This window comes from Apodemus sylvaticus, chromosome 13, assembly GCF_947179515.1.
Source record: "Apodemus sylvaticus chromosome 13, mApoSyl1.1, whole genome shotgun sequence".
NCBI classification, from domain to species: Eukaryota; Metazoa; Chordata; class Mammalia; order Rodentia; family Muridae; genus Apodemus; species Apodemus sylvaticus.
In genome coordinates this window covers 52,491,568-52,563,656 of record NC_067484.1, presented here as the reverse complement: position 1 = coordinate 52,563,656, position 72,089 = coordinate 52,491,568, and the positions used below count along the sequence as shown (strand labels likewise).

The 72,089-nt window shown below is 39.9% G+C and overlaps 1 protein-coding gene across 1 annotated transcript; it reads left to right on the top strand.

Annotated features, from left to right (window-relative positions):
• The first annotated feature begins 22,750 nt into the window (after positions 1–22,750).
• Kcnn2 (potassium calcium-activated channel subfamily N member 2) lies at positions 22,751–54,747 on the top strand. Its single transcript, XM_052155456.1, has 5 exons — positions 22,751–22,876; positions 39,528–39,638; positions 46,129–46,256; positions 52,126–52,195; positions 54,322–54,747. Exons 1-5 carry the CDS (start codon positions 22,778–22,780, stop codon positions 54,607–54,609), a joined length of 696 nt encoding a protein of 231 aa, XP_052011416.1. The 5' UTR covers positions 22,751–22,777; the 3' UTR covers positions 54,610–54,747.
• The last annotated feature ends 17,342 nt before the right edge of the window (positions 54,748–72,089 follow it).

Genomic DNA, 72,089 nt, shown 5'->3' with positions numbered 1-72,089 from the left:
ATATGTGCAAAACCCATCAAATTGGGCACATAAAGAGTCTCTAAGAATTATCAAGCAAGCACTGAAAATGTAGTGAATTAGGCTCAGAGACTTAAGTGGATTTCCTTCCTGAAATAGTAGAATGATAATATAGGAATTGAAAAATGGTCTTAGTTGGAAGAAAAGAAGAGAAAAGAGAAAGAAAACTAGAGGCAAGAGATAGAAGCTAAAGCTAGGCATTTGAAGAATCAGCCTTTCTATATCATCTTTGGTGTAAGGACTTTTGTGGTTCTGAGAAGGGGAACAGGCCATGAGTCTGAGGGAGGGAGGGGACACCAAAGGGCAGATGAGTATTTGTGTGGCTAATGCTAGAGTACTTAGACTTTCTGTATGGTCAGTGAAACTACAGGTCTCCTAGGTTTATTTCTGTCTTGGATATTTTTCCTTTTTTGTAGTTATGCTTCTTCTATATTTTACCAATTCTGAAGGACTAGAAGCAAAATAAGATATTTAAGTATTTTGACCAGTCATAGCAAGAAAAAGCTCTGAGCCTGTTCCTTCAGCCAATCTGTTCATGTATTTCCTCTCACCTTTATCTCCTTAGTCTTACTGAAGCAACTGTGTAGCTGTTTATTTCCTTGGAGAGAGAAAACAGACTGGCAGAGTTCTGCCAGCTTTTGAGTGCTGGGGTCTGGGTGTGATGTAACGATTCTAGTAGAATGTATAAGCTGCATCTGCAGCCCACAATGTAGGAGAGCCGCAGTTGGAACACCAAGGCAGAACAGGAGCGTGCATGAGCTGGCCGGGAGCGTGCATGAGCTGGCTAGTGTCAGCCTGGTTGGAAGGACTGCTGCGTGGCTCGCTACCTGTCATTCCACATATCTGGATGGGAATTTGGCTCAGTCTGGTGGTATTAAGACGGACTGACATAGGAGAAAGTGTAAAATTACAGGGACAAGACATGGCAGGAATAGAAAAACATATTTTGGCTACATCTTTTGATGTGTTGGGGACAGAACATAGAAAGGGCTTAACAGTTACAACCCCTAATCTAATCCTGCTCCCCACTTAAAACTATTTATTTAGAACTTTGGGAAGGTGCCCAGTGTTCCTACAGATTAGTTGAGCCTTACAATTACAGCAACTACTACAAACATTTTTTTTTGTTTTTTAACGATGCCTTCTTTTGTCCTTGTTTATTGAAAGGACTGGCAATGACACCATGGGTCAGGAGTGTCCCTAACACACTGACACTATATTTATTAGCCATCTTACCTTAGCACTTCGTTAAAAAGAACACCTTAGTTCCTCGTCTTTCTTTTTTTTTTCTTTTAAAGACTTATTTATTTATTATATGTAGCTACACTGTAGCTGTCTTCAGACACACCAGAAGAGGGCATCAGATCTCTTTACGGATGGTTGTGAACCACCAGGTGGTTGCTGGGATTTGAACTCAGGACTTCTGGAAGAGCAGTTAGTGCTCTTAACTGCTGAACCATCTTTTAGCCCAGTTTCTTGTCTTTCATTTTGTCTGATTCTCTCATTTCTCTATCCAGAAATGGGAAGCCCAAAGTGCAGAACTCTGGTCCCCTTTCTGAAGAAGCATCACTGCAGCTTAGATGCTGCAGTGAGTTTATTGACAGGGACATATGTTATAAGTTCCTTGATGCCATTCTAGAACATGTTAATGTCAACAGGATAATTCCCACACATTGTAAAGATAAAAGTAACTTAGACATTATAGGGCATGTTATAATAATATTCAGAGAAGACAGAAGTATATTAAACCTGGGATTGGATATTCAGAGATATAATAGACTTGATATCCTAATGGCCTCTTACAAAGTACCTTAAACAAAAAAAGGCATGCTTCTAGGACAGCAGGAGTGCTGCCATTGGTTCCCAAGCTTCCACTGATCTGAAAGCCAGAAGCTTTATACTTCCTTGCCCCCCCCCCCAACCCCTGCCAGGAAATAACATAAGGAATGTGGTCTATATTGGAACATGACATATAGTCACACAGACCTGAAGAACAGATTTTGTAGCAGCATGCATGGCTCCCACTACAGATGCATGCTGGCCTGCTCTGCATCCTGTTGTGTTGTGATGCATTTTGTTGCAGATGCTGTTTAAGATGATGGTTCTCAGTCACTCCATTTATCAGTCCACCGGCAGATTATAAAAAAAAATACTCGCCCGAGTCCTATTCCGGTGAGTCTGACTTTAATAGGCTTGGAGTTGTAGCCCTGCAATCAGGATTTTACAAGTTTCCCAACTGGGTATGGTGCATTGTGCTAGCACTTGCATGGCTAAGGCAAGAGAACCTTCTTGCGTTTCAGCTAGCCTGAGCTACATAGTGAGTGCCAGTCTATCTTGAGCTCCAGAGGAAAACTCTGTTTCTGAAAAAGAAAGAATGAAGAGTTGAAGGAAAGAAGAGTGAGCAGAAGAAGGGAGGAAGGAAGACAGAAGAAAAATAAAAATGAGAGAAAATAAGTCAACCACATCACCATTCCCTAGATGAGCCTCATACATGGCCAAGATACTAAAGTAACTTCAGTATGGACAAGGGAAGCACAGATAGGGTATATCTCCAACACTTCAATAAGAGAACAGGCCAAAGGTTAAACCTACTACCACAAAAGGGAACCAAACAAAAACATACTCCCTCCCAGTCACAGTAGGGCAGTACTTTGTAGGGCTGGAGGAATAGAGGGCTTTCTACCTTGGAAAATATGTAACTGAAGGTTGACTCCAGTATGCTTTTGAATTTACCCCACCTCACATGGAGAAATCAACATTTAAATGGTTTGGCAGAAACAAACGGATCCCTCTGGAAGGATACTTTGATAGAGGTCTAGTGGAGACACTTTCTTCACATAAGCCTCTCTTCCCCTCCTACAGCCTAAAACCCCAAAGTACATGAACATTCAAGTCTCTGTTTAAAACAGTAGGAAAAGCAACTAAAGAATTTCAGTACCAGCCTTGATACTTCACACATATAAATGAGGCGGTGGCGGCGGTCTGTGTTCAGTGATTGGTAAAAAATCAGATAAGAAGCATAAAGCCGATTTCTGCTAAGGGGGGGAGGGTAGTATGAAAGGAACCTACAGAGCACCTCAGTGGATCAGCTCAGACACGGATGCTTTGCAGATCAGTAAAATGAAAGGTGGAGCTAAAAAGTTATTTGCTGGGTTGCATATTTTCCTCTGAATATACCAAAATGAAAACACACACACACACTGGGTTAACTTCCAGAAGGGAAAATAATAAGATGGCACATGACTTAGAGATTTCTACTTTTAATTTTAATATTTTTATTAGAAGAGAATTATGTCATTTCCCCTACCCCTTTCCTTCCTCTAATCCCTCAGGGAGGGGTCCACACATTTGGTTGATATTTCTTTTAAAATTAATGACCTGTCAATCTAATTCTGCAAGTCCAGCAAATACCAAGCAGGGTTTTTTTTTTTTTATTTAAAAAAAAAAAAAAGTTTCCATTGGACTGAAGTCAGGGACCCCTGTGGTTGAATTAGGGAAAGACTAGAAGAAGCTTAAGAGAAGGGTGACCCCATAGAAAGACCAAAGACCAACAGTGTCAACTAACGTGGACCCCTGAGATCTCTCAGACACTGAGCCACCAACCAGGCAGCACACAGGAGCTGGTTGAGGCCCCTGAGACATACGCAGCAGAGGACCGCCTGGTCTGGCGTCAGTGGGAGATGGTGTGCCTAACCCTCAAGAGACTAGAGGCCCCAGGGAGTGGGGAGGTCTCGCGGGGGTGGGGGGACATTCCCTTGGAAACGGGGGAGAAGGAATGGGATGAGGAACTGTGGGTGGGGAAGGGGCAGGAGGAAGCAACAGCTGGATGGTAAAAAAATAAGCATAAAAAACATAAAGCAAAGGAACATTATCTATACATTTATCAAATCCAATAACCAGCAGTTATGGAATGCAGCTTCCTTTTTATCATGCACAGACTTTCAAAGAGCCTGACCATGTGAGATCCCACAGAACATGTCATACAACTAGTGTCAGTGTGTGTTACATGTTCTGAGATAGGAGACAGAAGAGATAGAAGTGAGAAAAACACCAAGCTCCAAAAGCAGTTAAACTTAACAAAAAAATACCCTCATCCTGTTACCTTCCCTCACTCCCTGGAAATAAACATCATTTTTCTGTGCAATCCCTGTGTCGACCTGAAGCTCACATCATTCCAAACTGTGTATTGATATAGAAAAAGGTGGAATTATTCTGCAGTGATATCATTGTGTTTTCATTGTTTTGTTTTGTTGTTAGACTCCGCAGGCAGTCACAGATCTCTTGCCCCAGAGAACACACAGGTGTCTCCCCGTAACAGGTTACCACTGTAACAACAGATCTACCAGAGTGTCATAAAAGCGGCAGCTGGCCCTGTGTCACCTCAGTTCACACTCAGTCATCTTTTATCCAATAGCTCGTTCATCCAGAATTCAACTGAGCAAGAATCAAGACAGTGAATGAATAGCCAGAAATACCAGTTTTTAAAGCTGATCTGCCTTATTCATAGAAAAAAAAATAATTGGCGGTCTCGGTGAGTGCCTTCTGCCTTTCATTAGACTCTATTGTCACTCGGTTCAGAGGCCCATTTCTCAAATAGCTGCAAATTAAACGGGGAAGGAAGCTGCTGGCGTGAGGGCAGCAGCAGTTAGTGACAACCTGCCTGCAGAATAAACAAAACAGCCAGGGAGTGACTTCATAGAAAATAGACTGGAGGTACTCAGGGAGGTGCACGTACGCCCCTAGTGTATAGTGCATCACGGCTGCTGCAGGAGTGTGTGGACAGCGGGCTGGGTGGGGGGAGACGGGGAAGAGTATATTTGAGAATATTTGGGTCTGTCTCTGCTTCTCCCTGTATGTCTCTCTGTCTCTCTCCATGTGGATATGTGGGTATGGGTGTCTGTCTGTCTGTCTGACTATGTATCTGTTTCTTTATGTACCGCCCCCCCATAGCTCTCTCTCTTGTCTAGCTATGTATGTATCTCTGTCTCTCTTTGTGTGTTTATCTTTGTCTCTCTATCTCAATTCATGTCTGTCTATATGTATCTCTGTCTACCTCTCTGACTCTCTGTAGGCGTGTGTAGATAATGTCAGCAGGGAAACAAAAAAGAAAGACTAGCTTCTGTGATAAACATACAAGTTAAGACAGGGTACATTTACATATTAAATATGTAATATTATATATATGCATATATATATGTATATATATATATATAAACATAATATATATATGTTGTTTGGAACAGATGGTTACTGGATATTTCAGACTGAACTATCCTGAGTTTACCTGTCAGCGGAACAGTAGCAAATTCATTCACCAGGTGGGGGACTCTGTTTCCTATGCTTCTGAGCTCAGATTGTCTCCTTTCTGTCCTCTAGTCCTTCTCCATGAGATTCTGGCCTCTGCTATATGCCTGACACATGCTCCTAAGACTTATGAATGGCAAAGTTTGGGAGCTCCACACTTTGGGCCTGCCTTTGAGATTTTGAGTCTACAGGGAAACATGAGAGTTATGTACCAGTAAAGAGAGTAAGGATAGGAAAGACATGTCAAGAGGGGAGCCAGCTATGACAATATGACATGTTTTATCCAAGCAGGACACCAGAATAAGAGATGGGCAAGGCTGACAGGGATGCCCAGCCAGACACTCTGTGCAGGTGCATAGCAGTGAGGACGAGGCAATGGGAAGAGCCCAACTCTTCCTTAGAGTCCAGATGCCAGGGATTGGGAGGAGGTGTTTTGGGTAAGGGAGTGACTGGTTATCTAAATGCCTGAGAATATGGGGATCTTTAACACAGCACTAACAGCTGATTTAAAATTTTTTTCTGCTTCAGTGGAAGTCTTATAGGTTATTTTCGGCATCTGGCCACATAATGTTCATTGTTCTCATGAAGAAAGAACTTCAGAATCATCAGGAGCTGTTTCTTGGAGGGTTACGTAAGAAATATCTTGCTTCCTGAGTCTAAATCAGATGGAAGAGTTAAAAAAGAAAAAGAACACAAGGATCTCAAATTATCCATTGCATGAAATATTTAATTTTCTATGAATAAATGGATTTTACTAAAATTATTTTTCTGCCCTTAAGGGCTCTCAGGAAAGTAGTTTAATGAAGGGCACTGATTTTAGAAGCTTTAAAATTTTTATAGTAGAAATAATCTGTGAAGGCACGTGAAACAGATACACTAGTGGCCAGGACTGAGTCCTGGATGCCAGTCTGTGAGCCTCAGGATTACTAAGAGGGCAAAGAAAGCCTCAGCTTGTTTGTCTGAATCGAGAAGAGGCCAGAGTGCAAGCTCTCACCCACTGATAACAAGCTCCACGTTTTGTGAGAATCAGTTCTCATGTCGAAGTCTCAGATTCGCAGCTATTAAATAGAACTGAACTAGAGGCTTCTGAGATCTACTTACAAGTCCTAATTATAAGGAAATGGGCAGTGAATATTCAGAAAGGAAAAACCTTCTAAGAGGAAAAAAAATCTGAGATTTCTTCACTAATATATTCTAATTTCCTACCTGTCCCTAAACTGAAAATGATAAAATACTATTAAGTTTGGTGTGTGTGTATGTGTGTGTGTGTGTGTGTGTGTGTTTAGTTGTGTAAGATTTTGTTTGTTCTGTTTTATCATCTCTTTGAGTTATGACATCATTTTATGGATAATTCTGCTTTTGTTTAAAATTAGCTGTTAATTAATCACCATTAAAATCAGGTAAATATGTTATTAACAGTTTCTTCACTTTCTGAATGGCCCTAAGGACCCTTCAGTATTACAGACACTAATGACTAGAACCTTTAGATTTTAAGCATGTCTCTTCTATTTACAACTAGAAGGGCCACAAGTACAGTTCTGTTCCAGTGTAGAATTCTGATAGACTGTCACTAGCATTTGTCACATGACTTCCTTTGTCACCTGCGTCAATATCTTTAGAGTCACAAAATGTTACTATAATGGCATTATACAAAGAAAATTTTCCTCTGCTGTCAAAATCCAATTTAGGACTCTAAAAACAAGACGTACAAGGACCACAAGTTAAATGCTTAAAGCATTTTATCACAGTTGAGGAGCATGTTCTTTTATATAGAGGAAGAGCATTAATAATACTTTCAAACTAAAGTTTCCACCAAGTTAGAATTGCTGTACTGAAATTAATATAAAAAAAAGATGTTTCCTTCAAACCTGTTAATTCCTCCTTGCTGTGACTCAAATAAACAATCAGCAAATGACAGAATGATAACAGAAACCAGAGCTACTGATGAGCGTGCTGGCATGAATGACCTAAGTTATAAAGCTCTCTCTAGTTGACTACATAACAGAAATGCAGCTCTGTTGTTACATCTGATTGATGCTGCATCTTTGTTCCTATTTAAAGCAGTTAATTTCCAAATTGAGACCTCTTTACTTACTAACCTTCTGGGATTTTGACTTTTCCTAACTCAACGGATGCAAACATTATTAGGCTCCTACTGAGAACCAAGTGCTTGAGGCCATCAGCAGGGTTGAAGAGACATTCCCCTCTGGATGCTCAGTGGCTAGTGGAAGAGACAGGTTGCCTAATAACAAGTAAGATTCTAATTGAGCGCCAGTACTATAAGGTACATCTGGACTCCTGCCTATGGGAATAGGGAACACTGCTCAGACGGCTAGAGTGTTGAAGATGGAGATGTCACCTAAGGACAGTTAGACACAAAGGAACAAAAGTGACAGACTCGGGCATGTGTCTGATGACTGGGGAGACAGTGAGAAAGATGAGTTTGAACCAAATTGTTAGTGGTCTTAGATGCTATTTAATGAAAGTAACTTTTCTTTCTAGGCATATTGGCATGCCCAAGGTTACTAGACAAAGGAATATTATTAAACCTATGATTTAGAAAGGCTGTTCTAGCCACTGGAAAGAGGACAGTATAAAGAGACAGGAAGACAGGGAGACTGGTAGACTGACTGCTAAGTTGTCTGCATTGTGCCTCTGCCTTGGTCATCTCATCTCTAGAACAGAGGATGGGAATGGGGACAGTCTGTGTTAATCCTGTCTTGTTGGTAAGCATCCATCCTCTCTAGCAGAGGTCAATAGCTTTGAACAAGACACACCGACAATCCCTTAAATGACTGATGGTGTCTGAGCTTAGTGATGGATTCTGTGCACCATGTGACCCTGAGAGCAGAGGGTCCACAGATCCTCCTCAGAAGGAAGGGGGCTGACAGTGCTGAGAAGTGACTGTGGAGGCAGAGTATGAAGAAAAAGAAGCTGAGCCATGAATGGGTTGAGGGTTAAGAGAGAGGGACATCTTGTGTGAGTTCTGGGAATCCCAGTCATGGGAAGTCCTTTAGCTGGAGCCCAGGATGCAAAGAGTTAAACCAGAAGAGGCAAGCAGAAGTCATGCTAAGGACAGTGGCTCAGTTTCAGAGCATTTGAAGGTGTGTGTGTCAGGACATATGGCTCCTTGATTTCAAGGTTGAGGCACAGGTAAAAAGAACTTAGTATTTGGATACACAAGCTGAACAGATGGGAAGATATGAAGAGAAGCCAGGTGAGCTCTGGGTCGGGATATTTAGGGGAGAAAGAGCATCTACAAACATCTGGCTACTCTGCTGACCTGGAGTCTCAGCACAGCCCAGGGTGTACCTGATAGATACAGCACTTCATGTCTCATCACATGAGTCAGGAAAGCAGAAAGCACGCACTTAAGAGAGTCCACTTCTCTTTTGAGCCATCCTCAAGGGCTTCCTGAGCTAATCGTTCTGTTTCTGTCACATGTTACACTGAGCCCAGGGACTGAGACAGCATGGGGCTTCATCCCGTGCATTGGATTCTGCTCAAAGCCAGATGTCAAGACCACCTCCTCCTTTATGCCCAGAAAGCTAAGTTCACATTCTTAGTGAGTTATATATGAAGGGAATTATAATTCTGCATTCTACACATTTGTATGTAAACAATAAACTCTGTATGTATACAAAACACACATGGAGCAATGAAGAAAAACTATGTAAGATGTGTCCTGAACACTATATTAAAAGATACTTATCTAATAATTACGTATACTTATACATTAATTACATATACATTAATCATGTATATGTAATCACTGGGAACCAAGCAGATATTCAATATGCTAAAAGCAAACACTCCTTACACTGTACTTAATTTCCATTTATGAAAAAGCATGGCAGTTGCTGCTAACATCTTTCTTTCAACATTTGAAGTCAACACCTTTATGAAGTCTTCAGCTGCCTTTACCTTAGCAAGAGGATTTATGGGAATGTTATTTACAGATAAACTATATAACAGAAGTGCAAACATATTTGTTAAATCAAACACAGGAGAAGGAGATGGGTGCATCGTGCTTCATTGCTTTAAATCTTGAGAGTTACACCATGGAAACACAAATTTTAAAATAATTTTGACATACATGAAAAATGGTAAAGAGATCACCTCCATGCTTGCTCTATGACTTTTGTATAGTTTGGTCACGGTACAGTTGAACAATATTTAAAATTATAAATACACAAGTTTAGATTCTGCTTTTTTTCTTCCCCGGTAAAATGCCAGATGGGCAGAGTTGTGAGTACCTGACAATGGAAAGACTCTAGTATTTAAGATGATCTGGGAAGTGTTTAATCAATGGGGACCCATCCCACAGTCCTTCTCTTGTGGACCCAACCTTGCACACTAGTTGTATTTCAAAGGATGGAAGCAACAGGAAAGATGGGAACTGAGGATTAGTGCCCATCCTGTGGAGCTTCAGACAATCCCTCACTGTGGCCATCTGAACTGTTGGGTAAGAACAGGGTCCTTGGCCTTCTCTTCAGGCCCCAGCACTGGGTATAGGCAAGTAAAATACTAGGGAAGTCAGCATATCTGTAAAAATTAATATGCAAAACTGAATCAAAATCCATTAAGCCTTTCAACTTGACTTCCTTTCTTTACCCAAGAAACATACTCACAAAATAAGCAACCAAATGAGAGGGAAGCATTGAGTATTGTGTTGAATGCACCTGCAGTTTATGTGTCTGAGAATCTGGGTTATGTCAGGGTGATTGTGTCATATTCCTTTCTCCTGTATCACTTCAGGAGAGATGTTCAGGGACTCTCGGGGATGGACAGTTGTTACTGCATTGTCCAGTGCCTCTCCTGCCTTGACTTCGATTTTTCCCCTCCTCTTCCTCCAACAGTGAGAAATGTATAGCTGTTTGAATTATTGTAAGTCCATCAAAATGGAGTGAAAAAACTCCCGTCAGCCAGCTCTACACCAGCATGGAACTTTTTCATTAACTTTGTGCAAACTCCTTTTGAGTAGCTATGATGCAGTTCTTACTTAGTCTAGTTTTTTGTGTTTCTAGGTCAGGTATTTTCTATGAGCTGCCTGGAGAACATTTATGTAGAACACACACGGATACTCATTCTGAGACCGTCACTTATCCCTATGGTTACCAAGCTATGCACATAGTGACTCCTAGCCTGGTTTGGTGGAATGTTGGTCTTGATCCTTTTGATTTTTTTTTTTAAACCTAGACCTTCACCGTTACCACAGTGAGCACACTGTTAGATCCAGCTGCTGAATTTGACCAAGGAGCTATCATTACCCTGAGCTCTTCATTTTAATAGGAAACATCTCTGATTTAGCAGTTTTGCTTGTGTATGAAGTAGTTTAATGGGCGCAAAACCATCAGTAAATGCTTATATTGAAGGATCCAGCAAGCATCATACAACTGAGGACCAACCAGCACACCAGTTCCTTTTCTTCATTTTTGGAATACTGGTTCTTGTATGCCCTCTCTCACCTGCAAATCTTAGGTTGGAAGCCTCCTTTGCAGTATTGCTTGGCATTGCTGAATTTCCTGTGTCTGAAGGTTAATCTCACCATGTGACAAGTCACATTCCTGGCTCTCTATTCAAAGCTCTATTTCATTTCATTCTGGTAAAGTTAAAATTTAAATATCCTTGTGGGATTACTGGCTGCTGTAATAGGAAATAACCTTGCCAGTGACCTTGGTGAGATGGGTGTGTGGCTCACTCGCCAGGTATACACTTTGTCCCCCTTGTTTCTGCAGCTGAGAACCTTCAGGAAGCATTTTCTGATAACCATTTCAAATTCCTAAAGCTGTTCAAAGCTCTGTTTTAAGTGCTCAAGTCTAGTAGGTACTCTGAAATTAATTCTTAAAGTTGAAATGGGAAAAATGTAACGGATAAACCTTGAAAATGACCGAAGAAAATCTATGATCCTTTTCACCAGCCGTGTTGGAGTCACCTTCAGCTTCAAGTCCTGGGAACTTGTTCCGCTCTGGGTTTGATGGCTCCTGTTCTTGCCTCTGCTCTTTATCTGTCTCCAAAGAATAAAGCTGTGTTGATCTGGAATGTTCAGCTTTCCCCCAGAGCACAGCCTGGGACCATGCAGGGCTAGAGGCTGGAGCAACTTATCATCATGTGCTCCACATTGCATTTTTTAAATTTGTGGTTGTAGTTTGAAAATTAAAAAAAAAATGGTAGCATTTCATGGTGACTGCCTCCCATAGCTGTGGCCCAGGAGGGGACCTCCTAGATTTGGATTAGCAGGGAACATTTGCCATTGACTGACAGCCCTGGACAGCGCCATCAAATTTTTCTCAAGGATTCACAGTCCCTACAGATACAGTAAGGGAGCCCCTGTGCTCTGCTGATGTGAGGATAGAAATGTAGCACTAGCAAAGGAGGCATCTGGGAGGGAGGAGAGGGGAGTGACACAGAAAACTGTTTTTTTTTTTGTTGTTGTTTTTTATTTTTATCCAGATTTTTAACTGTCGGTCTTTCTTCCTTTCTTCCTGTTCTCATTTTGTGGCTGATGGACCCTCCATGTCTACAGCTTTCCGGCCATATAGTCTTCTTCTCTTATCCTTCTTCCTCTAACCCTCCTCCCCTTCCATGGGTCACTGGTTCTAGTCATGGTGGTCACAAGCATCTAGTAAGTGTAGAAGAAACCAAAGCACAAGGCTACTCATGCTCAGAAGAGCTCTCAGGCACATCACCTGACCCAGAGGGAACCAAAAGGTAAACTCCAGGAAAGAGTACCTTATCTTCATGTCTACGTTCACAGATGCCCCACTATAGACCACAACATCCATGTAGACTTGATTGCTTTCTCTCGATGCTCATGGATATTTGAGGCAAAAGGTCAGTTTCTTGCATCTCGGAGGAAAGAGGGACTCGGAGATCAAGACTCATTTGCCCTGGGTCCTATAGTCCTAAGAGGTAGGCAGCCTTTGGATTCCTTTGTGTCATCTCAGGTGCCTTTTCTATCTTCAAGTGCTGATTCACATCCAACATGCTCTAGTCTGAAACCTCCAATGTGACTGTTATCTTTTTGTACATGGGCTATTAGGGTCTGCCCTTTGATTTGGAGGATCCTTGCCTGGTGAGATGGGGAGCAATGGTATAATGGTGTAACTTCATCTACTTTAGATGAGGTCTAGAATGGATCAGCATGCAGACAGAAAAATCCCATCCTATGCACCCTCCACACCCCCCCCACACACACACACATCCCAACCATCATAACACACACTACACACTCAAAGGCTTCTAGGATTCTGGAGAGCTCCAGGGCTGCTCGGTATAGGAATGGAGCAACCAGGTCAGCTTGTCCCAGCCCTACTTCTGATGATGGAATGCCACTTGCATTTAGAATATCCAGAAGAGGAACTTTCACTTGCAGAGCTTTTCTATGCATCACTTCCACCAGCTAGGCAAACTCCCCAGCATAGGTGACAATAAGCTGATGTGGTACTGCCACCTAGTGACTGCCCTTGGCCTCTGAGAAGAACAGCAAATTGCCAGCTTGCTGTCACCTATTAGTGGAAAATTCAGGTGGGAGTTCCCAAAATTAGGACCCACCCTGACTAATACAGACCCACCTTCTCTACCAGCCTTCGAACCTGCCACGTGGCAGATATGGAGTATGCCCATGGCAAGTGTGGACTATGCTATTTGTTTTAATAAACTTGACTTTAGGCAAGGAGATTCTTCAGCTTGGCAGAGCATTACCATCTCTCTAGAAGAGTTCATTTCCACGGGAGGACCTCACAACACACATACTCATATAGACGGAGGCTGCACAAGAAAGTCAAACCAAATACAGTTAGGAAGTAAGGGAAGAAACAGGAACGGAGAGAACCTTAGATGAGAAATGCCCATTGGCTGTTGTTAAAATGTCCTTCTGGAATTTGCTATTCCCATAAGTGCTGAGAATGCATTTCCCCACAGGCTTTTATGCCAGATTCCAGCCTATCCAGTTTCACTGATTTGCAGGTATATTTTTGTTATGTATTGTTTCTTGAGATCTTACTATAGATTCCCTACTGGCCTTTAAGTGGCCCCTCGGCCTCTACCTCCTCTGGGAACACAGGCTGTGCTACCTTGCTTGGCTTTCCAGATCTACTGGTAGGAAGTTTGATATAAATGTTTCTGATCCCCTTACTAGAGGACCAGCTAGTGTCTCGATATACCTTATGAAATGTTTTCTTTGGTTTGTTCGGTCAGTTGGTTGCTTGCTTGGTTGATTGGATGATTTGAGGCCAGGTTGAAGTCAGGAATATTCTCTATTCATGGGCCATAACTGCCCGCTTGACCTTGGAATGACCTATTGAGTATTTGCATGTAATTGTTTTCTTTTGTGTTATTTTGCTTTTTTTTTGCTTAGAAATAAATCCATTTTAAATATGAACATAAAATATTTTGATTTGATTGAGATAGGCATTCAATTTTTAAATAATTTCCCTCGAATATCAACGGGTGAATGTCAGGATTTGTTTTATTTAAAGTTAGGCCAGAAAAATTTCCAAAGACACCAGCTTTCATAGCAATCCTTGTGGCATATGAATTGCTAAAACAATTCATTTTATAGAATGACCTGCAATCAGATGTTTGTGCATGTGGATTTATGAAAAAAAAAAAAACTCTCTTCTAGCTTCTTTTGAGCCAGTCCTATCTAGCTATTGTAACATATAATTTATAAGCGACTTCTATTTACTTTAGTACAATTAGGAAATTATGCTGATTTATTTTTATTTCATAAACCATGTATGTACATTGTACTGAATTTCCTTTCAAAATCAAAAAGAGGGCATTAGTTGTGCTATGTCTGAGATCTATTACTTAAATGGTCTTTTCAGCCCAGAAAAAAAATTTCAAGATGAAAATACAGACATCAAGGTCTTTCATCTTCACTTTTAGGAAACAGACTCATTCCCATGACCTGAGAAGTAAAGTTCTTTCCAAGAGCTGTGCAAATTTCCCAGCCACATTAGTCAAATAGAATCTGAAGGATAAAGTGTTGTTTCTCTCTTCTAATAGGATGTTAATGTGTTCCCATGCGTGTGCATGAAGTTTAACATAGTCAAATAACTGTAATTGTATGTGGATCTGTATGTGTGTGTTTGTTTGTGTGTCTGTGTGTGTTTCTCTGTGTGTGTGTCTGTGTGTAGTTCTCTGTGGTGTGTGTGTGTGTGTGTGTGTGTGTGTGTGTGTGTGTCTTGAGATCTAAGGCTGTTAAGTTACTGACAGAGGAAACATTGCTGATGTCACTTCTACCATAAATGAATACTAGAATCATGAAACATACTTGTCATCTATTCATAGGAACATAAGGGGACTTATTCAGTCGTGAAAACCCGTGCATGCTCTGTCATCCTCCTCTTTTCCCTCGGGAACGTCGAGCTTTATTTTAAGCTCAGCTCAGCTTATTCGCTCGGAACATATCCGCTGATGGCATCTACCCAAAGCAAATCTTCTATCTCCTAACTATGAACGACACTCTTGTAGACCAAGGTTGAAAGAAATCATAAATGAGAGAGATGGAAAGAGAGGAGGAAAGAGGGAGACAAAAAGACAGACAGACAGACAGACAGACAGACACACACACACACACACACACACACGGAGGGGGGGAAGAGAGGCAGAGAAAGACAGACAGACAGACAGACAGAGATCCCTAAATCAAGACATAAACATTTTCCAAATGTATAAAATCAAAGGATCAAAATAAAATTAAGGTACTACAAATTCACTTAGAATCAATAAAGATTTACATAATTTAGGAATCTTGTACTGGTCGAGTCCTAAAGTTATGTTGGGTTTTAGAAGTAGCCTTATGCTGTCTCTTTCTGCCACTTTTGTTGCCATTGGTCTCTGGGATCCTCAGGGTCCTAAAGCCTTATGCTTCAGACTCAGTGATGCTCAGAAGGAAGGAATGAAAGGCAGGTCTCTAGAGAGTCATGGTTAGAGCCTCTGGTCAGTCTCAGCCCAGAAATAACTTCCTGAGAACTGTTTCCAAGGGTGTTTCCTGTTACCTATCACTAGAGCATTTATACTTCAGAGCACCCTCAGGCTTTAGTAAACATTTTTGCATTGGCTAGATTTTAAGTTTTAACTTGGATGTAAACTGATTGCAGGCATTTGGCACAGTGTCACACATCCCTGCTGTTACCTTCCATGATGTGTATATTTTTTCCTCAGTATATCTTTACAGTAGGTGCTCACATTTATTAGAGCACATTTCCTATTCTCTTATTACTCAAACTCATGTTTGCGAACACGGATTGTGATTCATCTACGCATTCTCAGTGCCTCTAAAGGTGCCTTTATACACAGAGGTATTCAATATCTGATTGCATAGGGCTAGCTAAATAATACCTAAAATACCTAAAATTTCCTGGAAGTCAACAAGAAAATCTATCCATAGCCCCATCTCTGGAGAGTTAGACTTAATTAGTTGAGGGGTAATGGACAGTGGTTCATTAATGGTTCCAAGGTCATTCTAAGTACTAGTGAACATCCCTGACAGAGCAATAGAAAGTAAATGTTTTGTCTCCCTCTTCTGTCTGAACCATTGGCACAGATAGCCACCTTTCTTTGACTGTTTTGCATTCTTAAATGTCTGGATTAGTTGAGTCACATATTTGATATAATTTTCTTGTAAAGAGAAACTAACTATGCACACAGCCACAGTTTGGAAGCATTTGCGTATATTCATCTCATATCTCTGAATTTGCACCTGGAAGCACGCACTGTCAGATTTGCTGCTGACAGTCAGGGTTGCCAGTACTTGACGGAGTGAGAGGTCCGTCTGATAGTCTCGCGGCTCACTCTGACATCTGACAGACTCATAGACATGCCTTACCTCCTAAGGGAGTCACCACACAGAGAACCATTCACAGCTTCTGTGGCTGGTCAGCATGCAAGCCAAGCGGAGTGAACCTGAACTCCAACGGTGGTTCCCCTCCTTGTCCTCCTAGATGCTGCCTTCCTGTGCCCTTCAGCACCAGAAGACAGAGATTTCTCTCTCCAACACATGTCTACTTGTTAAGCAATGTTAGAAACAATAATTTTTTAGGGTTTGGTGTGGGGTCCTGTTTCTTTCCTTTTTTGATTTGTAAATTCTCTTTGCCTGGTATTTACATTCTGCAGTGATGTCCTTTGGCTTGGTTGCTTTATCATTGTTGTCATTATTAGGTTTAAATTTTTCCTTAAAATGTCTTCTTCAGAAAAAAAATGCCTTCTGGAGAATTAACAGGGCATTTCTAGCTCATCCCTTCCAGTCTCTTTTCTTAAGAAAAGGCCATTGCTGAGTTCTAAATCTCCACTCCTGAAAATGTGTGTGTGTGTGTGTGTGTGTGTGTGTGTGTGTGTGTGTTTCTCTTTAACTTTGTGTTCTACATTCTAGGAGCTTTGTATCAGTTTGCACTGGAACTATGCTATGGCTGTGACTATATTCTACTTTAACTGGTATCCCCCACCCCCCACTATATCACTGCCATGCTCCCTTAGGCCAGTCCATGATGTGGCTTGGAAGCTAAGACTATCTGTGTTTGTCTATGTTGTTCCTACTCTTCTCACCCTCTTCCATTCACATTTACCTACTCTATTTTGCCTGTACTTTTTCTTCAGAAAACAACGTATGTACCAGCTATTATTCATTTATATTTGAGAGGGGGGCGGTTGGAGGCCAGCTGGAAGCTCTGTTTAGAAGAAAAGGGTATTTATCTAGCAAGACTTGAGAAAGGGTGTTTTATTAGGGAGTCCCTCAATATCTTAGTATTAATTTATTATCTTTCCTTTGAGGCTGTCCCATTTTTTTTTCAATTAAAAAAATTCTCTATTATCAACTTCTCATATTAGCTAGGGTCAGGGATAGGGAATGAAGGAAAATGGGAATAGATGCTAACAATTCGTTTAAAAACCTGAGGCCCTGCTCCTTACCAGCCCTAGACATTTCTTCTGCCCTCCTCTAGACCCCGAATCTCTGATTCTCCAGTCTGTCATGAAGGAATGCACTTTCCTGTTCCTGCTAGTTCGCTCTGGGAGAGCCAAGGAGAACAGGCCCCTGCGGCTCCATCCATCAGTCCTTATCAGTCCTTCGGTTATCAGCTTTGTACCTTACCCATGCACTGTGTACTTGGTATCTGTGTAACTGAAGATACCTGGGCCCTTTATATTTAATGTGATTGAAGATATATTGGGTAACTGTGCTTTCGAGCTCTGCGCACTCGATTTATCTCATCTGTTCTTTATCCCCCACCCTCCTTTGTATCTTCCTTGAAATCCATGTTTTATTTCTTCTCATGTTTTTTGTTGAGCCATCAGTTTCTCTTTGGCTTGTCACTGCAATGCTTCTTTTGGAGAATATACCAGGTCCATAAACTGAAGTGTGTCATGTCTCAATTAGCACTCCATGTTCTTACATGTCCTACGTCTGTCTTCGATTGGTGGCTCTGTATCAATGTCCATAGAGGGCTCCCGTTTCTTGAGCTTCGGGTAGTTTTGCATGAAGGTATCGTACTTCTTGCTGGGAGAATCAAGGGGACTCTCTACAGAGCTCGTACTTGTCTTCTACAGATCTCCCTCTTTTGGTTTTTAGCCCTGTAAAACCTTAGCCTCCTTTCCATGCTATTCAACTCAGAGAGGCCTCTGAGGTCTCTGCCTGTTCTTCTTCCTGAGCTACAGTCTATAGACTATCTGTGGGCTATCTGTGGGCATTAAAGTGTGAGCTGTGTGTGCTTTATTTTGGTTTCTCAACATTTCTCCAGAATCTTTCTGTTCTTGATGGATGGCCAATACGTTGTTATGCATTATTTCAAATTTTATCAGATGTGTAAGTATTTGTCTCATAATAAAGTTTAAATATAATATCCTGTTGCTCCATTGTGGCACATGAAAACAGGACACGTTTTCATTCATTTAGAAGTTTCTTCCTCCTTCTGGTGCCTCCTTTACTTCCTTCTGGTTGCTCAAAGTTTATATCTTTTGATTGGGTTGCCATAATTACAATTTTATTTCAAGAAAGAAATGGTTTTAGAAGAAAAATTTATTTATCACATGAATTTAGTCTCTGTCATATTTTTCATGATGTAACCAAGTCTGAATTTTGAGGGCAGAACTGACATTTGGAACACTTTGGTCATTAATAATATTAATAAAATGCTTAATAGGGAAACATTCATGGAAATAGTTTGTCAGCTCTTAGCATTCATGATGGATTAATTAATTAATTGATTAATTTTGCTATTGTAAAGATAAGTTGTGCATAAGCCTTGGGATATAACATTACAAATACAATGTTGACTAGTAAGCAAGAACCATTTCTCTCTGCTTGTTGATTTGGATGTGCCTATGAGAACCTACGGCATGGCCCAGGGAAGCATAGACAAATTTATGTTGCCATACTAGCCAATGAGCACCAACCTCCCTCTAAAATTTTCCCAGAACTAGGAAACAGTGCAATCAAATAAGACCCAGTATTAGTCTTCAAATTCTTTATTATTTTGATTCTAAAGATAGTGTTGATGAGCACTGTATGTATAACATGTCTTATAACCCATATGCACATTTATTAAAAGCTGTTAGAGGTATTGACCGGATCCTGGGAGAAACAGTACAAGCCTGGAGTACCATACTGACTGGTGCATGGTGTGGAGAAGGAGAACTATGAAAAGATAGCATAAATGCTAGCCTTTGCCATGCAGTGCTAAGGGCCAGCGGGAGTGCTGGGCTGGGCCAGCCTACCCCTTAGTGAAGGTAACCCCGGGTGAACTTGAACAAATGCTGAGTTTAACATCAAGCAGTCATGTCTGTTAAGCAGTGCTAGACACAGTCAGTGGTGAATGAAGAGATGAATACGGCATAGAAACTAAAAAGAGGAAGCTCTTTTCAGACCTGAAAGCTATTTAAGTCTACAAAGCTCAAGGTGCCAGCCGTGCAGAACGAGGTGCAAATGTCTTTTGCTGGAACTCTGGATGTCCTCATCTTAAAAGCTTGACTATTATTTAGTGTGTCTTTTATTAAATTAGCACCCCTGCTGGACAGAGACTGCCTCTACCACATAAGTGATTTCTTCATGCCTTTCTCAGACAGTTTTTCTTGTGACCACCGTGTGCATATACCCAAAAGATTCTCCAACATAGAACAAGGACACATGCTACACTGTGTTCATAGCAGCCTTATTTATAATAGCCAGAAGCTGGAAAGAACCCAGATGTCTATCAACAGAGGAATGGATACAGAAAATGTGGTTCATTTACATAATGAAGTCCTATACCGCTATTAAAAACACTGAATTCACGAAATTCTTAGGCAAATGGATGGAACTAGAAAATATCATCCTGAGTGAGGTAACCCAGTCACAAAAGAACACACAGGGTATGTACTCACTGATAAGTAGATATTAGCCCAAAAGCTCAGAATACCCAAGATGCAATTCACAGACCACATGAAGCTCAAGAAGAAGAAAAAACAAAGTGTGGATGCTTCAGTCCTTCTTAGAAAGGGGAACAAAATACTCATGGAAGCAAATATGGAGACAAAGTGTGGGGCAGAGTCTGAAGGAAAGGCCATGCAGAGACTGCTCCACCTGGGGATCTGTCCCATATACAGTAACCAAACCCAAGACACTATTGTGGATGCCCACAAGAGCTTGCTGACAGGAGCCTGATATAGCTGTCTCCTGAGAGGCTCTGCTAAAGCCTGACAACGGTAGATGCTTACAGCCAACCATTGGACTGAGCATGGGGTCCCCAATGGATGAATTAGAAAAGGGACTGAAGGAGCTGAAGGGGTTTGCAGTGCCATAGAAAGAACAATAATATGACCCAACCAGACCCCCAGATCCCCCAAGGACTAAACCACCAACCAAGGAGTACACATGGAGGGACCCATGGCTCCAGCTGCATATGTAGCAGAGGATGGCCTTGTGGGACATCAGTGTGAGGAGAGGCCCTTGGTCCTGTGAAGGCTCAATACCCCAGTGTAGGGGAATTCAAGGGTGGGGAGGTGGGGGGAGGTGGGGAATACCCTCATAGAAGCAGGGGGAGGGATATAGGATAGGGGGTTTTGGGGGTTATAACCAGGAAAGGGGACAACATTTGAAATGTAAATAAAGAAAATATCCAATAAAAAAGAGTAGAGTTCTCTGACTAGTCTGTGAAGTGATTCAATATAAGAAAGATTTGCATATCTCTTTAGTCTTAAATCATATGCATTAATCATTGATGGTGCTATGACTCTGGCATTGACCCAAAAGCTACGGATGGTCTAAGTGATAGTGTCACCATGTTGATGATTCTAATATAATATTTGGGTTTGAGTTGCTAGGAAAGAAATCAGGTGATTGTTCTAATAGTGTCTAATTTGGTCCTTAATTACCTCACTTTGACTATTCACAACTGAGCCTGTCTAAATATAACATAAACACTAGTATGAGAGGGTTTTCCCCCCTCTGAGCTGTTTTCAGAGTTTTTAACTCATAAGCAAAAAAAAAAAAAAAAAAAAAAAAAAAAAAAAAAAAAAAAGGTAATTTATGGAATCCCAAGTATAAAATCTCAACTTCTAAAAACATACGTGTTTCCAATTAGACCTTCCACTATGGGTTTATGGCCTCTGGCACAGCATAAGTCGCACACCATTTTATAAGCATCCACTAACGTTGCAGTGGGGTGCAGTGAGCGTCTAACACAGGGACGAAGGAGGAGACTAGTTGTGCATTTAAGATATTTTATATTTTGTAGTCAAGCGTGAATATACTGAAGAAGAGCAGGCTGGACGTTTCCAGTGAGTGCTTCAGGTTCCCATGGGAGGTTGTGCACCACACCACATCTTGAAAACCAAATATAAAGTGCTAAAAAGAAAAGTGAATGTCTATATCCACATCAAGGCTGAAGTTTGCTTATAGGCAGTAGGGAGACAGGTGTTCTGAGGGACCCCAAGTTGTAGTAGCAAATCTAGAACTTCTTTGCAGTTAATTGTTCTGCCAAAGGTAAAACCACATGCCTCAAAGATAAGTCTTCTGGTTTGCAGTGGTGGGGTAGAAGCCATTCAAAGTGAAGATTCACTTGGTGTGTTGCTAAGACTAGAAGGTGAAACTGTCTAGGACACAACTGTAGATACAAGGAGAGTTAGGAGAACAGTAATTTCTGCCACTGATGGTCTAGGTTATAAAATATTACATGCTTAACAGGGACATGGCTGAGACCCTACTGAGAGCAAAATTAGCATAATGTACTTTATGTGGTTTGTGAGAGATTAGAGGTATGAACTCTTGACAAAGTAAATCATGCTTTGCCAAAAAGTTTTCATTTCACAAATAAAAATTGAAGAAAAAAATGAGAAAATTTGCCCCCTTATCTGTCCTGTGCAGCCCACAGCACAGGTAGGGAAACATATTCCCCAAACAAGTGTGGCAGGGAGTACTCACTAATGCACCTTGATACCATGAATGGGGTATAAGCCAAAGCTGACTTATGTATGTTTTGAAGCACAGGTCCCTTATGTGGAAATTGGACACATTTTGCTCATTATGTTACCATCATAATTGGTGGAAATGTACCCATCGGTCTCCATGGCATGCTAGAAATGCCTCCTGGACTCTAATAAGGGTAGCCTTCTGGGACATCCTGTAAAGGAACATCTACATGGCACAGTCAATGTTTCTACCCCATCCTATTCACAGCATAATATAGTAGTTGTCCTCATTGTTCCTGATGCTGGGTTCTGATCACACCAACCTGTCACTTCTTTTTTTAATACAGGTAACAGGAAACAGGGCCTTAACTTCTCTGTATTTAGAAGGCACAGCAAGAAATGAGGCCAGTGAAGGACTCTCAGCTAGTGTCCTTAGTGGGAAGTGCGTCAAAAGCAAAGAACTCTGTTGGTGACCACAGGTCAAGTTTAAATGTAGAGACTGAAGAGGGCCACTTGGCCCTGGAATGTTCCAAAGATGAATCACAGAAGACTCTTCCAGGGCTGATAATCAGCATGGCCTGATTATTATATCTCTGTGTGTCAGACAGCATGTACATGTCAACCTAAATGTATTGAGAAGGGCGACAAGTATGACAAGGTAGTAAACATAGTCCCAGGAGAGGACACAGCATGACTCTTCTTACTACACATGCACCATGAGATTGGGACAGGACACATTGTCACAAATGTTGGGCACATAAGCACATGGAAGGCTAAGACTCAGTCTACAGAGGAACATGTGTGCATGTATGGACCTTACAGCAGTGAGGATTGATTTTCATCCTGTAAATGATTCATTCTGGTTATTTTTTTTTTAAGTAGACTTTATATTTGTAATCCCTCAGTACATCTAAAGAGAAGAGTTTATAAATGGTATAGTGAAGTCATCAAATCAATGAAATTGTTGTTTGCTGCTGTACTGGAGGGCAGTTATAAACCCTGGCTCTACTTGCTGTTTTTCAGGTACCATGATCAACAGGATGTCACTAGCAACTTCCTTGGAGCAATGTGGTTAATATCAATAACTTTTCTCTCCATTGGTTATGGTGACATGGTACCTAACACATACTGTGGGAAAGGAGTCTGCTTGCTTACTGGAATCATGGTGAGTGCCTTTCCCCTTCCACCTATCTTATTTATGTTTAAGAAGAGGCCAGAAGCACTCCATATGTATAAATGATTGTCCCTTACTGATTTGCTCATAAGAACAAGTTTGGAAATATGCTGAAGGCTTAAAGACCTATTCTACATTATATAGTGTTACGTTTTTTTGTTAATGAATATTGGTTGGATGAAAGGCAGGGGTCTTAGAGCTACTGGGAAAATGCATCAAAACAAAACACAAGCTGTCCCCATCCTGCCTCCATGGAGCCTCCAGCACAAACTCGTGTTTTGAAAATAACTGACAAATGATTGTTAATTACACCTGGAGTACTTACAGAAAGAAGTAAATCTCAAATTGTTTAGGAAACTAAGAAATAAGAATGGACCTCATCAGATGAATTACCTATAGGGTACCGAGACCTCTGGTTCAGGAATTGGAAACATTCTGTCTGAAAGTTACAAGATGTAAGAGTGCAGTGCATTTGACTAAAGTGCATGGGCCCGAGTGATGGGTAACATGCACGGTTGGGAACAGGGATTGCAGGACACTGGGGGAAGGTTTGCTGTAGTGGTGAGTGATGCTGGGTCTTTTCCCAGGAAGCCTAGCAAACTTGGGCATAGTATGTACCCCTCTTCCACTATCCTGTACCCTGAACTGCACACACGCCATTCATTTTGTTATATATAAACTGGGAAAGCATTATGTCCTTGAGAAAGAGAAATAAGGTGGCCACACCTCTCTAGCCAAAGTACTGGTGTAGACCAGAGGAAATGTAAAGTTAACTTTAAATGAAATGAAAATCTTCCTCATAGGGGCAGGAAAGGTAGGCAGATCATGAGAACTGAACTACCCCAGGCTTGAGTTCCTTGAAGACCGATTGGAGATTAAGGCAAAGTAAGAGTGACCAAGTACCTTTGAACTTGGTCACTGGTATTTGAGCCTACTGAGAATATATTGTGGCAGGAAAAGCACTATTGACCAAGACCTCAAGTCAGAAAGCTACAGTCAAATGACACTTTGCTCTTCGCAGTGGAGAATTCCTCAGGGCAGATTGTGTTGGTGGCCATTTGACCCAGTAAGGTAGCAGAGAGGTCATGGGCACAGAAACTCAGGTGTGTACACTAAAGGGTCACATTAAGATGTCAGCTCAACATTATAATGTCCACACACAGGAGAGAATACCAGTTGGCCTTTTTAGGTCCACCCAGAATGGAGTCCCTTGCAACATCTGCTGAGGAAGATGGTGCTAAAGATTTTAGTTACCTAAAAGGACTGAGAGCCTTAGCATCAGGAAAATGGGGACATGCTTCTGCCCTGGATAGACCTGACCAAAGATAAGAAAAGTAGCCATACCAATTTTAAAGACTACTATCAGGATGATCATCCAGCCCAAATTATAAGAATTTGGAGCCATAATTTAACATTATTTCCTTGTAAAATAAAAACACATTTTTGTAAACTTAGTGAACTTAACATTTTTTTCATCATACCTGGTATAGCTCATTAAATGTTGGATATTTTAAAATATCTCCCATTTCCCCTCAAATAATAGCATTTTATTGTATAGCATAAAACTTTGGAAAATAAAATATATAGAAGTGTATTTTTGGAAGGTCCTATAACAAGCCCACAAGGGACATTATCAATGCTATTTATAAACACAGAAATGATAACTACAGTCTTACCTCAGTGCTTCTCAAGATCAACTTGCTAGGTGTTGGAAAGAGATACCCATTTTATTATTAACTGAGGGGTGACTGAGAGGCTCATATACCTTTGTTGCAGACACAAATTTGACTTTAACCTTTCCTAGGCACAGGCACCTTGGGATACATCTGTCTTCTCTTAATATTGCTTTGGGTCTAATGTCTCCAGAACTGCCTCTTCAAAGTCTTGTCTGGCTGCACAGAATCTCTGGTTTGCCTCCTTTAACTGCTTCTGTGATTAGGTTTTACTACTGATCTTTGTTTTGGAAAAGATGTTCTAAGCATCCTTTTATCTATACAGACAAAAACAGTTCTTTGTAATGAAATGTACATGACTTCATTCTTGCTCTGCAAGCTCACAGTGTAACAATAGTCCATTCTGAAACTCGGGGGCTCTATTCTCTCTCCCATATAAGAGCAGATTGTTTAACTGATGTGATTAAAGACTGTTTTCTTGTAACCATAGAAAAATCCACAAATCCTTGAGTAGCCTTTGTTGAAGTGTTTTGGAACCGTGCAGTGGCCCTCCCTTGAGAACAATAATGTCAGGCTACTGGGCAGTCTTCAGGGTACATGTCTAAGAAGTAGATTATAGCCTCTGTAAATTCCTTAGAGAGTTAGAGCAATGCATGGAGGCAAAGTAAATATACTGTGGGGAATGTCAGAGTGAGATTTGTAAAAGAAGATAACATTAGACAAGGCTAGTTTCTTGAAGATGAAGTACGTATGACAAATTTTGTTTGTCTTTGCTTTCTTTTCATTAGAGGGAGTATGATAATTCTTAAGCACTTAGCCAGAGATTACTTATTTCGGTATTTACTTGCCTATTCTTTTAGATCTTTATAGCATATATTATGTAAACTGTGTATTGACAGATTCCCTCAGCTCTAGTCTTTTAATAAACTGTGAATAAAAATATACAATTTACAGTCCTCCTAAGACAGCCCAGGGTCACTCTGCGTCACTGAATGTTACTTCCAGAACTCTCGGCCTTCTCTTCTTACTTGCTCAGCTTTGTAACCCTCGTGTCTGTAACATTTTTATAGAATTTAAACCTTCATGTGGTTGGTTTTTGTTTTGAAGGAGAGTTGGTCTACATGCTAACACCTACAAAGACTCCTTGGAGCCCAGCTTGTTTTCTTCCTAAAGCTAATTGACACTGATGAATTATAGCTTGCCATGGTCCTTGCTGCTTACATTAGTCAAAACTCAAAATTAGGGTATAATTTAGAAGTTTTTGAAAAGCTGAATTTGTGTCATGGGTCATATATTTTTAGAGACAAGGACATTAGACTAAGTTTATTTCTGCACTACTCTGGGCAGAAATATATCATGAAGCCAGGAGGAGAGATTGTTTTCTGTAACATTTCTAACAGAAATCCAAGGAACATTATAAAAATTGGACCTGTCCAGGCATAGAGGGAGGAATTTGGGGAGGGGATCTGGGAGGGGGGCCATTGATAGAGATATAATAAACTTTGGCCCTGGGCTGTAGAGATGGTTCATCAGTAAAGACTGCTGGCTGATCTTCAGGAGGTCAATTCTCAGCAACCACATGGTGGCTGTCAGCCATCTATAAAGTGATCTGATGACTCCTTCTGTCTAATGCCCTCTTCTGTCATACATACATGCATATAGAGTACTCATCTACATTAAATAAATAAATAAATAAATAAATAAATCTTAAAACTTTTAGCCTATCCTTACCTGAATTGCTTATTGGGAATTGAAAGCACAAAGCCTTTCTTGTAATATCTAGCTTTGTTTACAGTATTAGAAATAGGTGCTTATGGAATTCCTAAAATAGGGAGAGATTTAGATACTGATGGATTTCAGGAAGAAATTAAAGATTGGAATTGGAGATCTACCTCAGCCGTAAGTACTTGCTTGGTATGCTGAAGGTCCTAGTTTGATTCCCATTCTCTCTCTCTCTCTCTCTCTCTCTCTCTCTCTCTCTCTCTCTCTCTCTCTCTCTCTCTCTCTCTCCCCTTCCTGTCCCTCTCCCTCTCTTTTTCTCTTATACATGATAAGAAACATAAAATAGAAATCTGCTTTATGCCAAGATTTATCTATAAATAAGATCTCTCTCTTCCTCTCTTTTGCATGTTTTTCGTTCATGTTTACATGTCTGGAAGGGTCAGAGGTCAAAATCATTTATCTTCCTAAATAAGTCTCCACCTTATTTTTTGAAACAGAGTCTCTCCTTATGCTTCAGCCCACTGATTTGTGTAGACTGGTTGGCCAACAGACCCCACATGCCACCGTCTGCAGGAATGCTGGACCCAAAGTCGCTCCTGTTAGTTACTTGTCAGGCACTTCACCACTGAGTCATCTTAATCCTCGTCTCAGCCCCTGCCCCTAAACCATGGAAGAGCTTAACAGAAATCACACTACCTTTCTTTTAGTACAAAAGCATTAAGGTTATAGAAGTATAATTCCTCGACTCTCCCTCCGTTTGAGGAAACACTGAGGACCCGAAGATGTCCTGTTTGGGATGTTCTATTAAACAATGAACTGAATTCTAACTCATTTCCTTCTCTTTTTGAAGGCAAATGGATGGTCAAGTTTCAAGTTCAAGTTTTTTTTCAGTACCAACTAGTTTCTACTGTCTCCAATTTTACAATAGGAATCATCATTTTACCTAGCACTATCCTTTCTCCCATTTTCTGTCTATACATATGTATGTAGCACATCCAGCAAGCTATGCATTTTCCCATATTCCTTAATCTATGATTGTTTCAAAAGGAACCATGTTGATAAGGGTGCCTTTCTACTTTTATTAGAAAGATCACACAAAGCTTTGGCTTTCCTACTTCTATAATGTGATGGTAACTCTTGGCCATTTGGCCCTTCAGACTACGGATAAATGAATTCTGAGGCAGAATTGACTTTAAATATAGAGCAATAGCCATCCATTCAAAGGTGTGAGTGTAAGTGGTTCTTAATAAGTATACTAGACTTGATAAAACAAAGTGGGATCTCCGGGTTAGTCAGGTTTCTTCTATCTCACTAATAATTCTGTATAAAGATTTCCCAGTACATAGCAGTTTGAAAAGACCACACTAATTAATACTTTTTAAACTTATTCAGGAAGCAAAGACAATGTCAGTCCAGGGTAAAGCCTCTATACCACTCTAGAACACTGGATACCAATTCCATGAGCGGCAAGGTTGTAGGATATTTTGGTGTGAGTTGAGGGGTTACCCTCTGAACTCAGTTCAAAGGCGTCCTGGACTAGAGCAATGAATTAGCTCAAGTCACATTGAATCCCATCACATAAGGTCCATCAACAGGAGTAGATGTTTAACTTCATGCAGAAGTGTAGTACATTCAGAAAGGAAAGGAGAATTCTGGACTTTGTCAGTCAGAAAAAAACTAAGTTCCTGATCAACTGCCTAACCAGAACTTTAGTCCTTTCCTGGATTAACTCAGATCAATCTCAGGGCAATTTTATAAGGAACATGACAGCTGCTTTTCCCCAGTGACCGGCAAGTGTAGCTAGGCGCTCTTATGACCTGCTAGGACATAGCACCATCTAAATTGTCTAACCATGTAGCACTTTAGCTTTCAGAACTGCCCTTCACTCTCTAAGTTCATGAACTCACACTGGCACCCTTTCCAATAAAAAACGTTAAATGCAGAGCGACTCAGGGATGATGACCAGTTTTATGCAATACTTCCCTGTTTCCTGCCCAAGAGTACAAGAATGAGCTGACCTAGCAAATCCTAGAAATGGGTTTCCTGGTCCCGCGGGCTTCATCCTGGTACTAAAACAGCCCTGAGCACACCCTTCCTTGGGTTGAGGGCATTTAAAATGAACACTTGACTTCCAGCAGTAATGCCAGCTTCATTTAAAGACAATCAGAGGAAGGACATTTTTGATAAAGGGAAATAATTTTCATGACCTGAGGAAATGTTGTAATACTCTCATGGGTTGTAATATTAACTTGAATGATTTAGAGTGTTTTATTTGCCAAAATTGATGTTTTACCTAGTTATTATGAAAGCATAATTATTTGTGTGTCAGGCAAGGGCACTAAAATATATTTTTGCTTCTTAGCTATTGAATCAGTCAGCCTCAGAAATACAAAAGTAGGTGATATTGTCAAATATTTGCTTGCCTTTGTCTTGAAGAACAAGTTGATAGATATATTAAAATGAAAGTTAAGGACTAAAAAGATGCTGCTGTGTTATTGCACGAGGAGCCGGATTAAATTCCAAGTCCCTGTATGGTGGCTTAAAACCATCCATAACTCCAGTTCTAGGGGATCTGATGCCCTCTTCTGACCTCTGCACGCACCAGGAGTACACAGGGTACACCAACATACATACAGACAAAGCATTCATATACATAAAATAAAGGCTAACCTTTAAGTGGCTAAATTTAATTCTAAAATGAAGAGTTCATTTTAGATTAAAAGATGGACATTTAAGAATTATATTTTTGGTAAATCTTGATTATCATTGAATACTCTAAATTGGCTATTAAAATGCTGTTTGCACTCTAATAAACTATTATACAAACCACACAAGAATAACTTAAAACTGAAATACTATGACCCTTAGTGGTTTTAACAGGCCATTAACCATAGTGTTCGGGATTCTGGGATTAAAATGAAAATCATGAATTCCATTATTAAGTTAGATCTTCAGAAGGTGTCTTTTTATAAGCAGTAATTGAAATGGTCCTGCAGTGCTCTATCAAAGCAGCTTCCTTTTTTATGCCTGTGTCTTTAAGTTAACTTCATCCCAAAGTAGTATTTCAAGATGGTTCTTGGAAGCACTTAAAGGATTCACCGTCACTAGGTGACCGGACATGAAAACGCCATGCTGTCGAATTTCTTGAGCACCAATCAAGGAGCAGTTCAGGGAGGTAGATATCTTCAGCTTCTCTTGCATCCTGGATGTGAGAATAGCTGCCACTTCTGTGGTCTAGTGGGAGACGGAGAGGGGAAGCCGGCACTTTTATCTGTCACCAGTGACTACTCTGCACGTGTTGGGAATGGGTTAAAACTTTGGCCAGCTCCCATTTGAGTTTGACCTGCTCAGGCTCCAGAGCACTCATAGTGCTTCTCATGACTTGCTTTTTCTGACACAAGCTGGCTCCACCCCTCTTCCTTTTTCCAACTTTCTTTCCTATTTATCATTTACTTTAGTAGATGAAAAGATGATAAACTACACATAGATGCAAAACTTAACACTCTTATTTTTAATACATGAGGTCACAACCACCCTGTCCTTGAATTAGCTTTTGGTGACCAGAAGGCAGGTTAATGATTTGCTTTGGATTCTCATTAAAAACAGAAATTAAAATGGGTGACAAGAAGCCAGGATTTATTTCCTAACTTTGGTGAAAGGACCATGACTCATCGTATTAAAGGCATACAGGGATCTTAATTCCAGAGAGGAACATATGTTAGTCCCAACTGTTTTTACATGAGCTGTGGTGGTTGTGTACTGGAGAAAGTATAAAACCACACTTGCATTCTTACATTATGAAACAGAATGGCCCTGAAGTAGACACTGAATAGATAGGAGCAATGACTCAGTTACTACAGACACTTGCCTGTGGCCAGGAATTCTCCTCGAACTCTGAAACTGTTCTGAGACCAACAGTTCTGGTTTGCACAACTGTAAAAAATTAAACAACCAGAGTTATTTTTGAAACATAATTCTGCACACATATACATATTTAAAGAACTCAGATAGGTCTGAACTTAAGGTTTCCCTAATTACACTGAAGGACACTGAAACATATGGAAAAGATGTCTTTGTATTTAAGTTAAGGCTTTGTGTTTAAAAGGTTTAATGATTTTCCCTCTTAGGATGGTTTGTATATGCTTGGCTCAAGGAGTGGCACTATAGGTATGGCCTTGTTAAAGTAGGTGGTGTCTCTGCGGGCTTGGGATTTAAGACTCTTGTCCTAGCTGCCTTTGGAATAAGAAGTGGAACTCTCAGCTCCTCCAGACCCATATCTGCCTGGAAGCTGCTCCCATCTTGATGATAGTGGACTGAACCTCTGAACCTGTAAGCCAGTACCAATTAAATGTTTTCCTCATAAGAATTGCCTTGGTCATGGTGTCTATTCACAGCAGTAAAATCTTAACTTAGACACCTCCTTCATTTCTGTTTTTTTTTTTATTTTTATGTAATTTGTTGGCTTTCTAAGACTGTCTCTCTTATACACCCATGTCAACCTCCAACTCTTGATGTAGCTGAGGATGACCTTGAACTCCTGTTCTTCCTGCCTCAACTTCCCAAGTGCTGGGATTACTGGCGTAGGCATCATACTTGACATCAACAACAGGGTTTCTAAATGCCTGACTGGGTACAGCTTACAGGCAGACAGGATAAGGGGGTGAAAAGTATAGGTAACAGTTGAGAAATTACTAAATCGTTGGATCCGCTTGCTTCTCTGCTCTGCTCCCAAGGTGCTCGTTTGAAAGCACAAGTCATTTGGTGAGTTAGAGAGCACTCATCAAGAAACGGGCCAGCAATAGGAAAGAGGAGGGCCCAGAATAAATGCAAGAAAAAACTGCTTCCCAAGGCTCTGGATGCCAGTGATTTTCCACTCCTATTAGGATTTTGATTTCTTTCCAGAAGGATCTCAGCAGTGGCCACCTGCCCAGGGAGAGAAATATTCATTGTCTTGTGCCAACTGCCCTGTCACGGCTGTCTGTAGCAGTTTGGAGCCCCTTGGTTTTCACATTCTCTGCCTATTGGAGGAGCCCAGCTGCCCCCACTAAGAAGCAAGAGTGATCAAATAAGCAACAGGTGTCCCTGTGGGTCCATCGAGTGTTAGCCTGGGCAGAGGAAGGTGCAGGTGGCTAGTGATTAATCAGCCGTTCACTGTCAGGCAGAGTTATTTAGATTTTGTAACCAAAAGCCAACTGCATAGGTACAGATGTTTCTTCCTAAAATCTGCTCTTCCTTCATCAAGATCTAGCAATAAAACCACTTTGTCTTCAGGGAGCACAGATTATCATGGTACCCGTCACCCCTCACACCTGCATCTTCTACCATCTTCACCAGTAACTTAAAAAGCTATCACTCTTTTTAAGGTTAAGTTCAGCTTGCTATATTCTGTTCACATCCTCCTTTGTCTACAGGACAGACTGCCAGCGAATCAATCACTGCAGGATTGAATAGGTTACAGATACCGGTTCTCAACAGTGGAGCTCTTGTGAGTCTAGTTCATGATCAAAGCTGTGAACTATTGATTTGAAAGTTGCAGCAGTTACAGGGTTGGAGTAAAGACTCGGAGGCTGGGTGACTGCTCTTGCCAGACCCATGTGCAGTCCAACCAAACACATGGCATACACACATTAAACAAACAAACAAACAAACATTAAAAAGGAATAGTGGTGACTTATTTGATATTTAACAATATTGCTCAATAGTTAAGCCTTTGTACTTGAAGAGTTCACCAGATAAAATTAGGTAAACTGACATTTGTTTTGATATATAATGTATCATGGATATGGAAATGATCATACATATGGAAAATATGTGATACTAAATATAGATATCAATATCATAGTGCGGGACTAAGGGCGGGAAATGAAATCAATGTTAATCCAGGTCAACAACTGAATCCTAGCTTAATTTAGCTTTCAGTGGATCTAAAAGCCAAGGATTAACTAGACAGTGTCTCGGATTATAGTCTTTTCCTTTCTGGTGATAACTTACTTCACAGAACTAGGTAAAAGAAGATCGTCAAACACTGTAAATTTATGTAAAATGCATCTGCTCATTGGGGCCTTATCTATGTGATTATAATTATCAGGCTATAGCAGGGTAAACAAATATATTTACATTATCATTTTTCCTCTTCTTTTTCTTACCATTCTACGCTAATGGCAGTAGCTCATTCTTGGGGATTCCCACCCCAATTCCTATTCACTCTTTGGGCTTATAACTCAGTACTAAGTCATGTTTATTAATTCAAATAGAAATGGAAAAATTCTATAAACTTATAACAAAGTATCTGTAAATTGAATTTACTAATGCTTATAGGAATGTATCCAACAGTAAGATTAGATATTTTCTTCTTTTTTTAAAGATGCTTTTTTTTCATTTATTTTATTTATATAAGTACATTATAGCTGTCTTCAAACATACCAGAAGAGAGCATTGGATCCAATTACAGATGGTTGTGAGCCAATATGTAGTTGCTGGGAATTGAACTCAGGACTGCTCAGGAAGAGCAGTCAGTGCTCTGAACCGGTGAGCCATGTTTCCAGCCAATAATTTCTTAAAAGACAATTTATTTTACTTTTTAAATGTTTGATCATTTACACAGAGTATGTACTGTTTATAAAAGCTGCCATTTTCTTTTTCCTTCTTTTTTTTAGATTATAATATATACTTTCCTGTTTTCATTTCCTCCCTCCAAACACTCCCCTCTATTCTCTATTAAATTCATAGCCTTTTTTCATTAATTGTTGTTACAAGCATCTATACATATACATGAATAATCCCAAATATAATCTGCATAGTCTGTAAAATGTTACTTTTTATAAGTGTTTTCGGGGCTGACCATTTGGTGTTGGATAACAAATTGGCATACGCTTCTCTGGGGACGCTGGTTTCTCCCACTCTCAGCATTCCTTGGTTGACTGTAATTATTTGGTCTGTAAGGTTGAGGTCTTATGGCCTGTTCCCTGTCCACACTGTTGTCCTCATTCAGCTCAAATTTAGACAGTTGTATGAGCGAGACTTTATGGATGTAGCTTCTGCATTACTAGGAGACAGTCTCACACCAAACTCCCTGATCCTGTGTGTCTTACAGTCTTTCTGCTCTCCTCTTCTGTAATGTTCCCTGGGCCTTAGGCACAGGAGTTATTTTGTGGATATATTGATTAAGGCTGAACTACACAACTCTGCATTTTGATTGGTTGTGGTTTTTGTAGCACTCTCTATCTGTTGCAAAAAGAGTTGCGGTGGTGGCGCACGCCTTTAATCCCAGCACTTAGGAGGCAGAGGCAGGCGGATTTCTGAGTTTGAGGCCAGCCTGGTCTACAGAGTGAGTTCCAGGACAGCCAGGGCTTTACAGAGAAACCCTGTCTTGAAAATAAATAAATAAATAACCAAATATGCTTGTTTAGTTAAAAGAGAACCTATAACTACCATTTAAGATCTAGTTCTGTGTAGTTGATTAGGTTTCTAGTTCCATGCATGGTTTTAGTTTCATTAGAGAGTTGTAGTTACTGTTAAGGCATGTGTGCCACTACTGAACTCTTAAGGTTATTGCTCCATGCCAGTTGATTGTTTTAGTTCATATGTGTCATAGCTGAGTAGGCCTGCTGATTGCTTCCCTCCTTTGGAAGCTTGCATGGTACCTTTGGATTCCATGAAAACTGGTTCTTGAGACAGTCAGTTCCAGCTCAGGGGCTTCTGATGTCTTCAGCAACAGGGACTTAACTTGTACCCCTGGGTCCTAACCAAAGGCAATAGTAATAGTCTGTAATGTTTTGGGAGTCTCTTTGACATGCCTGACCAACAACTCAAAGAAAAGAGGACTTCTCATTTATGGTGCTGTGGTTTTTAACAAATGATCTTTGGCTCTTGTAGGGATCATTATCAGCCCAGATGGGAAATTTCCATTTTACTTATATGTGTGTGTGTGTTATAAGTTGCTGTTGTTGTTGTTGTTGGGTAGTTGATAGTGTGCTCCATCTTGACTTTTCTTACTGTTGTTTTGCCCTCCTTCTGTATTTATCCTTTTTCTCCTCCCTAATTAGAGCCCTCTTTTAGAGTCTCCTGTTGTTTCCTGGTTTCCCAAGCAAATCATTTATACACTGCTTATTCCTCTTTCTGTTGATCTCCCTTTCACCTATCAGAGCAATAGTCCCTGTCTTAGTTAACATATATATTGCTATTATGAAACACCATGACCAAAACAATTTGGGGAAAAATGGGTTTTTTTTGGTTTACACTTATATATCACTGAAGGAAGTTGGGACAGGAACTCAAACAGAGCAAGAACATAGAGGCAGGAGCTGATGCAGAGGCCATGCTGGAGTGCTGCTTACTGGCTTGCTGCTTACTGGCTTGCTGCTTACTGGCTTGCTGCTTACTGGCTTGCTGCTTACTGGCTTGCTGCTTACTGGCTTGCTGCCCATGCCTTGCTTATCCTGCTTTGTTATACATCCCAGGATGACATCACCCACAATAGGCTGGGCCCTCCACCCTCCCTCTCTTGTCAATCACTAATTAAGAAAATACCCTACAGGGTTGCCTCTCCCTACAGTGAGAATGAGAGTCAGCTTTCTACATACTCTCTACAGTTTCTACGGCTTGATCTCATGGAGACTTTTTCTTGAGGTTACATCCTTTCAAATAACTTTAGCTTGTGTCAAGTTGACATAAAACTATTCAGCAGATTGTCATTTTACCTTCCTGTTTCTACTGTTACTCCAGGATAGGTACTCATACCTGAAGGTTAAATGGGAGTTTCTAACAATAGAAAACATGTGATGTCTTTCTTTCATGAGTTACCTCATGCACTATGTCCTTTCTAGTTCTATCCATACACCTACAATGTTCATAACTTAACTTTTCTTTACAACAGAATAGTATTCCATACTGTGTGCGTACCGTATTTTCACTACCCATTTATTGCTTGAGGACCTCTAGGCTGTTTCCATTCCTTAGCTATGGTGCATAGAGCAGCAGTGAGCATGGCTGGCTATGTTTCTGTGAAATAGGATGTTGAGTCCTTTGGGCATATGCCAAAGAGTGGTATACCGGTCTTATGGTAGATTCTTCTTTTTTAGCCTTTTGAGAATTCCACACAAACCTCAAGAATGAATGGCTAGACGAGATTGCAATCCCACCAACAGTGCAAAGGAGAGTTTCCTTTCCCCACACTCCCTACAGTGAGGATGGAGTCCTCTTTCCTCACCTACCCCACAATTCATTCTCTCTTGTTTGTTGATCTTTGCCATTATGACTTCAGCAAGATGAAATCTCCAAGTTGTTTGGATTTTCATTTTCCTAATTGCCATGGAGATTTTAATTTTTTTTAATTATTTTTAGCCATTTTTTTCATTTCAGAAGAATCTCAATGTTCAGATCTCAAGACCGTTTTTGAATGACTATCATCATCTTGGGTTTTTTTTTTAAAGTTCTTTATATATTCTGGATGTTAATCCTCTGTCACATGTATAGCTAGCAAAGATTGTTTTACAGTATATGGACTTCCTTTTCACCTGGTGGATTGTTAAGTCCAGTTGATATCTGCTGTTAATTAGTTCTGATATTTCCCTGTTAATTTTATTTTTTTGTCTAAAAGACCTGTCTATTGGACAAAGTAGGTATTGAAAGAAACTACTGTTGATAGGTTGGTGTTAATCTGTATAATTAAATCCAGGGATACATTTTTTTTAATGAAATTAGGTACAATAGAATTTGGTGCATCTATGGTTAGGATAATGATATGTTCATCTTTACTATCCCCTTGATTAGTATGAAGTGCCTCTCTATATCTCTTTGCTTAGTTTTTGTTTGAAGTTTGTTTTGTCAGATATTAGGATAGGTGCCTGCTTCCTGGTCCCATTTGATTTGTTATCCATTTGAAAGGATAGAGTACTGTTGTTCTTTCCTTTTACTATAAGGGAATACCTCTCTTTAAACCAAGACGTGTTTCTTGTAGATAAAAGATGTAGATGAATTTTGTTTCATCCAGTCTACTTGTATATTTTGATTAGAAATTTGAGGCCATTGATATTAAAAATTATTATTGAAATATGTGTTAGTTTTGGTCATTGTGTTGTAGGTTTTTTAGTATTCTTGTTTATATTATTAGTGATGCTTTGGGTTTCATAGTCATGACATCAAATTTATTATCACAGTATCTCTATTATAATCATTTCTCTCTTCAGCCCAAAATACTGCTTCTTATATTTTTTTCCTCTTTCAGTGATGGTAGATAATTTTGCTGGGTACATTAGTCTAGGGTGGCTGTCATAGTCTTCTAGTATTTTTGGACTTATAATGAATTACCTCAGCATCTTGATTATCAGTTGAGAAATCAGCTGTTTTTCTAATGGGTCTTCCTTTATGCGACTTATATATTTGTTGACTCTTGCAGCTATCAACAGTCTTTGTGCGTTATGCTTAGTATTTTAACTGTGTAATGACATGGGATGATCTTTTCTGGTGTTGTCTACTTGGTGGTCTGTGTGCTTCTTCTATCTTAGTTTGGGGAAGATCTTGTGGTTGATCTGGTCTATGTTATTTACTTGGGGTTCTTCTTTCTCATCTATGCCTGCAATTGTTAATTTTTTTCATGGTATTTCACATATTCTGGATGTTTCTTTCATGTGTTTTATTAAGATTTTTGTATCCCTTGCTTCTTTGGTCTAGATCATCCTCTACTTTCTCTTCAAGTCCTGATAGTCTTGAAGATATCTTCTGCTGTGTTCAATCTGCTTGTAAGACTTTCCTTTGAGTTTCCTAGTTGAATTATTGGGTTTTCAATTCTATGTTTATTGAATGTTGAGTCCTCTTCAATGTTTCTATCTCCTTATTGAATTCTTATTGAATTCCGGATTGTTATTGTCATTTCCATGTTCCTTATGTTTTCGTTTTGTTTTGTTTTTTGTTATCACCCAGGCATTTAGTGTATTCTCCTTAATTTTACAGATTTGTTTCTTTGTGTCCTCATTTTAAACTTTTTAGATTTTTTAATGAAGTTTCTGCTTTTTTTTCTAAAAAATTCTGTGTCCTGTGGTTTATCTAGGCAATTCTCATAGCAAATACCAGGACTGGTAGATTTGGAAGAAAAGAGACTTGGTTGATATTTCATATTGTTTGTATTCTTGCAAAGAGATCTGGGCATGTGGAGTTATTTTTAAGTTTTAGGGCTAATATGGATATGTTGTTGGGTTAGAAGAGAGTATGTGTGGATGGGTTGGGCATAGAGGTTGGAAACGGCTTGCATTGAATCAGGTTGGGTAGGCAGAAGGGATGTGTATCCCATCCAAGCCTAGAGTATGGGTATAGAGATGGATCTGGATCTGGCTGGGTGGAAAGGTTGGATGTGTGGCATGGAAATGTCCTAGGGGTTGGGGTATAGGTAGAGTCCTGGTAGAAGTTTAGAGAATACTGTGGATAAGGCAGGGGTAACCAGATTAGCACTGGATGTAGGACCATGGTTTGGGGGTAAAGACATGGATAGGTAGGGTCAGGAAGACTTACAGGGCAAGACCCTGGAAAACCATGTGGGAGATGTAGAGAGTTTGGATACTGCATAGATGGAGCCTGTGTATGGCAAATATGGCATTACAGGCTAGACCCTGGAAAAGAAGCTGGAGAGTCTGGCTGTGTAGAGAGGTTGGACTAGCACCAACCATTAATTTGAAACAACCCAGAACAAAACAAATCATTAAAACTCAAAGTACTCTGGATAACACTTCTCACAAATGGACTTGATTGTAGGTTTTTTTTTTTTTCATTTTTCTTTCCCAATATGGTCCATTTAAAAATAAAACTGAAATCATTATTGCCTATTAAATATTGTGTTGTATCTTCAAATGATTTTCAAATGAATTTGAACCAACCTGTGGCCCACATGCTCCCCATGACCAATGACAGCTGTGAGTGTATCTGTGAATGACATGACAAAGCTGAAAGCTTTCTTAAAACTTTAGTGGTGTGTGTTTGTGTGTGTGTGTGTGTGTGTGTGTGTGTTAATTAGATCAGTACCTTTAAAGACTGGGCAATGTAGGAGACAGATAGGAGGGCAATAAGTCACATATTCCATTATTCCCCAGTATTACTTACTTAAGATGATGACTAGTACACTTTGAAGACACCAACTTGCCATTTTTAATATGAGATTTTTTTAGACCTGTTGGCAATCAGGAAGAGCATATTACCTTGTGGAAATTTGAGACTTGATTCAGCAAGGTGCACTCTTCCTTTTGGTGACATCAAAAGATTGATACTAGAAACTGGTTGAGAGTCAAGTGAATGGAAAGATCCACCAGTATTATATCATCCTCCTGTGTATGAAACTCCTACATGGATGCTTTAGTGTGCTCATCCCTTTTCTCCTCTGTTGCCTCATAAGACTAAAATTCTGTCAGGATTTATGGTCTTCCTTCATAGCCACTGCCATGCCTCCTTCCCTACCAGTAGGTTTGCTGTGCCTCAGGCCAGTGAAGTGGCTGTGGCATGTAACATTGCATGTGGTCCTGATCTGTTTCCACAAAGATGGCACCTCCACTCTTCACAACTCAGGTTGAGTGAACCTTAGCCATAGAACGAGAGGCCTAAAACCCTTAGGGTACCCCACAGTGTCTCTCATACTCCTTTGTCTAAGATTAGCTAGATGAACTATGGTTTGAAAGGTAACGTCATTGCTTCCCAAATGAAGGCATCTCCTGGCTTTCTGCACACCATGCTTTGTTGGGTCCAGGTTCACAGCCCTACGTTCTTCCATGACAGTCTACCGCTCTCCTTCCTGTTGTACCTCCACCTACTTGCCTGAAAGCCTGCTGGTCTCATCCCAAGAGAAGATTTTGAAATGCTAGGTTTTTTTTTAAAAATCTTCATTTCTAGTCCATGTACTTATGTTAATTTGTTTAATATGCTTATATAATTATAGGTGTATAACAGATTTCCTGTTTTTAAAGAAAATTTATGTTTGAAAATTCAGGAAGTTGGTTTTCAGCTATTTATTCCTTGTGATGAAATCGTGTTTTATTCATTATTTTGCTTTAGTTTTAAAAATAGGTAAACTAGGATTTTATACCTTAAAGGAACATTGCTTACAATTGTTAACCACATAATTTTCTGTGGTGCTTATGGAAGGCATTGAAAGGTATCATTTTTGTTTTGCTTGAGAAAATTAATGTTTGATACAAAACAACCTGTAAGGTAGCTGGGATCAAAAGTATTAATTAATTCTTGGGGGTTTCCTCTTTCTTTGCTTTTAGGGTGCAGGTTGCACAGCCCTGGTGGTAGCCGTAGTGGCAAGAAAGCTAGAACTTACCAAAGCAGAAAAACATGTGCACAATTTCATGATGGATACTCAGCTGACCAAAAGAGTAAGTAGATATGTCACCGTACACTGTGCTGTTCCCACATTGGGAAATACAGTTTTTCATTAAGACATATAAAGCAGAGATGCCACAGGTTGAGGACAGACATTCGTGGAATTGGCTCCATCTCTTGTATTTTACAAATGGACTACCTAACATCAGGTCAATTAGGAATAATTGCATAATCTTGGTATTTACATAAAAGTAGATCCCATAAATCAAGATAATAGGCATACTCAACTTTTCAGCACAGTAATCAATGTTAGGTTGTGTAGAAAAGAACACACTATCAGTTGAAAATGGGAATTTTATGGTAAAATAAGTCAACAAATTTGTGCTGAGCTTCCGTGAGCATCCCTGTGTTCGAAACACTGGTGGTAGAAGTATAAAATCTTCTTTCTGTGACTTAAAGGTCTTAAAGTTCACCCTCCAATTATTAGAAGTAAGCATAGCAATAAACAGTATTGACAGAGTACGCATTTTGGCCACATCCAGGCTTGACCTGAGTGAGAACTTGCTTCACCCCCAGGAAGACTGTGAGGGAAGCCTTGTTTTGGCTGTTCCATACAGTTTGGACCGGAACACACAGAGCTTAAGACAGTTTGCTCATAGCCCTGACACCAAGCAGGAAAGAATAGAAATGTTTTTGTTAGGCTATACCTTTAGCTTTTTGGATAGTCACTTGAGACATCAAAATGCCAAAGTCAAAAATACCTCAAAATTATCTTGTAACATCTCGTAGCAGTCCCTGCTTCCCAAAGTAGAATTCTATCAGGCTGTCATTGAGATAATTAAATGCATTGTCACTTGGTAACTCCACCCACAAAAGAATCAATAGAGTCTTCAGATAAAGTTCCAACTTTCAGTAGTTTCCTTCTGAGTACAAAAATGATCTTTTTAGCTAAGCCTGCTTGCAGTCTCATATTGTACCAAAGGGAAAAGATGATCAGCTAGAGCCAGCATAGTAGGACCCTGTTTCAAAACACAAATAACAGGCAACCATGAAAAGTATTTCCAATACAGAAGTTATTTTATTGCAAATTCGGATTTACACAGATTGATTTACTTATGAAAGGGTTCCACAGATTGATTTACTTATGAACATGAATTTCAGTAGCCTTACTCAATACTTCAGACCCTACAGCTAACTGTACTTCAAGAATCTAGTAGAAGAGCCAACCCCCACCCCACCCAACTGCATGTTATTTTTAGCATGATTTTGCCACTTCCAAATATCTTTTTAATTACAAATTTTATGTATTATTATGAAGGTGACTACTTGTGATATGGTGTGTATGTGGAGGTCAGAGAACAACACTGTGGAGTCCTCTTCTTTCACCTTTATTTAGACTACTGAGTTGGAACTCAGTTTGCAAGGCTTGCAGAACCTTTATCCCCTACACCATTCCTCCCCCCTCCCCCCTTTATTTCTCCCCAGTATCCCCCTAGTCTTTTCAACTCCTATTGTCTATCCTCAAAACTCCGGACCATTTCTAAAGTGATGACGGGGGAAAGATAGAAGAGAAGGGCTAGATGGAAGTATCTTTTCAGAGATCTAGAAGTGATCTCTGTGGATTGGTGTTAGTACGTATGCAACCCAGGAATCATTGTATTCTGCCCTGTGCATCCCATAGGGTTGGCCAATAAGGTTCTCTCTCGGCAGAGCTGGTGTCAGGAGTCACAAGTGTTACTGTATCAAAGGGGAATTTCTATAAAGTCTTTCATAACTCATGCTATTTTATCATGACTATCATACTTTTCTCAGGAATTAAATCAGCACTACAGAGTGTTTGAAGTTGTGGCAGAAGTCACAGGGCTTGCCAGGTGCTTCTGTACTAAAAGGCTGTTTAAATTTCAAAACTTACATTCAACCAGATACCCATTGGCTTTAAAAATATTATCTTCCTACTCCTTTAGAGTGAAACTGCTTTGCAATATTTTTTGCGAGTTTCTAAGCCAACCAGCTTGCTGACCAATTAAATTTTCATAGGCAGGATGTCATTAGGTAAAAGTATACATGTTAAGATGGTAGTAGAATGAAACATAAATTTATAGTTTATGATACTCACCTCATTCTGGTACTTGGCACAGTATGTGACTAGAACCCTCTAATATTCATCCTCTCAAGATTTTATGCAAGGTCATCAACTTAATGACTGTCATTTACTTGGAACATACTTCAGTTGGTTGTTTATGGAATTTCTAAGTGGAATCCATATAAAATTTTAATATGTTTAAGTAATAATTCCAAAATCTTCAATGATTTCTGAAAGAAACTAAAAGTAAGGATATATATGTATATGTCCTTTTATATTATATATTATATAGTAATATATATATATACATATATATTACTAAGATGAGACACTAAAGTACAAACTCAAGAGCACTACATATTGTTGAAATACAAGTGTTCTTTCACACACTCCATAGGAGAGAACTTTTACCCCAATGGTTAGCAGGGGATCAGGTCATAAATATTCTGAAATCTGAAGATGATGCTAAAGAAAAAGCAATTTGAGTATTGGAAGAATATTAATCCAGGAATATATGCAGATTTTTCAAGCTTTCCAATAGGTGTCTGATTGAGGCAAACAATAGTATTTAAAAATTATTCACCATAGACAAAATTTTTAAAGGAATGATTTTATACAAAAGTCATTGCTCTGTATAACATTAGTCAAAGGAAACACACTATTCATTGTGTACCAGTATTGACAGAGTTAATTCTCTGAAAATGTATATGACCCTTTAGAATTAAAAATTAGACTAGAGGTACAAGTACCAGATTAAAAATGTTGCCAAGCTTAGAAAGATAGGAGCAGAGACTAGGCTGATGACTCAGTGGCTAAGAACCTTTGCTGTGAAGACAGGTTAGGATCCCCTGTGACAAAATAAAAGGCTAATTTTGTCTATGAGTGCCTGAATGCTTGAAGACCTAGGTTTGGTTCACCAGGACCTTTGTAAAACTCTGAGCAGGCATTGTGCACTCTAATTCCAGAGCTGAGGAGGCGGAGGATCAGGGGAGCTTGAGGATTTGTCACCCCAGTCTAGCCAAAGTCATGAGGTCCAGGTTCAGTGAGATACCCACCAAAACACAAGATGGAAAATGGTTTGCAGAGGACACCTAAGGATGACATGTGTCTTCCACAGTCCCATGCATGTGCATACATACAAAGGCCTCTAGGGAGAGAAGAAATATAAAACCAAAGTTGAAAATGAGCATGCAAAGTTGTTAAAAATCAAAGAAAAAAAAACAATGATAGATTGTTAGTAATGACTGGCTGTTAAAAAAAACAAAATAAAGCTTGCTTATATCATATAGGTTTATACAAAGTTTCATTTGACAACTCATCGTCTCTAAGTGTTTTGCTGATTCTCAAAGCACTGTCATAAGCTGTTTTTCATGTCCAGTATGGCAGACAATTTGAGGCAATGCCATACTTAGCATCATATTGTTTATAGTTTATTTGGTAGTTATCTATGAAGCAGCAATGTAGTACTGTGCAGCCTTTACACACTGAAGAGTCATACGAAAGTATCAGCCAGTTCCTATGACCACTGCCTCCATTTCTCCTACAGCTTTTGCTTGTGCACATCAAATACCTGTTCATTAGAGGTATTTTTTTTTTTCCAATGAAGGATTTCAATTCATCATGGACACTAGGAAAACAGAAAAAGCATTTCTACTTTCCTTTAGTTCTCCATGTGTTGGGATGAGATATGGGGCAGTCCTCCTGGAGATCTTTCTCCTCACTCTCCTTAATGTACTATTTTCTACTTTTTTGGTCCTGGGGATCTAACATAAAGCCTGCTATATTCTAGGCAAACAGACATTGACCAAACTATGTCCCCAGACCTCATAATTGACTCTAGAACTATAGGATTTCCTCTTGGGAAACATAGTGCTTGGTAAAAACCATTGGCAGATGTCCTCTGTGATAGTTGAATCATCAGAATATTCACAGGTTAGAGTTGTTCTGTAGATCTCAATACTTGCTTAAATCACAAGGATCCTTTGCGGGTGAGGTGATAATGTTTATATATAACTATGTATCCAATGACACCCACTTAACACCACAGACACATACAACACCAGCAACAAACTAGAAAGGGGCAGTGATTAGTGACATGACCTTTGACGTGTGCTCTTAAGGCTTTGTAAAAAACTCAGGGAGGAGGGCAGGGATCCAGAGGCTATATAATTAGACAGTAGAACCCAGATCTGCCCTGGGCAAGAGGTCCCTCCAAGTCAGCTTCCTGCTTCCCTAGATGATAGGGATACTGGGTGTGACAGGGATACTTGCTGTGTTCCAGGTCCTTGGAAATTTCAGCATCAATTTTGTCCAGTTCCCCCGGGGTGCTTTCAAAGTAGTCTGCCCGTTGTCCCATTTCTGTCAGCCCTAACAAGGACAAAAAGACCCATGATGGAGAAATCTCAGTTACAGACAGAATTTGGATTTTGGTTTTGTTGTGTGATTCTGGCACGTATTGTTTTTGTAGCTTTCACATTGAAAGGTAACAGTTAAAGCAGTAATGGGTTTCAAAGACTTCATTAGGGAATAAGAGAATGTATTTTAAAAATCATTTCACATGCTTGAAGGTTTTTTTTTTTTTAAAGGAAATGTCTGGGTTTCATTTCATTTAAGCCCGTCAGCTATGACTGCTTAGGGAACGCAGATCCTGAGCATAAGGCTTCCAGGGCATCACCCACCCACTCTGCCCTGAACTGAGACTCCCCGCCCCCTTACCATCTCAACAGGAAATAATCATTTAAAATGCATCCAAGAAACAGGAAGCCACCCTTTTCAAAAGTCTGTAGAATTTTAAAGTAATTCAGAGTTTTCACTTTGGGGATGGGAATCTGTACTAGATCAGTTGCTATGTTTAATGCCGGGGTCATGACCCAGCATTGAACCTTCATACCCCGTTTAGACATCAGCCCCTCCACTGTCAGGTACGGGTAAACCCGGTGAGGACATAGACCAGGAATGATCCTCAACTGTCCAGGTTGCCACAGCCATTATTGAGTTGGGAGCTCCTAGACTCACGGAAACCATCCCCAGAAGACAGTGCTGGCCAGTCTCTTCCCACACAGTGCTCTGTGCTCAAACCCCTGCCTCTCAGATGGCACCAATTTCTCTACCAAGCTTTGGCTTCTTTCTAGTCCTAACTTCCCTGGAGAGAGGTGGGGGGGGTGCTGCTTTGACTCACTGCCCTATCCTACACCTCTTCCTGCTGTTTTCTTATTAGTTTGAGGAAACACCCTATATAAGTGTGATAGCTATTCAGAGAACGTGCACACTTTCAGGAAGAAACCAGAATCCATTTTCTTAACATGGATTTGGGTAGTACAGTTTCGCTCAAGGAAAAGGGGGCTACGTAGCATTAATCCTGAAATGTGACATTTCCATGCAAAAGTAGAAAGCTATACTTGCTAACGTAGCACCGTAGTTATGCCGTTCAATGACAGCTTCTTATGGTAAACATAAGGACTAACAGGGCTTTAGTAATCGCCAGCTCTCACACTCTCATGTTGGAGAAAAGTCAATTCCAACAAGCTCACCAGGCATTGGAGTTGACTGGGCTATTGCTGCCTCGAGGACTCGAGGCTCATTGTTCAACTTTAGCCTGCTCTTCCCTCTAGCCCTGCCTCTCCTGAGTCATCCTCCTCCACTCCTCACCCCACCAGCCTGGAGCTTTCCTCACTCAAGGGCATGAAAAAGGGAAAACTTCTTAGGATAAATAGCTAGCCAATCAGCTGGAGAAGCTCTACCATTCCAAGTCCTGTGATGGAGGCAAACCAAGGAGCCCTACCCTGCCAAGGCTGGGCCTTTAGAGATTTCAATCAAGAGAGCAAGAGATTAGATAAGATGCCCAGCCTTCATGGGGTGCAGCTAATGCATCTTTTTCACCTGTTTGAAATGTAATCTGTTTAATTTTCTCATGAAATCCTGATGCCATCCCTATAAACAAAAGTGTGCTAACAAGCAAATAAACCACTGCTTCTCTGGGAGCTAACGTATGAACTCACACATTCAGCCATGAATCCATGCCTTGGCTGTGCTGTCGAGCAGGCCAGAGAGACCGAGGGAGCTTGCAAAAGACAAACGTAACATGGGCAATTGGCATTATGCCTTTGTCTGGAGAGACAGAGACTATGGAGAAGAAGACTGAGCATCTAAGAGTTCGCTTTATACAAAGTGTTGAATAAAAACAGTTTCTTGTTCAACCAGGTAGAGTATGTAGCACAGAAAAAGATCAGTAATATTTCCCTAATATTTTACTCAAATGTTCCCAGATAGACATAAAATCCTTGCATGAATGCAGCTAAGCCGGGGGCTGGGGCTGGAGTGGGGGAGGGAATAGTCTTTTGAGTAGCAGTTTCCAAACCTCCAGTTCACTGCGATTCTCAGGATGAAAACAGAGCCTTGAGCCAGTACCTGGAACCTGCTGGAGGATGCAGCAACTGCTTTTCTCGTGTCTTTCTAAACAGGTGAAAAACGCAGCCGCCAATGTACTCAGGGAAACGTGGTTAATCTACAAAAACACAAAGCTAGTGAAAAAGATCGACCACGCAAAAGTAAGAAAGCATCAACGGAAATTCTTGCAAGCTATTCATCAGTAAGTACTTGGTTTTCATTTCCATCTTGTTTTTATCTCCTTAGCCTTGACTTTTGAGTCTTGTGCTTACGGGTTCTTCCTTTGTGGGAAGAAAAGGAAAAAACATTGTCATGTTTGCTTCCAGGAGAAATCTAAGAATCTAATGCTGGACTCTTGACAAAAGTTTAGTTCCCTTTATGACTGAAAATCGTCTGTGTTAATCGAAGTATCTTTCTTTTTGAAGGCCTTAATTTCTGTTATAATTGTATTTAATTAGTGTATTTATTTATATAATTTGCCCAGAAATGTTCAGCTTGTATCTACTGACTAATCTTGGGAGGAAAATGATATCATATCATCCATCTGGATTTTTGAATGCCAGCAAACATCTTTATATGACATAGTATATTGAGTTGTCATTTCTCCAATATTCAGTGACTTCTTAATTAGAAATTTGAAGTTAGCTACATATTGTATGTTCACCATAAAGCTGAGATTGTATTGTTCTGTATTCCATGATTAAGTTACTTTTATTCAAGAACTTATTAAGTTACTTTCATGCATGTCTATGTTATATAATTACTAGTCTTTTAAGATAACAGTTTGTACCTCATAAGATTCAGTGATTTCTGAGAAACAGACTTTTCTCTCCAGGCTGACGTCATCTGCACTGTAAGTGTTACTCATGTGGGTATCGACTGTGACACCAGACAGACTTACTTTTAATGTCCTTTCTCCGTGGCCACATTTGTGGCTCAGACAAGTAGCTTTCCTTGTGAAACATACCAGGGAATTGATGGGAAGAAAGCTGGGAGTCTAGCTTTTATTTTTATTTTATACATTTAGTTAATTCATAGGCAACATGAAACCACTGACCTTCTGGAAGGAGTACATAGACTTTTATCTTCTAACCTTTCAGTGATCTAGCCTCTGCCCTGCTTAATTAGGATATTAAGGTACCCTGGTAAGTTTATAGTGCACCTTAAGTGGTATTTATGTGCATATTTCTGTGGGAATTGAAACCCCCGTTAGCCAAAATAAAACCCAAGGAATTCTGGGATTAAAATAGAGGAGGTCTTGCACAGATAGTAGAATATCTTATCCTCACTACTCGCGGGCACTCGTGCTCCTCAATTTCCACAGCACACTCTGCTAAGAAGGGGATGGTATTTCTCTTCTAACTCTGTGATGTCACTAGGCACACAGCTGTTTTTCTCCCCGCTTTGTAAGGAAAGGCCAAGACTAGAATTTTAAAAATTATTCTTTGTAAAGTCAGTGGGAAATACCGAGAGGAAATTATATTAGAGCTGCCTCACCCAGCAGGAACTTGCTCCTAGGAGCTCAGTTGCTTTCCTGACCCAGGGCCAACCCAGGAGCTCCACCAGACAGTTGTACTTCTTTCATTCCCTGTACAAGAGAGGAGCCCCAAGAGAGACTCATATTCCTCCTCTGTGTTCCCAAGGCCCATCTAGATAGCCACTTTCCCAGAGGACTCAGTTGGAAAGAAAGTGTGCTCACTAAAGCAGCAACAACCTTAGTAAAGCAGACACAGTAAATCACGGTAGTCTGTGTTGCTTGAGTATGATAGACAACTTCCCTTTCTGGGTATGAGAAGAGACAGCCAAAGATAAAGAACTGAAGATGAAAGAGCAGTGAGTATACTCATGTGTTCTGACCATGCTTATTTACTCCAGGATTCCGCGTGCCTGTCAGTTAAAACACCTGAAGTACAGCTGCATTTGATTTGCCTTTTTGATTAATTTTCCAACTTAAAAAAATTCCAAAGCATATGCCCATGGAGTTAGTAATGCAATCCTAGAACTATGTGGATATGGTGGTTATTATTTATTTGATCATGTGCTTTGAGTTATATAAGTACATCCACGCTAATGTGGGATAATATGTGGGTATTTATTCCCTGCAAAATCTTTTAACTTTGCTCTAAGTTTCTTTTTTCAACAAAATATTATGAAAAAATTATCTCTAGGGAAGCAAGATGCTTTTATGAAGTGTTCCCAAAACAAGTGGCATGTCTGTCTGAAGGGACATGTCAACATGATAAGTGGGAGGAGCTTATGCGAGTTCTTCAGCTGGCTACTCTGGACACTGTGACAGAGCCACCCCTTGTTTCCTCTTCTGCTTCCATCAGACATTTCCCATTCTCATCCTTTCCTTGCCTTTTAAAAATATGCATTGTGTACATCCAAAGCAGACGAGTTTGATGCAACCCAACTACATTCATAAATGTTTTATAAGAGTTTGGGCGTGGCTGGGTTTCCTTTGCTGTGGGGGATGAGGCTTATGAGCAGAGTAAGTTCATTTAGTAGGGCTGGGTTTGGCTAGATGATTCTAATGGTACATAATCGCTTGTCATGTTAACTTCATTTTGGAAGATGTCGACTATGGTTATGAAAGACAGCACACAGGGCTCGATTCCTCAGGGCCAGGTCTTCCCTGCCCACTGTTTAGATTCAAGGGTATCTTAGCATCATCTGCCAGCACTGCCTGAAGCAGGATTTCCTAGCAGGACAAAAATGCGCAAGTCATTTGCTAAAGCTTGTCTGGCTTTTGTTCCTCTCCAGTTCTCCCTGAGAGCAATTTTCTCTGCTCTCCCCTCTTTTGCCAGCTAGCTCTAGCTCAACTCTTTCTCTTTTCCATATTTTATGGCCTCTTTCCCTACAAGTGACCTCTCTAGCCTCTGATGATGCTAAACCCTCTAGGCCAGTGCCCTCTTTTCAGTAATGTGTTTGCCTTTTTGAATCATCACTGGATGTCATGAAGTGTTTCTCTCTCTAACTCTCGACCCTTTTCTGATAGCAGCTTTAACTCTCTCATTCTTCTGTCTCAACCATGGATCCATCAATCAACATGAATTTGTCTAGAGCCAAAAGAACTAATGTGCATAATTTATATTAGAGGGCATTCTGAATAGCCCCGGTATGGAAAAGATTTGGTCACCATCAAAGGATTCCTTATATCTATATCACTCTAAGCCTTTATTTCCTATTATTCCCTTGAATATCAAGTGTGAAGAGGCCAACGTGACTTTACGCACGTTCTTCCTTCTGAACTCTGGTTTAAGAGGAAGCCAAGGGCTTTCAGGTAGGCAGAGTCTGGTGGCCACAAAGGATGGTGACGAATTGACTAGTGCCAATCAATGTCAAGATCCCACAGGGTCTCCCGGCTGACGAATCGAGCCCCCAGTGCACAACTGAACACCGCCTTATGTTATCTTGTGCTCCGGAATACTTTACAGTTTCTTTTCTTTTGTTTTGTCTTTTTAATTTCAACAAAATGAAAATAGAGCTCGGAAGTAAGTTGTTGTGTGAGCTGTTCCTTTCAACATTTGCAGAATTTTCTACTGGCTGCATGCACCCAGCAGATCCTTTATTTGTGAATTTTGGTAGTCTGATTGCTGCTATGGAAATGTGATCCAAAATCATGATATTTTCCTGTGATAAGTGAAGTTCACAAGGAAGAAATCAACATCTGTTTCTTAATCTTTTTGTGGGGAAAAAAAACTGTACTGTACATGTGCATGTTACCTTTTATTCTGGCAGCTGCAGCTTGAGCAGGGTTTCTCTGTCTGCCCTTCTGTACCCCAGATAGTCTAGGAAGACAGTCCGTATAACAGGCAAACCACAGGACAAGTCCCGAGAGCTACTGGAGTTCCAATCAGGGTTACTATGTCAGCTGTCTAGATTGGTAATAAATACCACGGGCAAAATTCTACTGTCAGACAGAGCTTGGAAACCCAGCAGAAGGACACTGGGCTGCATGGCTTTTGAAAAAGTTCTCACTTTCACCTAACCAACCACCACTTTCCACCTCCTCCTGTTTTACAAGTTCAAGACTCTTTACTCCATAGATGGCTGGAGGTATCTGGTCCAGAGCTCTGAACTCTAGCCTTTATTAAATATGAAAAGAAAACTTGGTGTAAGTCCCTGTCATAAAAGGTAGCATGTATAGTAATAAGTAAAATGACATCAACTGGCATTTTTAAAGCGTATATTGAATTCTAGTCATAGGCTAGAAAGCTCTGAGCCGAGACCTTCCCCGTGCCCTATGAAAAACATTTTAAGCAGGTGTCAGGAGCTAAAGACTTGGTAGGATCTGCCTGACAACTTTTCTTACAATAATCCATGATAGTTAAAACTATGGAAAATAGTCTTTCCATATGTCCTAGCCATAAGGTCTCATTTGAGTATCACTTAAAGTCCCTTATGACACCTCCAGCATCAACAATGGCGGTAGACTAACCCTCCATGCACACTTGAAGAAACAAGTCAAACTGGGGTCTGTGAGAGTAGAGGTCCCGTTGGCATGGCAGTGCTCCTACTATGCTGCTTGCTGACCAACAGAAAGTCAGGAAATTTTTGCTCGTTTATAAAAGACAGAATTCAACATTTCTTGGTGCTTAGAGAAAACTCCATCAACAATATATTGAACTTAAATGTGTGTTTGTAGATTTCTTTCAGACTACAACTTGCTCTATCTCTATGATAACACACAAAGGAGTCAGTTAACTTGGTTCCAAGTTTCAAATGAAGAAGCGCCAATGAATAGATAAATCTGAACCATTTTATATTGCTTAAGACTATATTATAGGTGGTCAGCATTTAGACTCTAAGGTGGCAGGAGCTGTATATTCTCCGTGGAGCAGATTCAGCTATAGACCACCTGTTCTAGGTGCAAGACGAAATCACTAAGTACTATAGACACATTAGGAAAATCTCCCTGGCAGTAAAATCTTGCCCTGTGAATTTTTATTTCACTTATGTAGTTATATCCTATTTAAATTAAATAGCATAAAATATTCTCTTCATTCACTGAAACCATACTTAATAAATGATTATCAAAACCAAAGTGAGGTTAGCATAGATTTTTGTTTTCCTTTGTCACAAATATTGCAAAGCTACTGATTTACTTTTTTGGAGACAGACTTTGGATAGCTGGCTTATGAAACAGTAACCCACCTTTGTCTTATAAACTCTTAATTTGTTAAATATAAGAATAATGTAATAAATATTTATTGTGGCACTACAGTAAATAAGTGGAAGAATAGTAAGGGTTTTCCTTTAGAAAAAAAAATGGCTTTTTAAAAGAGTGGCCTTGTGACCGTCAATCAAAGACATGCAATGAAATATTAAAGTAACTAAAACTAATCTTAAAATAAAAAAACAAATCTACCTACCAGATATTTTGCCATTAAAAGCAAAACAAAGCAAACAAACAAGAACTACAATAGAAGCAAAAGAGAATCTTCCAAAGAAACGGTCTGGCCTCTGTTCAAATTCAGTGTCAGTTTAAGGTAAAGCCAAGGGAAATAGGGTAAAAAAAAAAATAATATGTTTTGAGTTATCTTGCTGCTGGTTGAATAAAAGTGGTTTTTGTTAACAAGAATCTCACTTATCACTGTGTTTTCATCAGGTTCAAATGCCTAACCCAATTCATTTCAGACTAAACAGGGTTAATACCTGTATCTAGTCATGTAGGCATAGGAAGGTGTCCATTGCTCAACATGATGAAATCCCAGTTGCTTTGCATATTTCTTCCTATGTCTATCTGTCATGATACTGGGGCTTTAAGGAATGTTTTGGCTTTTTCTCATACGGTTAAATCCTTATGAGTCTTCCTGAACTCAACTTACCTGGTACATAGCTGTCCTGAGGACATATCATCTCTTGCTCTCCTTTCTTTTTGTGGTGTTGGGGAAGCATGCTTCTCATTGTACCAGATACACAGCCAGTGTGGACTTTACCCCCCCAAATGTTCAAGGCATTATCCATGCAATTACTTGCTCTTGTGGATTTTGTGCATGCCCTTTGAAAACAGTAACAGAGCCAGGGAAACTTGGAGGACCTTTCTAACTTCAGATTCTGTCTTTTAGATTAAGAAGTGTGAAGATGGAACAGAGGAAACTGAATGACCAAGCAAATACCCTAGTGGATCTGGCAAAGGTAACCCTGATGGGCTCAGCCATTGTCAGTGTATCCTTTGAAATTGACCACTGCAGAGTGATGAGCAGTAATTCCTAAGAAGCCTCCACACATTTAATAAATCTATCAAACTACCCTAAAAGGATGATCCAGCTTAGAAACTTTTTTTTCTAAAATATGTGCTGCGTTCATAAGCTCATATGTACATTATACAACTCCGCTGCTAAAGATTTCCATAGGGGAGTGCACTGGACATACCATAAAATACTTTAGTAAAGTATGAAATGATGCTTCTTCCCCGAGAAGACAGAACTATATCTTGAACATGACAATGAGGTTCTGAGATAAATAGAACTCATCATTCTCATTCTATTTTATATTTTTAAGCAAGCCCACACCTATATAAATTGAATGTTTTGCAATCCCAGAAGTTAGATTCTTAACCAAAATCTGTGCTCACCCACATAGACACTCACTTTTTCTAGCATTCTCCATTATTTAACAATCATACTTTTTAACAAGCACATTAATAGTTTTCTAGTTCTTTGTCACATTTACAAGATTTATCTGCTTTTTTATTGTTCTTCCATAAGTAACAGCCACTCTGAAAATATGAATATTGATCAACTGTGTAAACATTACATCCTGTTCAGCTAGTTCTAAAGGAGACTCTAGAATAGAAGTATGTATGTGTTCTGCCTTTTAGCACAATTACTTTGGCAGAGCCGACACCAAGTCATATGCATCCTGTTTTATGTTTAATAAATCATATTCCGTCTTGCCAAATCTTCAAATATAATCTGTGAAAATTCGACATTTGGCATCCCCTAGTACTACTCATATACATAAGGGTGTACACAAAGATGAAATATATTTGAGTTATTTATGTAGTGCCATGTTCACTCTGACCACAAGAGCATAAGAGTTCAGTATCCTCCTAGGAACAGATATTCCCAAAAATGTAGTAAAACTGAAATTAGAGCTCCCTGTGTCAATGGCTCCTTCCATCGGTTTCGTTATCATCTTTAAGCAGCTGCAAAGCTGACAGAACTACAAGAAAGAAATTAAGGACAATGCACACAAAGTAAAGGAAGGGGAGAAAGAGACACGGGGAGTCTTGGACTTGGGAAAGGTGGCACTAGACTGAGTGTAGCATCTCTCTCCCTTCCTCTCCATCACCCCTTCCATCCCTTGCTCTGAGCTGCTGAGCCTTGGAATTCCCTTTCCAAGTAACTACTTCAAGGACTGTAATCAAGACTCAGACCCATGACTGCTTCTGAGTGAGACAACTTCAGTTTTCTGAAACAAAGTCGGCGTTTGACATTTGTCCTTCAGACCATGTGGTTCTGAATAGACCTTTCCAGTAAGGCGGCCTATAAATGTTTGCTTTGTGTTGTGCAGCAAGTACCTGCCCACTGCTCTGTTCCTGCTAGGCAAAAGCTTAACCACTGAGTTTCACCCCCAACCCTAGACTCGTAACTTAGAATCCTCCACCAATATTGATCTCGAGGGTTTGTATTATTTTACATCTTATCTGTGAAAATCTGGGTTGAATCCAATAAAAAGAGTTCTGAGATTCGAAACATAAGGCAACAGAAGATGTGCATTGATTGCTTTAAATTACTAAGTTATCTGATCAAATCCATTGATCCGACATTTTATCCCTACTCTTCCATTATGTTTTTACACCTCGCTGTCATCTGACTGTTATTTTTTTCCTTCCTTAAATCTTACTGCTATCATAAGAATTGGCCAAGTTGTAATGTCACATGTTGAAAAGTGAATTTGATATGCTAACTTGTATAAGACTCATCAACACATAAATATTAAATTGAAACATTTCCATCTATCTTTATGCCACCTCAAATCATGGGGCATTTCACTACACCATGCTTTCTAAATTATAACTAGTCTGTCATCATGTATTTAAAGTTCAGCATTAAGAATACATGGAATTAAAAGGGAGGATGCATGGAATTTGCTTTGTGACCTAAAGCCTTCCATTAGTTGACACACCTGTCACTGGCAAGAAGCCAGTGCTGACTGATGTTTGAAGAGTTATTAATGACAGTTTCCTTGCAAGGCAAGAGTCATTAAGCCTCTGTTTCTATCTTCTCTGTTTCAATCTTCTCATTCTTGTTTTCCAGACCCAGAATATCATGTATGACATGATTTCCGACTTAAATGAAAGGAGTGAAGACTTTGAGAAAAGGATCGTCACCCTGGAAACAAAGTTAGAGACTTTGATTGGTAGCATTCACGCCCTCCCTGGGCTGATCAGCCAGACCATCCGACAGCAGCAAAGGGACTTCATTGAGACACAGATGGAGAACTATGACAAGCGTGTCACCTACAATGCTGAGCGTTCCCGGTCCTCGTCCAGGAGGCGGCGGTCCTCCTCCACAGCGCCACCAACTTCATCAGAGAGTAGCTAGAAGAGAATAAGTTAACCACAAAATAAGACTTTTTGCCATCATATGGTCAATATTTTAGCTTTTATTGTAAAGCCCCTATGGTTCTAATCAGCGTTATCCGGGTTCTGATGTCAGAATCTTGGGAACCTGAACACTAAGTTTTAGGCCAAAATATGAGTGAAAACTCTTTTTTTTTCTTTCAGATGCACAGGGAATGCACCAATTATTGCTATATAGATTGTTCCTCCTGTAATTTCACTAACTTTTTATTCATGCACTTCAAACAAACTTTACTACTACATTATATGATATATAATAAAAAAGTTAATTTCTGCACATATTTGTTTGGTCCCTTCCTGTCTCTCTAACTTCATCACTCATACTGTTCTCTGGGTACTATGCGTGGCTCTTTATCTGACCCATGTTGATAACTTTGATTTCCCAAATTTCTCCTGGAATGAAAAAGACTAAAGTGTTCTTCTTCGGATTTGTGATGATTTTCCTTCCTGAAATATTAATAGCAAGACCTTTGGTCCCCACCCCATTTTCAGTTGACAGTACATTTTTGTGTACTTTGCTTCCAAATGATATGGAAAGCTGGACAGTTTTCTCAGGACATTTGCAAACAAGGGAAAGAGATGCTTCAGATGATTATACCTATTTTACAAGCAAATATACATGAAGGAACTATCAAAAGACATCACTCTCTATGAACTCATATTGCATAATTTCAGGTCTAAACTAGTCATTTCCAATTTCCTAGTTCATTTACCATGAAAGCCCCAGGCTATACTCATCAGTATTTGCCACAGACAACATCTATCCATATGTGTGTATGTGTGTGTGTGTGTGTGTGTGTGTGTGTAATCAGTATGTAGGTTGCCATCAGAATAATAAATATATATGAGTAAAGCCCAACCCTTCCTAACATATGGTCCTTTCTTGGACTCTATTAATGACATATGGTAAATTTCACAAATGGTCCATATTTATATCGAGTAATGTGGGAAAGGGAGCTAGGTAGTTAGGACTGTTGAGTGCAATCCAAAGTCACCAAAAGAAGAAACTAAGATTAAAAAGAGTGGGTTGCGGGAAACACATAGAATTGCCTCACATAGAGTTGTTCCCCAGACCCTGCAGGAAGAACTGAGATGAAGTGGCTGTGCCTGTCACACACTCTGAAGACAATGTGCTTGCATTGGTCACAGTCTAAAAAGTATTCAGTTCAGAAAAGTCTCTTCAGAAGCTCTCCTCGTAGTGGTATGCCTCATCCTCTGTGGTCAAACTCACAGTGTCGGAAGTTTCAAGCATTATTATTTTCTTTAACAAAAGTTATAGTGATATACTTGATCTGCTTTGCATAGTTCAATAGGAAAAACTTCCCATTCTAATCTCTATAATTTCAAAAACATCAGCCATCATCCAAGACCAAGTACAGTGTTTGAGACAGCAGGAGATCTACGTATCTACTAACTATCCAGAGTTACTGAAACCAGTCTTTTTATGTATTTACATCCATGCTGGATGAAGACAAGACCTGGGAAGGCTTTTAATTCTAAAGACACGATAATACTGCTTATGGATACATGCTGTGGAGTTAAACAAATGTCAACATCCTACCTCATCAAGATTGCTCATTCGTAGATGCGTTTAAGCTGTCTTTTTATGTATTTTGGATTACATACAAGAATATAGCAAATATTTATTACAAGCACTGGAAAAAAAAGAGAACATTTTCGAAAAGACAATATGTACTTGTAATTGATGTAGTTAATTCTTGCGTTTTCTACCTCTGTGGTGACTAAAATCAGACTCGACATAATTAAGTTTAATTATCACTCTACTGATCAGTTGGCAATCGAAGAAAGTAGCAAAAATAATGCATTGCTTCTCTTGTTGCAGAGAGAAAAAAGAAAAAGGGAGTTTAAACTTAGGTTCCATTGTGTTCTGTCCATTTTCTTCCTCTTTGCCTTGGCTCCTCAGGATTGGATAATCTTTTGTGCTTCAAATTAATCTCACCTTTGCATCCCTTTGTACAAAGTATATGAAGACTGACAGACATATCTTTCCTCTTTTTTTTAATGCAAAGTAGTCACAACTTAAAAGAGGCAAGAAACCCATCCTCTCAAAAGACATGCCTGTCATGATCCTGCTTTCTTAAATTCCCTTTATGTGGCATTATCAAATCTCCCTTCAAATGGCTTTGAACATTAGGCGGAATCCTTGGAGAGTCTTACGTCTGCAACGTGCACTGCAGAATACTCAGTAAAAATTGAGTTCTACTGCTCTTTTGGCTGGCCACTCTCTGCCCTCTTTCTCCATGGGCAGTGTATATCATTGTAAATTGCAGGCACTTTCTTCTTCAGTAACTTCCCCGATTTTCTTATGCAAACAATGTGTCTGTGCTGCTAGCCATTAGAAAAAGGAGGAAATGAAGACAAGCCAAATGCATAAGTGGTGTTCAACTTGGAAACCTTCAGTGTCTTTCTCCTTATTTTCTCCTTTGTTGGTGGCTGTTTTCCAAGAGACTCTTCAGCAAAGTGCCTGGAATGATGCAGCCATTATGTTTGTAAGCAGTGCATGGGCACTGAAAAAGGAGCTATTGGGAGGGTTGGTATTAACTCTCTTGGTTTTGTTGTTTTGTTTGATTTAAACTTTGTCCAGCCTTGAGAAAAGACTGACATGATAAAGTAGACTCTAACTAGGATTCATGATTTATTTCTGCCTCCTCCTAGTTCTGTGCCCTTGAACGATGTTCATCCTTTAGGTCTAACCTCCTACCCATATATAGAATGGATAGCAAAAGACATATCTATAGAGTTTTACAGAGCCTGGTATTGATCTCTCAGTGGTGGGAATTATTTTTATTACTATGTTCAGGATAAGGCTACAAGAATTAAATATCCTCATTATCTGCCTTTCTTTTCGTAGCACCTAACACTATGGAATGCTGGTTATAAGTCCAATACCCCCCCCCCCCCCGCCCCTTTACCTATCTAGTTAATTTTTGAAACAAATTGCTAAACTCTGGATTAGTACATCTATTTTTCTCATCCTATTGTTACTGTTCATGCGAACCCAGAATATCACCAGGAGGCTTCATGTCTCTGATTTGTGACTCTATTCTCATAAGTATGATTCTGGAAATATAACTAAAATGTGCTGGAGAGAGCACCTAAGGCTGGACCATAAGGCTTCATTCCTTTTCCAAATCCATCCTTGTGGGTCCTGAGTTTCAACCTTTCCCAGCACATAAAAACAGACTTTTGTCACTTCTGTGTTCCAACTGAACTGTCCTGTCGTTGTACTGCATAATGCAATTCATCTGCTTATTTGACAAAATTCTTATGGGAAGGGGATTGACCGGAGTCTACAGGAGCAAGGACAGAGCAATAGACGTCTCTCATCTCACCATCATCACTCTAGACTTCATTCATTCACTCTAGACATCATTCGGGACTTGTTTGTTTAAGCAAGGGAGAAAAAATGCATATCCTTCTGAAGGATGCTTTCTAGTGCTGCTATTCAATATGTCAAGTCAGCCCACCAGAAATACTGTGCACATTACAGTTTCATACATTTCCAGGCTGACTTTTTAAAAACACTGGTACTCCCCACCCCATAAAATGCCCATTTCTTCAGTTACACTTAAAGCGCATGCTCTTCTGAAAGCAATGCGAGCAGCAGGGATATGATCCAGTTAGACCAGTTAGAAGGACTGAAGATGTGATGTATTAGAAGCCTGTTCCCATTTGGATCCAACTAAAACCTGAACACACAAGGGGCAGTAGCTCTAAGCTCCAGTCAGTTTGAAAGCTGGATGGCAGGAGCTTCGCCATAGCTGTTCCCAGCAGCACTTCACAAGCCTCTGAAGGCCTTTGTGTCTCTCTACATGGCCCAGCTCTTTTGAAATCTGTTAAACACAAGTTTTATCTAATCCTTGCAATAACATAAGTATATTTCTACTATATGGACGAGGTCACTGTAAGCATCTTACTATTACTAAAGTGTATTTACTATAGGAATATAAGTTCCTTTCCCATGAATTCATTCAGTTTTCAGGGAACTCCCACTCTGCCTGCTTTAAGATGCAAGCCTATGAACAGGATACGATTATTCAATATTTTTCTCTTATTTTCATGTGACAGGATCCTCACTATTAAGCTCAGGCTAGACTAAACTCATAGTCCTCAAGTCCCATCATTGAATTACAAGTTTAGCTCAGGCTACGTTAGACTCATAGTCCTCAAGTCCTGTCATGGAATTACAGGTGTCCACCACCATACTCTCTACAAGATAATTTTGTTCTTGGCCAATTTCATTACTTAAAAAGTTGGAGTAAAACAACTTGTTTAAGGCTGAACACTCAACCATCACTTACTCACAGTACCTTGAACAGTGATTAATATGTGTATTTGCTGCCACTAATTGTGCAGAGAAGTTTCTGTAATTAGGACCGTGGGTAGCATTTCTAGAGGTTTAAGTATTTGGGAGGCATTTGGGTACTAAAGAGTAACACCAGACAACAGTAGTTATTCCCCTCTGGAGCCCAAGTCCTCCACAGCCATGAGTTTTGGCTTGAGTTTACAGTATCAGGCATGAACTCCCCCTTGTAGAGTCAGGGCTCAAAATCATTCAGAGACTGCATAGTTTCCACCATAACCACCATTCCCCTTTTGCAGTGAGAATATCTGGCCTGGTGGGTTGGTATTATAGTTCATAGAGCTTACGACTGGGTAATGCCATGGATGGCTTTTCTCTCCCGACAGTTTGTGATATGCTTTCTGGTACTATACAAAGCTGGGTAGCAGAGAGGAAGCTTCCTGCTCACTTCCAGTTGGATCCCTCTGTATTTTCCACTCAACCTGCATTGTTATTTCAGCAATAGAGTCTTATTTCTTGAGGTAAGAAACCAAGAAAATGACAAGAATTGTTGAGGGGCCTCTGGGAGTATCTCTGGCCAATATCTCTAAGGGGGTACCCAGCTCCTGCCGCTCAGGTATTGGTTTACTAATCCAAGGTCATTAGGTAGAGCATTCTCAAGCCATGCTGGCAATCAGAGTCCTGATCATTGGGTTACAAAGTAATAGAGTTGTTTCAATAAGCTCTCTTTCTGTTTCCTCTCCACTTTCCCCATCACCCATTCTCATCCCTGCTTAACCATGTCCCTTATCTGCCATCTTTGTTATCATGTCACCTTTGATATGCTACCTCCACTTTATTGAGGGGTCCTCCGACCCTGATGACCTTTTTCCAGTTTCCTGCTTCTACAGGTATTCCAATTATATACAAAAATCTGAAGAGTTAAATCTAGGACTACACATGAGAGCATGGGTCATCTAGCTGAGTATAATTTTTTCTTCCAGTTCCACCTATTTACTGTCAATTTTCATAATTTCATCTTTATTTATAGCTGAATGAAATTCCACCACGTATATGTACCACACTTTCCTATTCAACTCCTCCTCTGATAGACACCTAGACTGATTCCATTACCTCACTATTGTGTGTAGGCCAGCAATGAACATGATGGAGCAAGTATGTCTGAGGTAGGATGTAGAGCCCTTTGGCTATATGCCTAGGAATGGTATATCTGAGTCAGATGAGAGTTGTATATTTAGTCTTTTGAGGAACTCCATGATAGTTTGCATAGTAGATGCAACTAGTTCACACTCCCACCAGCAGTGAGTAAGTGCTCTCCCTTCCTTTCCCTACACCAACTATACTTGTGTACAAAACTGATAAAGAAATTTAATAGATTTGGAATTTTGATGGGGATTGCACTGAATCTGTAGATTGCTTCCAGCAAGATGGCCATTTTTACTATATTGATCCTGCCATTCCATTCTTCATAGATCTAGAAAGAGCAATTCTCAAATTCATCTGGAATAACAAAAAACCCAGGATAGCAAAAACTATTCTCCACAACAAAAGATATTCTGGGGTAATCACCATCCCTGACCTCAAGCTCAGAGGAATGGACAGTGCAATAGTGATAAAAACTGTTTGGTATTGGTAAGCAGACAGGCAGGAAGATCAATGGAATAGAATTGAAGACCCAGAAAAGAACCCACACACGTTCGGTCACTTGATATTTGACAAAGGAGCTAAAAAAAATCCAGTAGAAAAAAGACAGCATTTTAAACAAATGGTACTGGATCAACTGGAGGTCTGCTTGCAGAAAAATGCAAATCGACCCATTCTTATCTCTTTGTACAAAGCTCAAGTCCAAGTGGATCAAAGATCTACGTATAAAATCAGATACACTGAAGCTTATAGAGGAGAAAGTGGGGACAAACCTTGAACACATGGGCACAGGTGAAAAGTTTCTGAACAGAACACCAATGGCTTATGCTCTAAGAACAAGAATCGACAAATGGGACCTCATAAAACTGCAAAGCTTCTGTAAGGCAAAGGACATAGTCAATAGGACAAAACGGCAACCAACAAATTGAGAAAGATCTTTACTAACCCTACATCTGATAGAGGGCTAATATCTAACGTATACAAAGAACTCAAGAAGTTAGTCTCCAGAGAATCAAATAACCCGATTAAAAAATGGGGTACAGAGATAAACAGGGAATTCTCAACTGAGAAAACTTAAATGGCTCTAAAGTACCTACAGAAATGATCAGCATCCTTAGTTATCAGGGAAATGCAAATCTAAACAACACTGAGATCCCACCTTACACCAGTCAGAATGGCTAAGATGAAAAACTCAAGGGACAGCAGATGCTGGAGAGGATGTGGGGAAAGAGGATCACTTCTCCATTATTGATGGGATTGCAAGCTTGTAAAACCACTCTGGAAATCAGTTTGGCGATTCCTCAGAAAATTAGACATAGTACTACTACCTGTGGTCCCAGCTATACCACTCCTGGGCATATACCCAGAAAGTGCTCCTGCATGTAATAAGGACACATGCTCCACTATGTTCATAGCTGTCTTATTTATAATAGCCAGAAGCTGGAAAGAACCCAGATGTCCCTCAACAGAGGAATGGATACAGAAACTGTGGTATATATACACAATGGAGTACTATTCAGCTATTAAAAACAATGAATTCATGAAATTCTTAGGCAAACGGTTGGAACTAGAAAGTGTCATCCTGAGCAAGGTAACCCAGTCACAAAAGAAAGCACATGGTATGCAGTCACTAATAAGCGGATGCTAGTCCAAAAGCTCAAAATAATTTACAATTCACCCAGCACAGGAAGCTCAAGAAGAAGAAGGACTTAAGTGAGGATGCTGTTGTTCCTCTGAGAAAGGGAACAAAATACACACAGGAGCAACAAGGGAGGCAATGTGTGGAGCAGAGTCTGAAGTAAAGGACACCCAGCGAGTGCCTGGAGATTCATCCTATAAACAGTCACCAAACCCCAACACTATGACGAGAAGCGGGTACCAAAAGGAGCATGCCATGGCTGTCTCCAGAGGGGCCCTGCCAGAGTCTTACAAATACAGAGGCATAAACTGGCAACCAACTATTGGACTGGGCTTGGGGACCCCAACGGAGGATCTGGAGGGTGGTCCGGAGGAGCTGAAGGGATATATAACCCCATGGGAAGAACAATGACTTTGGACACCCAGACACCCCAAGACTCCCAGGGACTGAACCATCAACCAAGGGGTACACATAGTTCTAGCCAAAAATGTGGCAGAGGAATGCCTTGTTGGGCATCAGTGGAAGGAGTGGTCTTTGGTCAGGTAAAGGCTCAATAGAGGCCTCAACAAAGGGAAACAGACTCGGGGGAGGGGACGGGGGAGGTAGGAGTGTGTTGGGTAGAGGGGCATATACATGGAGGCAGGGGGGTGGGAGGAGGGGTAGGGAATCGTTGGGGAGGGGGGCTTTTGCGAGGGGGAAATTGGGAAAGGTTTTACCATTGGCAATGTAAATGAAGAAGATACTCAATTAAAAAAAAGAAATTTAATAGAATATAAATTATTTGAGATCAACGAAAGTCTTATGTTCAACTAATAAGTTTAAGAGATGAAAATATTTGAGGCCTGAGAATTAGTTCAGCTGAGAAGGAAAGTGCATAGGTAGCCTGGGATAGTGATTGTTTAAATGTAAATCACAGCCAGGCAGTGGTGGCGCACACCTTTAAACCAGCAATTGGGAGGCAGATGCAGGCGGATTTGTGAGTTCCAGACTAGCCTGGTCTACAGAGTGAGTTCCAGGACAGGCTATACAGAGAAACCCCAAAACAAAACAAATAAATGTAAATCACAATAGAATCAAACAGATTACAAACAAGTCTCAGGGGTGCCATCTCTGTATGAGTTAATACCACCAATTATCTGTCCAATGCAATACCCCAGTAATTAGTCCCTAGCACCTCACCTGCTGGCTTTTGCTTCCAGACCCTTAGTTGTTGATAAATGATGGCAGCACATGTGGATATAAAGCTGTCTCAAATATGTCATGACTTAAAAGAGCTAAATTACCAAAATTGCTTCAGTGAAATACATCCAGTATGACATACACCAAAACATAAAACATACAAGCAAACAAAAAAATAATTCATCCCATATTATTTTGCCTAAAAGCCAAATGTCCCCTGTGCTACCCAACTGTCATTTCAGAGTAGGCTATAGAAGCACATGCCTGTCTCTTTGAGTTTTGCATGTAAACTTGATTGCTTATGATTATGAGTTAGACTTAATTCAGTTCTACCATCCCATTTACCCCCTCCTTTCTTTTTATTTAAAGTGAAACTGTTATGTTAAACATTTGTTCTTGAGTGTGCTTTAGAATAGAAGTCTAAAATGAACCTGTCTTTATGTCTAATGAAATCATAGTATTCCTGAGAGGAGAGTAACAGTGAATTAATGTAAAGGCTTTAACATGGTCCTGATACTGTTGTGTCTGGAAAAGGAAAACATACATTGTAAAGAAATATTAATATTCTCCATGGATGACTGCAATCAGATACATTTTATTTCATTTCTCTGAAATGTTACTTTTATTCTGCTACCATATGTTCTAAAAATGTTTTCAGGTCTGAAATAATTATATGTCACCTTGACAGAATACTGGTAACAAAGTCCTAATCTGCTGGCCAACTAGGTAGATATAAGAATGAAAACAAGGCAGATGCTTTCTAATGATGAGAAATCAGTCAAGGTTGGGAACCCTTTATATGCTCAGAAGAATCCTGCCCTCCTCTTTCTAGAATACACTACCTCAAGGGTATTTCCATTGTATTATTAATAGCAGAGGCTTCACAAATTAGCAGAAAGTACAATATTGCCTTAAAAATTAGATTCTATTTCTAGAGAAAAATAATGAAGGCATTTAATAAAAATATGTGCTTGAAAATATAGGTAATTATTTTGAATTGGTTAAAATACTTAACAAATATAAAAATAATTTCAGTAAGACAACAAGAAAGGATAAAAGTAAATGAGAAAGCACAATGCAAGATGTCCAGAATTAAATAAAACATAGTGGCCTGATACAAGTTATAGTGTTTGAAATTACACATTATAAAGGGAAAAAAATTTTAATGTTTATAAGCTTAGACCTTTTGTTTTGTTTTGTTTTGTTTTGTTTTGTTTTGTTTAGTTTTAAGACAGCATCTCTCTGTCACCTACACAGGCATGGAACAAGACTTTTTTTGTTTCCGTAGATTTCTTTGTTTTCTGTTCCATGTCTCTTTCTGCCTGGCCATTATACTGAACACCTTTCCCACGACACAGCCCTCCCTTTCTTCTTTAAGCCCTCCCATATACCTCTTTGTTCATGGCCTCTTTTATCCAAAACACTCTTTAGTGAGTGAAGGATAGACTGGACAAGGAAAAGAGAAAAATTACTCCCTGAGAGTCATTCCATTATAGACAGTTTGGTTGGTCCTTCAAGTAGCACTGAGAAGGGGAGATGGAAACATTCAGCCAATAGCTTTTCATCAGTGGCCAGTGGAACAGCCATATGGGTCTGGAGATACAACACAGAAATATGGTCACCACCTGACCAGCAGGAAAAAGAAAGTAAAGCATGAAAATATATTCATATCCCCCCTTATGCCAATTTACTTAAACTAATTAAAATAAACATGTTTAAGCCCCATACACGATCTGTGGGAGAAAAATTATATGGAAACAAAAAGACATTAGATATTTAGTAGTTCCTTCAAAATGAGAGTTTTGCAATCTAGTGCTTCTCCACGGTTAGACTCAGGAAAAGAGATGGAACCTGTGAGATACATGGCCAAAGAAGAGAAAGATTTTATGTCCCAATCCCTGGGAAAATTTCAGAGGAGTGGCAAGTTTTAAGGATTTGTCACATCTGTCATACTTTAGGAAGAGACAAAATGTTTGCATGTTATGTCTGAGCATATAGCCTGACACCCTCTCACAGTGTTCTTCACACCATGCTTTGGCAATGGCGAGGCACAATGATCTATGTGCCAGACCCAAGAGAAGCTTCTGGAGTCAGATTAATGTAGAGGCAACTCAACATCTCCTGTGTGACAGAGCCATGGACAGCTTCGAATGCTCAGAAGTCTGGGGGGTCATGAGACTGCAGCTTAGGATGTGGAACAAAACCAGTAAAGCAACAATTAAACATGGGGCATCGAGTTCATCTGCCAGACCTCCGGGTGTGGGGCCTGTATCCTGCCTAGAGAGCAGCAGAAGGAGAGAATCCCATGGCCATATTGGTTGCCTGCCGGAGCAGAAGAGCGTCACTAGGTACTGTATCACCCCGAGCTTTATATCTCTGGGGATGCAAACCGCCAGGAGTCTGCCTGCACCCAAGAGCTGAGCACATAGGCGGTTTGTCTGCCAGACCTCTGGGCGTGGGCCTGTGTCCTGCCTAGAGACCAGCAGAGGGAGAAAATCCCCCAGCCATATTTGCTGCCTGCCAGAGCAGAAGAGCATCAAGAGGTACTGTATCACCCGGAGCTTTAGATCTCTGGGGGTGCAAACTGCCAGGGGTCTGCCTGCACCCAAGAACTAAGCACATCACCTCAGAACTCTGCCTCCAGACAATCAGTTACGAGAGACTCTCCGCCATCTTGGATCTCGGGCACCAGAGAAATCAGACAGACTGATTCAGACAGACTGAAATCAGACAGACACACTCCACCATCCTGGCCACCAGACAGAACCAATTAATAGTCATAGCCGGAGGGGAACTTTGCAAGGACCTTAGCCTGCCAGGCTTTTGCCTAGACTCAGGGCCTCAGCAGCTAGGCTAGCCTTATGTGCACCAACCCAGTTGGGATATCAGCTGCCCAGCAGAGTGACCAGCACTCTGAAAAGGTTCCACAGCATACACCATCAGCACTCCCTGAAGGAGCAAATGGACACCTCCTGGTTCACACAGACAATCTGGGGCAAGGCACACTAGGGCTCCAAGAGCACCCAAGAGGAGGACAGCACACCAGCAATCTGTAACAGGGGAAACCCAGCCATCCAGTGTTGCAGAAATAGTCCTACAGCCTCACAGGAGGCACAAACACCAGACAGAGACAAGACCAACTAATACCAGAAACAACAAGATGGCAAAGGGCAAACACAGGAACTCTACTAACAGAAATCTAGGCAATATGGCAGCATCTGAACCAAACTCTCCAACATCAGCAAGTCCTGGTTACACAAACACACCAGAAAAACAAGATTTGGATTTAAAATCACTGTTCATGATGCTGCTAGAAGAACACAAAAAGGACATAAATGAATCTCTTAAATACAAGGGAACATGAATAAGCTAGAAACCCGTATAATGGAAACACAAAAATCACTTAAAGAAATTCAGGAGAATAAGGTTCAAGAGATAAAAGCCAATAAAGAAGAAACACACATACACACACACACACACACACACACACACACACACACACACAAAACTTAAAGAAATGCAAGAAAGTGAGTCAAACAGCAGAAGTCATGAAAGAGGAAACACAAGAATCTCTTAAAGAATTACAGGAAAACACAAACAAGAAAGTGAAGGAGCTAAGCAAAACATCCAGGATCTAAAATCAGAAGTAGAAATAACTAAGAAATCACAATGGGAGACAACTTTGGAGATAGAAAGCCTTGAGAGGAAATCAGGGGCCATAGATGCAAATATCAACAACAGAATACAAGAGATGGAAGAAAGAATTTCAGATGCAGAAGGTACCATAGAAACCATTGACTCAACAGTCAAAGAAAATGCAAAATACAAAAAGATTGTATCCCAGAAAATCCAGGAAATCCAGAACACAATGAGAAGACCAAACCTAAGAATTATAGTTATAGATGAGCGTGAAGATTTACAGCTGAAATGGCAAGCAAATATCTTCAACAAAATTATGGAAGAAAACTTTCCCAACTTAAAGAGAGAGATGCCCATGAATATACAAGAAGCCTACAGAACTCCAAACAGAATGGACCTGAGCAGAAATACCTCTTGTCACATAATAATCAAAACCCCAAATGTACTAAACAAAGAAAGAATATTAAAGGCAGCAAATCAATCAACTGGAAACAAAAAGAACCATACAAAGAATCAACAAAACCAGGAGCTGGTTCTTTGAGAAAATCAACAAGATAGATAAACCCTTAGCCAGACTGACCAAAGGGCACAGAGAAAGTATCCAAATTAACAAACTTAGAAATGAAAAGGGGGATATAATAACAGAAACTGAGGAAATCCAAAAAATCATCAGATCCTACTACAAGAGCCTATATTCAACGCAACTGGAGAATCTGGAGGAAATGGACAATTTTCTTGACAGATACCAAATACCAAAATTAAATCAGGACCAAATAGATCATCTAAACAGTCCCATAACCCCTAAAGAAATAGAAGGAGTCATAGGAAGTCTTCCAACCAAAAAAAGCACAGGACCAGATGGTTTCAGTGCAGAATTCTATCAGACCTTCAAAGACCTAACACCAATACTCTTCAAACTATTCCACAAAATAGAAACAGAAGGAACACTACCCAATTCCTTCTATGAAGCCACAATTACGCTGATACCAAAACCACACAAAGATCCAACAAAGAAAGAGAACTTCAGACCAATTTCCCTTATGAACATCGATGCAAAAATACTCAATAAAATTCTTGCCAACCAAATCCAAGAACACATCAAAATGATCATCCACCATGATCAAGTAGGTTTTATCCCAGGGATTCAGGGTTGGTTCAATATACGGAAATCCATCAATGCAATCCACTACATAAACAAACTCAAAGAAAAAAACCACATGGTCATTTCATTGGATGCTGAAAAGGCATTTGACAAAATTCAGCATCCTTTTATGCTTAAAGTCTTGGAAAGAACAGGAATTCAAGGCCCATACCTAAACATAGTAAAAGCAATATACAGCAAACCGGTAGCCAGCATCAAACTAAATGGAGAGAAACTTGAAGCAATCCCACTAAAATCAGGGACTAGACAGGGCTGACCCTTTTCTCCTTATCTTTTCAATATTGTACTTGAGGTACTAGCTCAGGCAATTCGACAACATAAGGAGATCAAAGGAATACAAATTGGAAAGGAAGAAATCAAACTATCATTATTTGCAGATGACATGATAGTCTACCTAAGTGACACAAAAAACTCCACTACAGAACTCCTACCACTGATAAACAACTTCAGCAAAGTGGCAGGTTATAAAATCAACTCAAGCAAATCAGTGGCCTTCCTATACTCAAAAGATAAGCAGGCTGAGAAAGAAATTAGGGAAATGACCCCCTTCACAAGAGCCACAAACAGTATAAAGTACCTTGGGGTGACTCTTACCAAACATGTGAAAGATCTGAATGACAAGAACTTCAAGACTCTGAAGAAGGAAATAGAAGAAGACCTCAAAAAATGGAAAAACCTCCCATGCTCATGGATTGGCAGGATTAAAATAGTTAAAATGGCCATTTTGCCAAAAGCAATATACAGATTCAATGCAATACCCATCAAAGTCCCAACTCAATTCTTCATAGAGTTAGAAAGAGCAATTATCAAATTCATCTGGAATAACAAAAAACCCAGGATATCTAAAACTATTCTCAACAACAAAAGAAATTCTGGGGGAATCAGTATCCCTGACCTCAAGCAATATTACAGAGCAATAGTGTTAAAAACTGCATGGTATTGGTACAGTGACAGGCAGGAGGATCAATGGAACAGGATTGAAGATCCAGAAATGAACCCACACACCTATGACCACTTGATCCTAGACAAAGGGGCTGAAAACATCCAATGGAAAAAAGATAGCCTTTTCAACAAATAGTGGTGGTTCAACTGTAGGTCAGCATGCAGAAGAAAGCGATTGATCCATCCTTGTCTCCTTGAACTAAGCTCAACTCCAAATTGATCACGGATCTACACATAAAGCCAGACACTCTGAAGCTAATAGAAAAGAAACTGGGGAAGACCCTTGAGGACATCGGTACAGGGGGAAAGTTTCTGAACAGAACACCAATAGCTTATGCTCTAAGATCAAGAATTGACAAATGGGACCTCATAAAATTACAAAGTTTCTGTAAAGCAAAAGATACCATCAAAAGGACAAATCGGCAACCAACAAATTGGGAAAAGATCTTCACCAACCCTACATCAGAATTATGGCTAATATCCAATATATACAAAGAACTCAAGAAGTTAGACCCCAGAAAACCAAATAACCCTATTAAAAAATGGGGTACAGAGTTAAAGAATTCTCACCTGAAGAACTTCGGATGGTGGAGAAACATCTTAAAAAATGCTGAACTTCATTAGTCATCAGGGAAATGCAAATCAAAACAACCCTGAGATTTCACCTTACACCAGTCAGAATGGCTAAGATTAAAAACTCAGGAGACAGCAGGTGTTGGGGAGGATGTGGAGAAAGAGGAACACTCCTCCACTGCTGGTGGGGTTTCAAATTGGTACAACCACTCTGGAAATCAGTCTGGTGGTTCCTCAGAAAACTGGGCACCTCACTTCCGGAAGATCCTGCTATACCACTTCTGGGCATATACCCAGATGATTCCCCAACATGTAATAAGGATATATGCTCCACTATGTTCATAGCAGCCCTATTTATAATAGCCAGAAGCTGGAAAGAACCCAGGTATCCTTCAACAGAAGAATGGATGCAAAAATGTGGTATATCTACACAATGGAGCCATTAGAAACAATGAATTCATGAAATTCTTAGGCAAATGGATGGAGCTGGAGAACATCATACTAAGTGAGTTAACCCAGTCTCAAAAGATGAATCATGGTATGCACTCATTAATAAGTGGATATTAGCCTGGAAAACTGGAATACCCAAAACATAATCCACATATCAAATGAGGTACAAGAAGAACAGAGGAGTGGCCCCTTGTTATGGAAAGACTCAGTGTAGCAATATAAGGCAAAACCAGAACAGGGAAGTGGGAAGGGGTGGGTGGGAGAACAGGGGAAGGGAATGGGGCTTATGTGACTTTCGGGGAGTGGGGGGCCAGAAAGGGGGAAATCATTTGAAATGTAAATAAAAAATATATCGAGTTTAAAAAAAAGAATTAACAAATGGGACCTCATAAAACTACAAAGTTTCTGTAAGGCAAAGAACATTGTCAAAAGGACTAAATGGCAACCAACAAATTGGGAAAAGATCTTTACCAACACTACATCCCACAGAGGGCTTATATCTGAGATATACAAAGAACTCAAGAAGGTAGACTCTAGAGAGCCAAATATCCCCATTAAAAAAATGGCGTACAGAGACAAAGAATTTTCACCTGAGGAATACTGAATGGCTGAGAAGCACCTAAAGAAATGTTCAACATCCTTAGTCATCAGGGAAATGCAAATCCAAACAACCCTGAGATTTCCCCTCACATCAGTCAGAATAGCTAAGATCAAAAACTCAGGAGAAAACAGGTACTGGCAAGGATGTGGAGAAAGAGGAAAACTCCTCCACTGCTGGTGGAGTTGCAAGCTGGTACTACCACTCTGGAAATCAGTCTGGCAGTTCCTCAGAAAACTGTGAATGATACTTCTGGAGGACCCCACTATACTACTCCTGTGCATATACCCAAGGATTCCCCAGCATGTAATAAGGATACATGCTCCACTATGTTCATAGCAGCCCTATTTATAAGATCCAGAAGCTGGAAAGAACCCAGATGTCCCTCAATGGAGGGACACAGAATGGATACAGAAAATGTGGTATATATAAACAATGGAGTACTATTCAGCCATTAAAAACAATGAATTCATAAAATTCTTAGACAAATGGATGGAACTAGAGAATATCATCCTAAGTGAGGTAACTCAGTCTCAAAAGAACACTCAAAGTATGCACTCACTGTTAGCCTAGAAGCTTGGAATATACAAGACACAATTCACATATCAAATGATCCCAAGAGGAAGGAAGGAGAGGTCCCTGGTCCTGAAATGACTCAGGGAAGCATTGTCGGAGAATACCAGAACAGGGAAGTGGGAAGTGGTGGACTGGGGAGCAGGAGGAGGGAAGAGGGCTTATGGGACTTTAAGGGAGGTGGGATCCAGGAAAGGGAAAAATCACTTGAAATATAAATAAAGAATATATCAAATAAAAAAAAAGAAAGAGAAGAAAATACATATTAACATTAAAAAATAAATAAATAAACATGAGGCATCTCAGCCTGGTGCACTCTGGATGATTACTCCAAGAGACACTATCTGAGACAGACACAAGCTCTCTGACCCAAAACAAGGAATCTGGTTAAACCCTCAGTCTCATCAGTTTGAAAATGGTTTGCCCATCTGGGACTTATTTTATTCCCAACCCATCAGTGTTGAGAAGCAAGAGAGACTTCAGGACTCAAGATGATTAATGACTTTCTTATGAAACCAGAGGATAATAAAGCAAGTGAGATCCCCATGGTTTGGTATTTCTGTATAAGCCCCTCTTGTTTCTGTACTTTTCTTCCATAGAAAAGTACTATAAGGTCCTCATTCATTATGGCTGCCCAATCTTGGACTTCCTCAAGAACTATCAGCCAGAAGAAACCCCTTTTCTTTATAATTTTGCTAGTTTTACGTGTTATGTTATAGCAACAGAAAGTAAACTAAGCCATTGTGGAACCTCAAATTAACCAAAATTATAGTTGTGTAGACTGAAATTTCTACTCATCACATAAGATTTTTCAGGAGAATAATCCTAAAATGAGAACTAACAAATGATTTCATGGACCACATTTGCATTTAAGTTTGCAATTATGTGCTTGTCAAAAAGTCCAAACAACATCTTAGCATAATGCATAAAAGAAGGTTTGTAGCAGTTAGAACAGAAAAGTGGAATTTATTCATCATATGGCCAGCAAAAAGTATAAGCACAAAAACATTTTTAAAAATCAAACATAAATAATTTACTTATATTGAATGTAGACTTTTTCAAATTTTATTGTTCCTATGTATTATTTAATTAGTAATTATAGTAAACTGTAATTTCTTATTCTTTCTCATTCCAGGAATAAGTGGCTGAAATATAAAGACTAATATAAATGTCACCACAATTGTAACCTTATCTTTAATGAACAAAATACTTTTGTAACT

What these genes read in the sequence shown, in the direction of transcription:
- Kcnn2 (XM_052155456.1), top strand. Translation starts at nt 22,778, where the DNA reads ATGTGGTTAATATCAATAACTTTTCTCTCCATTGGTTATGGTGACATG. An exon ending in GCTTGCTTACTGGAATCATG is followed by an intron (nt 22,877 to 39,527) that starts GTGAGTGCCTTT and finishes CTTTGCTTTTAG; the next exon opens with GGTGCAGGTTGCACAGCCCT. An exon ending in ATACTCAGCTGACCAAAAGA is followed by an intron (nt 39,639 to 46,128) that starts GTAAGTAGATAT and finishes CTTTCTAAACAG; the next exon opens with GTGAAAAACGCAGCCGCCAA.